We start from the raw sequence: 72,089 nt of genomic DNA on the forward strand, positions 1-72,089 counted from the left end.
GAGCCGAAGGGCCCGACCACTGGATCCGGTCTCCCGTTGGTCGGTAACAGCAGAGGACGCGTCACAGTCCAGCAATCCTCCGTCATCCTGACGGGTGTGAGCCTCTCCGCATTCGCGGAAATTGGGATCTCTTGGGCTTCGGTGAGTTCCTCCGAAAGTTGGCTGCCGCGAGCTCTGTCCGGATTCTGCGGCCCTCTTCCTCAGCCTCTCGAAACAGGGGTCTCTCTTCCAGCCATTGCCAGGCCTCCTCCGGGCGGCTGAAGAAGTGCGATTTCCCTTTAAAGATCACCTTCAATTTCGCCGGGAAGAGCAACATATACGATATATTCAGATTCCGGAGTTTCGCCTTGACCAAGTCGTACGACCTTCGCAGCTTCTGGACGTCTTGGCTGTAGTCCGGGAAGATCATGATGTGCGTGTTTTCGAAGTTCAGCTCACCCGCCTTCCTGGCTTCACGGAGGATGAGGTCCCTATCCGCGTAGTTTAGGAAGCGCGCGATGATCGGCTGCGGCCTCGCCCCCTCCGGCGGCCTCGCCAGCAATGCCCGGTGCGCTCTTTCGATCACAAAGCAGGTAGAGAACTGGGCATGCGGGAAGGTGGTACGCAGCCAGCCCTGGAGGAAGGCTGCCGTGTCAGTCCACTCAATCCCCTCTCTAAAGCCCACAAAGCGGAGGTTATTTCTTCGTGCCCTATTTTCGGCGTCATCTACTCTCCACAACAGCTGCCTGTGGGATGCCTGTAGCTCCGCCATTTCTTTGCGGAGCGTGGCGACGGAGTCCTCCGTCTACCCAATTCTGGATTCCACTGTGGTTACCCTCTCAGTGAGGTTGCGAAAGTCCTGGCGCAATAGCAGCACTTCGGATCCTACTTCGCCTATTTTAGTTTCCAACGCCATTCTGGAGTCTTTAATGTCGATTCTAGAGGCCTGGATCGCCTCCAGAAGCGCAGCCATGTCCGTGCGCTTTTCCGGGGGAGTCTGGGGTCGCTCTTTCTGCGATTTCGCCATTGCATAGGTCTCGATGGATTCTTGTCGGGCAGTTCGGGCAGGCCGGTCTCTCTTCCCCATCGTTCCCCACCGGTCAGGTACAAATGTCCGGGAAAGGCAATGCACGGTGGGTGAGGGGGGTCAATCTCAGTGTCTTCCTCGCAGCTCGCCCAGCCACACACAGCGTGCACTTTTTAATAGCCGGATAGCATTAGAAATGTTTATTGAGGATAAGCAAAATTATTTTCTTGGACCCACATGCATTATACACGAAAACAGAGTGAGAGTCATTTCTTTATGTCTGATGGGTGTACTGTAACACTTTTACAAATAAATTCAGTGTAACGCTGTTTTCTACATGTGATCAAGGACAGTTTTACCAGTCGAAACGCGTAATGACTTTGTCTGTGAGCTCACAATGAAGACCAGGGGTGAGACCACCAAGCAACATATGTTGTCCTCTGCCACCCAGGTGACGTGCTGTGGGCCCCCCGCTGTTCAGGCTCGTCCAATGTGCAAGAGCCTCCTCCATGGCCCAAGATCCGGGGGGGGTCCGCTCCGGCCGAGGCCCTCCGCAAAAACGGACTTTCCAGCTCCCTTCGCAGCGGTTGCAGTCACTGGGGGGGAGGAGGGGTCCAGGGACGCGCTGCCGGTCTCGAGCTCAGGCTTCCCCGTACCAAGGCAGTCACTCACCGTTCGGGGGAGCGATGACCGGGCGTCCGCCCATGCAGTCTCCGATTTCCTCCGGCACTCGTCTCCGCCCGCCAGCAAGCTCACGGGGCGCCAAGCCGGTTCCTCGCTCTGGTCACTGCTGGGTCCGTCGGCTCTCCTCGGGCGCCATCTTGCCGTCCCAGCGCGGCTCCAGCCTCCGATGTTTTCCAGGCCGGTTGCGAGCTCCGACCTGCGGGGGAACCGGCGGATCCGCGGTCAGGGTACCCGCACTGGCTCCGGTTACCTTCTCTCAGGTTTTTAAAGTCGTTTTGGGGTGAAAGTATATGTCGGATTTAAGAGGCGGGCCAGGAGCTGAGCTGAGGCACGTCTCACTCCTCCATGCCGCTAGCCACGCCTCATACTTACTGTACTTCTGCTTCTCGCTCCCTAGTCTCCCTCAGTGACTGACATTTAAAAAAAAAAATTCCAATGCAACTGTCTGCTACTGCTATGGCCACCCACCATGGCACCTTAGTACACCAAACCAATTCACCATGCAGCCATCACTTCGCTTAATAAGCATCAATTACTAGTAAGAGAAGAAGTATGGGAGAGTAAATAATGTCTATACTATGGAAATTAATGAATTCACACACCCACATCCTTCCGAGTACATACTACAAAGGGGTTTTAGTTGCAGAATGCATAGACTATGAGGAGAGACTGACAGTAGTAGGACAAGTGAGGGTACTGCATCTATCTGTCGGTTTGTTACACTATTGGCAGATTTCACAAATTGATTGCGGCCCTACAGCAAATGGAGGAAAAACAAGGTGACGTAAAAGAGGAACCCCACCAGAAAAGATTTGCATCATATGTATTGTAAAACTATAAATAATGTATTACCCTAACAAATATAAACAAGAAGAAGAAAAACCCACAACACCTGACCCAGCCCTCGCCTTAACCCCAACCAAAGTGTGGTAAATTAAATAAATATCCATCCATGATTGTCAATGTCCATGTCGAAGTTCAAGAAAAGTAAACCCCAAGTTTCCCCAGCTCCCAACATTCCACCCACCAAAAAAAGATTTAAAAAGGAGCATGCGGCGCCAAAAGTTCCTGCAGGAACAACAGGGATGGGTAGCAGTGGATGATGTTGATGAACTGTATGGGCGGCGGGGGGCTGCCATAACATGGCACCGTACTGCCGGAGGCATGGGGGGCTGGTTAGGGCTCGGGCATTGGAGGAAGAAGCTGCAGCTGCCGCCTCCTCCTTCACCTCCACCAGGCCAACCAGCCGGTGATATTCATCCCGGATGGCCTCCAGCTTCCTTTGCCGGACCCTGGCTGCTAACTCCTGCCTGTTGGGTTGAGAAGGAGTAGCTATATAGTGGCCCAGTAGCCATAGCAGGTGTGGTATCCTCCTCACTTCCTTTGCCCTTAAGATTTGGATGTGATGATGATTAAACTTTCAGGCACTAGGCACTATGGAGTAGAGTAGAAGTATTCTTCTTCTCTCTCTTGTTTAGCACAATTAATCTCGTAGGCAAGCCAGCTCAGTCAGCTTGTGCCCTAGACAGACATACTTGTGACGCAGACTCATGTTACTTTACTACTGTCTGCATGTGGGAGAGCTGTACTACACAATTATATATTTTTCCATTACGGACATACTCTGTTCATTGTTCACAACTATTCAGTCTCAGCAGAAGTACAGTGTACCACTGAGTGTACACCCGAGCAGCAACTGTATTCATCATTTTCAATAAGTAAGGAATATGACTTACCATTGCCTGCCACTACTGCTGGCTCACCTTTGCAGCTGCGAAATCCACTCCCTTCGGAGTGGCATGGCCCTCACTGTTGGCCCCGGAACTGGTGGTGGGTACGCTGACAAAAAACATTTCAATTGTTTTTAGATGTCATATACACCTCCCCTATTTATATTTTACATTAGCAAGATTGATAATACATAATAATAATACAAACACCACACTCATCACTAGCTACAATTTGGATAGTATAGTGGAGTAGACAGTATTGTCCTGTCAAAAATAATATCCAGTTGGGCATTTTGTTGGTGGCAATTTTTGAAAAGCCTCTCAAGTAGAGGACAGGCCAAAGGACTAGACTCAGTCACTAGAGCTAATGGTGCATCTAATTGTTTTTTAAAGAAGAAACAGTGGCCAACTTGGCGGACATGAGATCTCTCTTAGTTGAAAAATCATGGTGCCGTCCTCCTACTCCACCTACTTCCTTCCAGCCATGGCCCACAGTAATCAGTTGCTCAGTGTTCACCATCAACTACTGCTAATAAAAAAAGTACTAGGCCTATATTAGAACAAGTTACATATACCACTTTAGGGTGTCCAACTTGAATGACCACCATTTACTGATTGAGCATGATAAATAAATTAAAAGAAACTAAAGCCTTCTCATCTCACAAACCTGCGTAGAATACCTTTTACTTGGGCATGCAATCTGCACAGCAGATTAGTGCTACTAGTACTAGTAGTAGTAAGGACTCCTTACTACTACTAGTACTAGTAGTAGCCTAGGACCAATGGGTTCAGTGCCAGTACTAGGAAATTCACATATAAGTGGAGAGGGAAAGCTGAGTAAAACCCATAAGAAAGCAATCTACAGAGAGACTGATATAGAGTCAGAGCAGAGGTTAGTCAGATGCAGTTTGATTTGAGGTAAATAAAAAAACAGACACTAGAAACAATGTTAGTAGTATTTAGTAGTAGGTAACTGAGCAAAAATGCGACTTTAAAACAGATAAATTGAAGAGTAATTTGGAAGAATTAAAAGTAGGAAATGAAAATAATAATAGAGCAGTAAAAGTTAGGGATAATATTAATGTATAACAACACCAGGAGGACTTACTGGGGCCAGCAGCAGAGCCATCTACGCCTGAGGCCGCTTCCTGCTGCTCATGGGAGTACCCTTCCAGCTCCTGCACCCGCCTCAGCACTGCCAGCAGACCCAGACTTTTTCTTGCCCCTGGAGGCTGATCATGTAAGACATAATTAAAGAGACAAACAATTATTATGGTTAAATAAATACATATATTGCTCTAAAAATATTTTTAGAGAGGAAACGGCAATTGCAATAACATTGACCCTTCCTAAGTCAGATTAACTTGTAGGAAGTAAGAAAGTAAGTAAAAGAAATAAAAAAAGCAAGTAATAGAAAAAGAGTGAAAAACCTCACTAAAAGGCACAAATAAAATAGGAAAAATATACAATCAGGATTAGCAAGGGATAGATAATAAATGAAAAAGATCAGAAAAATTTTCTAGAAACAAAGGATTGCGAAGATATAGAGAGGATAGATAAACAGGCCCAGAACATAGTAAACAGTGAAAACAAGATGGCCGCGCCCATTGGCGACCGCGTGGTGTAGTTTGCACAATATTTCCTCCTAAGCACGCAATAAGCGTCCCGGAACACGCAATACGCATTCCTGAATGGCAAAAACGCATCGCCAACGGGCGGAAAGAGCAACTCCGCCTGCTTGAGGAACTCCCCGTAGCTCACTGAGTTTTCCTGCGACTTTGCGGATTCCACGTAGGGTGACTCAGCGAACTCCGACCAGGGTTAATCAGTCCCCAGGTTTGTGAGGGGTCATTAACAGCAGGTATACACAGGGCTGGAATCGCAGGCAATGATTTGTTAGCTACTCAACATAGATCAGCATATAATTTTTTTGCTGGACTGTGGCTTTTTACTTTGAAGGAAGTCACCACCTGACACAAAAGGAAGATACTTGGCAGTGTACACCAACAGGCTTGCAATAGCAAGTTGGTAGGTAGAGTCCTGATAGACACCACCTCAAGTCAAATTGTCTCACAAAATGAGAAAAGATACATAAGTGCTGGTTCCTTTAAATGAACAGCATGCCAGCTTGTTGGTGCCAGTGATGCAAACTGCTTGACCACTCACTAATGGCAGCTAATATTCCTTCCGCTACATGGAGGGTAACAATCGCTAGCTTCCCCCTTCCGTCACATCAGATTATCTTCTTCTTCCTCCCATGCTTAGCTCATGTTTCATTGCGTTTTCTACCCAAGGAATACTCTGACCCTCGTTTTCACCCTGCTCTGGCAAATCACTACACCTACATCCAGGACTGCTACACGTGTCATCTAAGGAAATGTGTATTCGGAACACATCCTGCTGTGCGTTTTCTCTCTGTCTGGCTCTTTTTCATTTACACTACTTAAACTCCCTTTCTAATTGTCCTCTCCCTGAGCCGCTGAAAGAAGTTGCATGGGCTGTAAGAATCACAGACATGTGGAAGGGTTAACAGTGGGGCATGTGACTGAAGTCTGGCATATCTGGTATAATATATTGTAGGCATTTACACATACTATTTTTGTAAATTCTTCACATTAATCACACTAATAGCTCTTAAATCCCAACTTTAGGATTCGCCAAATGAAATACAATGGAATCAAAAATGAAAGAGGTGTGCAGATGAAATGACTGAACCAATATGATTGGAAAAACGTTGAAGGTACCGGATCGAAAATATTTTAAACAAAATGAAACTGACAAAGCAAGAAGAGGCAAGCACGCTATGAGATACACTTTTTGATGGTGAACAATTTTTGCATTTAATAGTCTTTCAACACATCATTAGTACTTTATTGAGAGGAAGACAATTAGCTGTTGTGGGGGTGTACAATTTGTTTTCCTGCCAGAGTAGTTTGCAAAGCTCCCAATTGTTGACTTACACAAAGGTTTCCCAATTCACCTTCACCTTCATCCATATTATGTTTAATTTTAAAGGAGAATTCTCAAAGCTGTTCAATAATGCTTCTATCTTCATGTGAAGTCCCTCCTCTTATACTCCCACCAAGTTCAAGTTCAAGTTCAAAAGACCTTTATTCGAATTCCTTAAAATTCATAAAAGTACCAAACATAATTCATCAACAAATATAAAGTAATTAAACATGCAGATAGTAATTAATTAAAAATCAATATACATATAACATACCCTTTTATGCAGTGACAATACAATGTGTTTTAAAAACAATATGCTAATTTCCATAGTAATGTTAACAAAGCTGATTTATCATACTCATGGGTTTTCCATCGTTTTGCGTGCTCGTATAGCCAGTCTTATACTCCCACCAATTCTGGGGTTCCTAGCATATTCCTGCCATGCAAAGGGAATCACTCCTGCTCTAGATACAAGTAAATCTTTTGCCATCTCCAGGGTGAGGATCGGTTTTGAAGAAATTTGCGAGTTTTTTAAAAACTTTTCATGCATTCCCTGCAGTGGATACCAGCTCCCAGTCCCCTGAATATTATTTCCACATGAGTAATAGTACACCATCATTTGGTAATAGTATGCATGTATAAACTTAGGTACAAGTGAAAATTCAGGTTTTGTAATATCAAACCTGGGAATGGTATTGCAGTACCAAGACATTTGTACATGTAATTGGTATGTAGGCGCAGATTTTCAAAGCTGTCAAACAACACAACGCCCAAAGGAGCTGTGTTAAATTGTGGTATAGGGAGAGAGCAGAAAAGAACCATAACTACTAAGAAATGGTACTAGCCTGCTCTCCCCCTAGCTCTGGAGCACAATCGGACTGCCTAAGCACCACACATACACACATTTGCACCGTAGTGCAAAGGTGTCTGCGTGACTCTAGGATAGGTTTCGTACTGGAAGTGTACCCTTCCAGTATAAAATACTATGCCTATACTAACTTTAAAACTTTTCACACAGAGTTTGCTGTACAGGGCAGCTCACATGCAAAGTAGGCAAAGTCAAGAGAAATAAAAGCATTTCTCCATTTTAACATCTGCTTTTGGTGCAAAACCCCACCTACTATGGTTAGTAGATAGATATTTGCATCAAAAACCATGTGTGGTTGCACACAAACGGCCATGGTTCAAACCATGTAACACTCCCTTGACGCAGTGTAACCCAAAAAAGGGCTTTCAGGCCACTTTAAGGTAAATAAAACATATTTTGCACATGTTTATGTCACTTTTATGATGCAAACCCAGTGCAAAATGTGTTTATATCAGCCTATGAGAATGCCTTTGAAATTAAGATCCTAACAATTTTGTTAGTTTCAAATGCACAAGAGCCACATATATATTGCTGTAAAAGTTCTAATTGTTATGGGGAAGCAGAAAAGAAAAAAAACTTTCAATATTTGGTAAGTTTTAAATATAACTTCATGAAGATTGCAAAAAAATCTTTGCAGCCTAACAGGGCTATCCAGGGTGAGTCCCATGATGCCTACGGATTTACACACACTTTTAGGTATACATAGAGCATCATTTAACAAATAATTAAAACAATATAGAAAGGTTAATAAGTTAGCTATTTCACATTTCCTCATTCTCCTTTACATCAATCAATTCTGTTGCTGGGAAACTGCAGATTTTGTTTTTTTTCCTAATAGCACTTGCTGCTAAGCAGCTTTTAATTTTGAAGTCTGTCAATACTTTCCGCATCCCCCAGTGAGCAGATTATAATCATTCTAAGGACCTGTCCAAAGAGAATGCTTTTCTGTGATGGCACTTAAAGCAAACTCCATGGGGGAAGACTGAAAATCTTTTGACTCTCCTTTCCGTGCTGTACCAAGGAAATCTGTTTTTTATTTTATTTGTTAAAAAAACATGTCTATTTCTTCTGTCAGGTGTTCGTTGTAGCAAATGCCAAATGAGCCTTGGCTTTTTTCCAGCCATTTTTCATTTTTTTTTTCATAAATATTGATTTCCCTCCTGATCGTACTCTAATGCATAAATCCATGAAGTCATTTTTTCCCTTTTTTGGCACTTCATTGATGATGTGCTACAATGTCAATTCTCTATGACGTGCAGCATTAGGAATTGTGTAGCTTATTTCTCATAAATCACCTGGTTTAAGAAACCAGTACTTTCTCCTTGACATATAAATAAAGGGGCAAGACTAAAAACTGTGCACCTGCTAATGTCTGCAGGCTTTTATATTTCAAGCAATCCAAGGTGGAATTTACAAAGAACGAACTTATGTGTAATTTGCGGCTTGGTCCCTGTATTTATGACCATATCAGAAATCAGAATTTCATGTTGTTACTAACTTGTGCCTTATGGCCACAGGGCTGCAGGTTTCTCCGTTGACTTCAAACATGATTTCAGAACGACTGACCAATAAATGTGCTGTTTTGAATGAATGATTACCAAATTCAGAGGTGGTCTACTCAATGCAATTACAACACAGTAAGAAAAAGAAAAGATGTTTTTTAATGCTGTGATCTTCTTTTCGGATGCCTTCGCTCCCTCGTCTTCTTCCACCTTTCTTGTGAAATTGCTGGTGGAATAATTGTGCTGCTGATTGCTGATCACATTTACCATTGAAGGAAGAGTTGGAGGATGATGAATGCATGGTAGAAGATTACAAGATGCTTTAACTAACGCATTAGATTAATCCAAGAAAGGGATGTTGTTTGTGCACATAAAAAGAGCGCAGAGTGATTCTTCTCACTATAAAAAGCCAGAGAAATCTGTGGTTTGTTATAGGTATGGAAGCTCAAGTCATGTCGCCTCATTTGGTCAATATCCTGCAATGGGCAAAAAATGCAAGCTATGTGGTCTCACTGGAAATTGTGCTCAAGTGTGTAAGCATGTTAAACAGATCATGGCAATACATACAGCAAAGAGTTTTATGTTAAGAACTGCCAAGAATGAAAAGGCATGTGTAAGTGTAATAGTGAAACTAGAGATGGCAAAAGAATTGTATTGCCTACAAAGGATTTTAGTAAATGTGAGAAACATTTGGAGGTTAAAGGTTCATCCAAATGTGTGTTCATGATTTTGAACACAAAATTGAAACTTATGGCAGATTCAGGTTCTCTGGGGAAAATAATAACAAAGAAATATTTGTAAGGAGAAGTTTAGAAACGTGTTGAGTCTTGAAGACTTGAAAGAATCTGCTATAATTGGACAACGATTAGACGATTCTACTATTGGAATTATTGGCTATTCAAAGAAAGGGAAGTACAACATTAAATTATTTTGCTGTTAAGGCTGTGATATAATTGGCTGAAGGGATCATTGGAAGCTAGGACTGACTTTGGATCCCAGAAGCAAGTAACCTGCATTACTAGTGACAGAAGCAAATGATAAGTTTTGAATATCTTCTCAATTTCCTTTTATCTTCACAGGTAAGCTGGAAAAATTGGAAAAGTATTGTCGCCATATTAAGATCAAGAAAGTTGTTAAACATGTGTGACATTAGCTGAGAGAAGTGTCAGTCAATGTGAGACACGAGCTGAAACAAATTTCGATGGTGGTAAATTATGGAATAATTGAGAAACCTGAATCATTGGAGTGGGCCTTGGCAAGAAAAGCAGACAAAATGTAATATTGTGTGTGGACCTTAGAGCCTTAAAGCTAATATTCTAGTGGATTATCACTTACTTCCCAATATTATTAAAAATATAAGCATGCTGGAGGTAGCAAAACGCTTCTCTACATTGGATTTGTGCTACACATAAAACCAACCGGAGTTGACCATAGATTCAATGCCACTCACTGCATTCTTTACACTCAAGGGGCTCTTCCAGTTCAAAAGTATGCCTTCCGGATTAGCCTCTGTGACATCAGTTTTTCAAAGGGGAATGTTTCACATTTGAGAAGTAGTTTCATGAAGACATACTTATAGTTTCAAGAAATGAACAGGAACCTATAACTCACGTTAAGGAAGTATGTTGGACATTGGAGGAATGTGGTCTTACGATGAAGGGGAGTAAATGTAAATTGTTTTGCAGGTAGGCATTAACAGAGTGAAATATAGATGAGCTAAAGGAAAGGACAGAAGGGGTGCGAGTGTGGTGAGGTGGAGACCGAGAGGACAGACAGTAAGCCAGCGAAATGAGGAGAAAGTCTGAGACTGAGAGGGGTGCAAGAAAAAAAAGCTCTAGGAGTTGAATGCAAGAGCGAGCTGGATCTCACCTGTTCAATTGGGAGATCTCCTGAGGCTGTAGGAAGAGAGAATGAGAGAGTGAGTTTCAGAGAGGTTGGAGAGATGACAGAGGAGAGCCAGTGAGGGAGGGTGAAGACTGGGGAGCAGAACCTATGATATGCAGAGATTAGCCCTGAGTGCCCAGATTGAAGCAGAGAGCCCAAAATAGGTGAAGGATGCAAAATTGTGAATCTTCCTATTGAGTAGTTCATTTTATTAATGATGCACTCCATTAGCTTCCGCCTAATGTGGCTACACCTCAATATAATAAACAAACATTGGCCAAGCCCGTATGTCTTGCCTATGCGATCTATTGGCTTTGTCAATGTTTTAAAGCCTTGTTGTACAGCTACATGGCTGCTGTGCAGCATGGTTGAAAGTTAACAAGGATTGAATTGAAGCAGCCAGCATTGACTGAGTTGTGGCAGTTTTTTTTTATAAGTCACAGCCATGCTGCAAAGCGGACAAGCTACTGTACAACACAGCTAAAAAACATTGACAAAGCCATTAGATCTTGCATATGCCAATGCTTGTTTCCTAACCTGCTTTTGGGGGGGGCGATGCGGCCGAGCTGTTTGCTGGGGCCGGTTTTAGACGATTTTGTTAGAGGGGGGGCGATATTGCTGGCCCCAGTAACAAATACGTCCCCCAGGGGCCCAAAATCGGCCCCCACTCAGGCGGCCCACCGGGGAAACGCCCAGTGCACAAGCATTGGCATACGCTATGGCCAGTCCGGCCATGCCCAATGCACATGCTGCTAAATTAGAAGTTAGCATACAGGAGGGATAATAATTCCAACAAATGTTAAGTAATGGGTAGGCTAAAAGCTCATTTTTAGAGTTCTTTTTTGAGGCACAATAGATTGTTGCTAAGCGCTGCCTGCAGGTGACACCTAAAAATGGCTGCAGAAAGTGTGCAACACTGAAACACCTCCTTACTGTATGAGAGAGTGGTGGAAGGGATCTCTTCACAGAGAAAATATATGCACATTTGCCAGGTTGAAAAAATCGCATCTGCACTTTAATCCTACCCATAAACTAGCGGATATTTCCCCAGAGACAAATTCATCAGTTTACAGTCAGCTATACCCAGAGAACACTCAATTTGTTGCTGTATCATTATGTTTTTGCGTATTATGTTTATCTTATTTATATTGAATTGCGGAAACCGATATTCGCAGGATGTCAGCAAAGAGCACACGCATTTTCTCACATAAGCAATTATTGGGATCATTATGTCTTGTTCTACTCCTTTATATGTGTGATTTCGCCTGGGTGCTTTTTGAACTAATGAGTCTATATCTTTTTAGGCTCACGGCTGGGATCCTGCAACGCCTACAAAGATAGCCATATCTCTCAAGGCCATTCAGAGGAAGAGAGGATTCGTTTGTGTTGGATCTCAGAGTCCTGTCTCCTTTTATCATGGTTCTCATTTTAATTAGACCTCATGGAGGAGGCAGATGATCGCCTAAAGGTGAATTTATCGGCGCTCAAAGTTGGGGTGTGGTTGGGGGTTGGGGGCAGCAGCATCCCCAGGAATAATCATGCAGAGTTCAGAAGGTGAATGAGCAATAAAGACGCCATGAATGTTTGTCTTTATCTTGTTACATTTGCTGAGCATTCAAATCTAGAGGTCAACTGTCAGGCTCTTTCTTCTGAGAAACTGCTGCTTATTCATTTCACATGGAGATTGGTGTTTACTTTTCATTTTCTGACTGCACAGTGAGATGATTATTTTTAAAGTTATCTATGTGTCAATCTTGATCGAGTGCAAGTAGTATGAAGGAATACTGAAGGATGTCATTTTATTCCAGCACATATCAAAATATACCCTTAGATAAGAAAGAACAAAGAAGCCATATTTTTGTAATTTTGAAGTGTGAAGGAAGCAAAGTTATTTATTAGGATGAAAATAAATCAAAGCAATTAGTGACATGCAAATGATAATTAGTTGCTGAAAAACAATTTCCAGACTTTGTTGTTTGTGCTCTGTACAGTTTTGATGCGTAAAACTGTATGTTTGTGAAAATATTGTCCATTTCAATGGCAAATGCGCTGTCTGTAAATTACATTGCACTTCCACGTAATTCTAAATTAAAATATGTGCAACATTGTTCTTCAAAATGCACGACCGGCTAATTACCATGAACCTACCACTCTCATGCAGGCTGGGTGTGTCTCATTTCCTACACATTTTATTTGTAACACGTGGATTTTTCACAATCCGAATGACTTCAGTGATGTAACAATGATGGCAGCACCCACCCCACTCAAGCACCGCTCGGTTAATTTGGTGCGAAAGATTAATAGGGCGCCTAACGACATCCATTCAACTAGTTGGGCAAATTTACCAACTACCTAATGGCGGTAAGGCCACAAGTCGATGAATTAATACTTCCAGTGTTTGGGTTTGGAAGTGAGTTGTGCATTCCTTGCCTTTTGTCTAGTCAGAAGGGAAGGTCTGATTATCTGATAGATGCCTGCTAAAGATCTAATTACTGATATTAGTTACAGTACTACAACAAAGTACAGATGTAATGTTTCAGCAAAACCATTGTTTTGCTCTTTTGGCAGTATCACAGAATTACACTTATTACAATGTAATTGTAGAAAGGTTTTCTACTTAGAAATACTTTCTTACTGTACATTTAATTTCCAAATATTTCTTTTCTCCTTGGATATAATTTCTTTTACTGAATATATAATGTCTAAACCGTTTATATTTCCAAACTCAGTTCTATTCTAAGGTAAGTCTGTCACTAATATTCTGTTTGCGTGGCCTCATTACGACTAGTTCATCTTTTAATTTATCCTGTTTTTACATCCTTCTTTAGTTTTAATTTTCTCAAAATACACGATGAGGTAAACAACTCAGTACAAAGACATATTTCATAGACCGTAAAGTAAGGAGATAAAAGAAAATTCCCAAGTAAATGCAGACACCCCCTCCACTGATGAATTCTCCCCATATATCAATTTGTCTTCGTTCTGTTTAGCCTCTCTGAAGAAAAGAAATCCTTTTCCCCCTTTCTACTTGGTGGTCCCTCCCACAATTCAAGTCTTCGGACTGCACTCCTAGCCCGACCTCGCGATTGTCTTGGCATATGGGATATTTTTATCTCAGTTTACCTTTCATCTCTCCACATATCTCACAGTATACGGACTTGATAGGTTTTGATACCCCATCATCTAGACCCTTTCACTTTAGAGGATGCTGATATCAAGCCCTTAGTGTGCGACAACTATTACTGATAGGTTTGTTCACTGGGCCCTAGGATAGCCGACCATCACTGGACAGTATCTGTGCTGGATACAGTTGTGCACCACTGTTTCATAGAGCCGCTTTACTATTAGATGCTGACAGAGGGTGCACAGTTATCTATGGGGGAAGCAGGAGCTGCAGGGGCTCCGGGCCTCACATGCGGGGCTTAAGATGGATCTCTGTTCTCTGCGACTGTCCTACTATGGCTCTGAAAACTGGGCCACAACCAACCACTTCCGCAAATGATCCTCACTGGTAGGTATGGAGAGCAGTCACAGGCTTCACAGGGAGGTATTGTGTGTGTTTACTGTAATGCAGAAGTGGAGAGGTACTAACTTTGTCAATGTGGTAAAAATGTATGTTGCTATGGTCTTAAACACTAAATTCTATCTCATGCAGGTTGTAGCACTTTACCCTCGGTGCAGAGTTTTGGGTAAAGTAAACAAAAAGGGTTACAAACATCTTCAAATAATTCAGAAGAAATGTTAACTGGTAAGTTCCCAAACAAACCTAATTTAGGTGCTCATTAGGATGGTGGGCGGAGATCAGTCCGCCTGGGTCACGGACCCTTGGCCGATTTGGCATTTGCTGGCTTTGATGGTGAGGCCGGCTCGTTGAAGGGCCTGCAGGACCTCTCGGAGGTGGTGGAGGTGGTCTGACCAGTGCCGGCTGTAGACTGCGATATCGTCCAGGTAGGCGGCGCTGAAGTCTTCGAGGCCCGCCAATACCTGGTTCACAAGTCGTTGAAAAGTGGCTGGAGCGTTTTTCATACCGAAGGGCATCTCTGTGAACTGGTAGTGCCCATCCGGGGTGGAGAAAGCGGATCGTTCTTGGGCCCTGGGGGTGAGGCCGATCTGCCAGTAGCCCGCTGTCAGGTCGAAGATGCTCAGGTAGCGGGCAGCCCCCATGCGGTCGACCAGTTCATCTGCTCGGGGGATAGGATGGGCGTCGGTTCGGGTGACAGCGTTCAGACCCCGATAGTCAACGCAGAACCGGAGCTCAGGGGTGGTGCCCGGGGCAGCCGCTTTGGGTACCAGTACGACTGGGCTGGCCCAGGGGCTGTCTGAGGGCTCGATGACTCAGAGTGTGAGCATTTTGGCGACCTCTTCTTGGATGCAGGCGCGCACCCGGTCTGGGACTCGGTATGCCCGGTGTCGGATAGGAGGACTGTCCCCGGTGTCCACGTCGTGAAGGCACCAGGGGGTGACCCCGGGGGTGAGGGAAAACAAGTTTGCAAATTGCAGCAGGAGGGTCCGACAGTCCCGCTGCTGTTCCGGGGTTAGGGCATCGGAGAGTCGGACCCCATCCACGGAACCATCTCTTTCCCGGGTCCTCAGTAGGTCAGGGAGGGGCTCGGAGTCTTCTTCCGCCCCACTGTCTGTAGCCATGAGTAGGCTGAGCTCCGAGCGCACGAAGTGCGGTTTGAGTCTGTTGGCGTGGAGGACCCGGAGGGGGTTTCGGGGGGACTCCATGTCGATGAGATAGGTGACAGGGCCCTTGCGTTCGACCACCTTGAAGGGTCCTGTCCATTTATCTTGCAAGGCACAAGGTTCGGTGGGGGACATCACCCACACCTGCTGACCAGGTTCGAACTCAATGGAGGAGGCATGTTGATCGTACCATTTCTTCATGTCCTCCTGACTGGCCTCAAGATTGGCTTTAGCGATCTCCCTGAATCGCCTGGTCTGGTTGCGGAGGGTCAGGAGGTACTTATAGACGTCTGGAGGGGTTTTCAGGGGGGCCATTTCCCATTCTTCTTTAACTAGGCTGAGAGGCCCTCGGACAGGGTGCCTGTACAGGAGCTCGAAGGGGCTGAAACCGAGGGACTTCTGGGGGACTTCTCGGTAGGCGAAGAGGAGGCACGGGAGGAGCACGTCCCACTGGCGGCGTAGGGGTTCCTCTAGCCCCATAATCATCCCCTTGAGGGTGCGGTTGAACCGCTCGACCAGTCCGTTTCCTTGCGGGTGATAGGGGGTTGTGAATCGGTAGGTGACTCCGCACTGCTGCCAGAGGGATTTCATATATTTCGAAATAAAGTTCGTGCCCCTGTCACTGACGACCTCCTGGGGAAAGCCCACTCGCGAGAAGATTCCCATCAAGGCTCGGCCTACCACTGGTGCTGTCACTGTTCGAAGGGGAATGGCCTCGGGATAGCGGGTGGCGTGGTCCACCAGGACCAGGATGAATCGGTGTCCTTGTGCTGTTCGGGGGTCCAGGGGCCCCACAATGTCTATTCCCACCCGTTCGAACGGGGTGGTGACGACGGGGAATGGCTGCAGGGGTGCCTTGAGTTTTCGGCCGCTCTTTCCGCTGGCCTGGCAGGTGGGGCAGGCCCGGCAGTGGTTGGAAACGTCATTTCGCATCTTTGGCCAGTAAAAGTGGGTCACCAGACGGTTGTAGGTTTTGTCTTGCCCCAGGTGCCCAGCCAGGGGGACATCATGTGCCAAGTTCAAAAGGAAGTCTCTGAAGCGGAGGGGCACCACCAGCACCCGACTGGCCCCCAATTCTGCGATTCTCTGCTCGCTGTACAGTAAGTCATTGTCCCAGTAGATCCAGTGCGCCCCTGCGGTGTCTCCCGCGCTCTGGGCGAGGGCTTGCTGTCGGAGTCCCTCGAGGGAGGGACAGGTCTTTTGTTCCTGCCGGAATTGTTCTTGGGTGGGCCCCCCCTCTTGACGCCACTGAGCCAGGTCTGGAAGGTCCTGGGGCTGAGCGGGCCCCTCCTGGGCTTGTTCTGGGGGGTCAGTATGGACGGTGTCTCCCTCTGGAGTGATCGGGGGAGGAGGTGCTGGCCATTCGGGTTCTTCGGGTCGGGGGATGGCACGGGCGGCCATGGACCAGGTTGTTACGCACGCCCAGTCCGGGAGGCCCAACATCCCCAGGTGTTCTCTTCTCTCAACCGCCGCCCACGGGGAACTCTCGAGGTCGTTTCCCAGGAGGCAGTCCACGGGGGCATCGTCGCGGACAGTCACTTTTAGCATGCCGGACACTCCTCCCCATTCAAAGGGGACACAGGCCATCCGACACAGGCTCTCAGAGTTGTCGGCCGATCGGACGGGGCAAAGGACGTTTGGCAGGATTTGTTCTGGGGTCACCAGGTGACAGCGGACGGCCGTCACGCTGGCCCCTGTGTCACGCAGGGCTTCGGCCTTGCGTCCATTTATGTTCACCCACTGGCTGTATTTTCTGGTGTTCGCGGGTAGGGGGACCCACGGGATCATGTCTCCCCCTAGGCAAGCCACGACCATGGTGGCAGGTTCCCTCTCAGGCTGCTCTTGCTCGTATTCTTCATGTTCTTCGGAAGTTTGCTCTTCTCCTAGGGCGGCGGCCGCGACCTGGCGGGGCCCGGGAGTCTGGTTCTTTGGGCAGTTCGGGTCGCTGGCATAGTGGCCGACCCGCTGGCACCGATGGCAAGTGACATTGGCTCGGAACCCTGGGCGCATCGGAGGGTTCCCCGCCCAGCCGGGGGCGGGGTGTTGTTGGCGGGAGCTGCCGGGACGGCATCTCTGCCCCGGCCCTGGCCTCCTCCTCCTCGGGGACGATGGTGACCTTGGTTGTTTCGGTTCTGCTCGTTTGGCCCACTCCGGGCCACTCGGGTGCTCTCCCAACGGTCAGCCTCAGCGGCGAGCTGCCGAGGGTCAGTCAATTTACTGTCGAGGAGGTGCTGCCTGAGCTTGACGAAGCAGTTGTTGGAGAGGTGCTCCCATACAATGAGGTTGAAGAGTTGCTCGTAGGTGGTTACGCGGCTTCCCTTGATCCATCCCTCGAAGGCTCGGCTGAAATAGTTCACATATTCCACCCAAGTTGTACCCGGGATCCGGGTGCAGTCGCGGAACCTCTGGCGGTACATCTCGGGCGTGAGCCCATATCGAGTGAGGAGGGCGGCCTTCATGTGATCATAGGACGTCATCTGATGGTCCGGGAGCTGTAGCAGGGCATCGCGGCCTTCATTGACGAACCTCCCCCATAGGCCGGCTCCCCAGTCACTTCGATCGATCCGGTGGGAGGTCATGGCGATCTCATAGGCCTTGAACCACTGTTGTATGTCGTCGTTCCTATAATATTCTCGGACGACATCTTTGAGGATGTGGACTTTTGGTTCTGTAGCACCCGGGGTGCGTGGTTGCTCGGGCACCCCTAGTTCTTTGTTTTGTTTTCGCAGTTCGATTTCAGCTAGCTTGCGCTCGTGTTCGTATGCCAGTCTTTTCTCTTTGAGTTCTCTTTGTCTTTGCTTTTCTTACCGCTCTTCTCGGAGCCGTAAGTGTTCTAAGTTCAGTTTTTGTTCCGCTAGTTTCAGCTCTCCGTCCAACTTGAGCCGTGCCAACTCTAATTCGTGGAGTCTGTTTTTTTCTCGTTCTTGGATCTCTTCCCGGGAGAGACCCGCTCTCCTTTCTTCGGGAGAAGTGGTGTTTGTCTCTGGCGCTTCGACGTCTTGGTCCCGGGGTCTGACGGCACCGGTTTCTGCCCAAGATTCTAGGGCGTGTTTGAAGTCGTCTTTCGTGCTCAGACCGGTGGTAGCAATGCCTAGTTCTATGCAAAATTGTTTTAGCTCTCGATGGCTGTACTCTTCTAATTTCTCCATCTGGAATTTCTCTGTGGGTCCGCTCTCTTTGGTTGACATTGTGGTTTAGTCGTGGGGTGAGTTACTCTCTGTACGGTACGCGTTGGCTCGGATCCCGCCGCTGGCCACCAATGTTAGGCGGGACCTGGAGGGTCGGCCGAGGACAGGGGGAGAGGTCTCCGGGGAGAGCCGTCTCCAGCGATCGTACAGACAAGTAACTCCCCCCCCCACAGATGGACACCACACAAAGATAAGGTTTAACGTTCTTTATAAGCAAATCTTGAAGTACGGTAGTATGGTACAAGGAGGTCTGGACACAGGGGTCCCCTCGATTCTAGTCTCTTGGAAGTAAAAGGGGGTAGCGGGACAGTCTTGTTACCAAACTGGTAGTGGATGAAATGAGGGTTAGCTCACAATCCTCGAGCTCGGCGTTCTAGGAGGTCGGGCCGCGGCAGCGCCAGCAGGTCCCGAGGAGATCGTAGATGGTAACGGGCCGCGGCAGCGCCAGCAGGTCCCGACGAAGATGCTGGTTGCAACGGGCCACGGCAGCACCAGCAGGTCCCGACGAGGATGAAGGTTGCAAGGGGCCGCGGCAGCGCCAGCAGGTCCCGACGAGGATGAAGGTTGCGGAAGGCCGCGGCAGCGCCAGCAGGCAGGACGACAGTTCACAAGGCAGGGCTGCGGCAGCGCCAGCAGTCCGTCAAGGATGAGTTCTTCTAGGTGTCTCTCGACTCCAGGATACAACTGCCCTCCTGCTCTGGAGCTGCCCCAGTTATAGGTCTGGCCTCCTTTGATGTCCGGACCCTCGCGCTTGGAGGTCGGGAGGTCCGGGATGAGGGAGTCCAGACACCCAGCAGGGGGGTGGAGCCAGCGCCCGGGGAGGCTGGGGCGATCGGCACCTGGTGGGGGAGAGCCATCGACACTCCTCTCTCCCATTGACCTGCCAAGTGGTCCGTTCACCTCCCGGGTGGATGGTGGTGCCGGGATGTCGGGGCCTGGCCAGGCCCAGGGTTAGGGTCGAGCTGAGGCCACGCGGCCTCGTGGTGCAGTGTCCAAGATGGCGGCTGGGCCCGGGCAATGGTGCTGGCGGTGGCCCGGGCCAGTGATACAGAGATGTTCGGGGGCAGGCGTCCCGTGTGGGACGGGTCACGGGTGACTTCTGTGGGTAGCTTCTGGAGGGTCGGTGCCCTGGCTCTGTCATGCGGGGAGGGAGCGAGCCCATTTCTGGGGCCTGTCCAACACTCCATAGAATTGTTAGTTTTTGCACCTCCCTCTAAACAGGTTGTGTAGGAGTTTCCACCATTCAATTGCAAATATTGGCTTCCTCCGGTGACCCAATTTGCTTAGACTTCCGATCCATGTTCCCTCAAAGTAATTTAGTAAGTAGGCCAATTTTTCATCGTTTTGGTAAAAACAATCTGATTCAGAAATTGAAGTGTAGAATTATTTTACACTGCCAGGAGATACAAAGGTTAACACAGCTAATTTACATAATTCAAATTGCAGTTTACTGTTAGTGAAATAATCCTCAACTATGGATGTTTTTGTATTTTACACCAAAACACATGAGAAAAGTAAAAAAAAAAAATCCTTAAATTTGGGTTTTGGGGTACAAATTGGTTACTGTATTTATCATTAATAATTCAAAGTCTGACTTTTACTCACTGAATTAGCTTTTACTAAAGATAACAATTCTATGTAGATTGAGGACTATTAATCAGGTAGTAAACTATATACAAATGGTACAGAGCTATTATTAATGTTAGTGTGAAGTGTGTACATTTGGGTGAATGAATGGGGTGTGGATTGAAATGTTCCATCTATCATCCAAAATTCTGAATTCTCAAGAGTTATCAAGTTATATGCTGTGTTAAATATGAATACTCTTTTTTGAGGGTTTTGGTTGTCATGCTGTGAGGAGGAACCCGCTTTTACACCCTCGATTCTTTTTCCGCCTGTCCCTCTCACACATGCAGAATGAAAGGTTCATCACTAAAAGTTAAGGTAAGTTCAAGGGGTATGTTAATGTCGGAGTATGTTTGAGTGCCCACATGTTTTGGATTATGTGTTTGTTTTCTTCTTTGGACCATTCTACGGAGGTTGGGAATAGAGGGCATACTGTTAGCAACATGCCTGGGAATAGTTTGTAATACCACTCGAAAAACTGAGCCACAGGGATCATTAGAGGTGGATGCAAGAATTTTTATGTGCTGCACATGTTCTCTATCTTCTATCTCCCTTGCAGATGCAGAGTGGTTATGATCTGTTGTACTAAGAACAGTCTGCTCCAGATTAACAGCTCTGCCTGTGCAATGGGATGAGTGATAATGCATACACCTTCATTAATTCCTGAGCGTAGTTATCTTCTCCTTCCAATAAAGATATCCATTGTGCTGTACAAGCCTGTTGCCACATGTAGATGAGACATACAATGCTTGGCAGGAAGATGCAATTTGGTTTAAGTTTGCAAATCTTTTTCCTGTTGATAGGGTGGAAAAATGAACAAGTTATTACTCTCTGCAAGAGGTGAAGAACAGACATAGGAATTTTATTTTGGAAGAATATTGGTCTTATAATGATGGTGAATGCAGCGCAAGTTGGACCGCCCGACAAGTAGGCAGAGGTCTCATCTTTCCAAATAATCAAGTGAGAGAATGGACACTTGTAACTACGTTACAGTAAGTTAGGTAGATCACCCTTATAAACGCTATGTTAATTGTGCGGTTTATATTGTTTTTCCGCCCCACATATGCGTTATGGCATTTATCATTGGGTGTTCTAAATTGGCGCTGTATGCCAGCCTCAAGCCTTAGGCAACCTCTGGTGCAGCGTAGTAGTGCCCAGAGATATATAGACACCCCCAAGAAAAGATTGTATTCAAAAGAGCAAATCTTCACCTGGTTGAAACTTTAATTGCCATAGGGTGAAGTTGTTATTAAAACCAAAGGGTATAATTGCAGATCGTGTTACTAGACCTCATTATATCACTTTAAAGAGAGTCAATATGTTTCTGCCCCGTCTCGCCCTGCCGGGTCTAAGGGGCATTCGTCAGGACAAACAATACAAAATAAAAATGCTTTACTCACACAATTTGTGAAGTACTACGTGTTTTTTTTGTATTACCACTCTGTTTCTAGATAGGTGAGGTATACCTGTAATGAAAGAAACACACAAACAAGTATGGGGATACACATTCAGCACTCTCAGTAAATCTCAGTTTGAGACACAAAACGAAGGGAAGGGTGCATATTTTATGCACACAAAAAAGAGAATTCATAAGAGCAGTCCCTATGGAGACCATCGTGTTATCGCTATATTAGGAGACAGTATTAATTACAACATTGTGGGTAGATTCTAGCTAGTTCTATGATCTAGGGAATTCTAGATGTCTCAGTACCCCTGTGTACCGTTAGATGTTAATTATGGTAACTCGATTTTTGTTCACTGCTGTGTCTGCTGTGATAGACTCACTCATTACACCCCGTAAATGCTTAAAAAATGGTGACTACAGTACTATTTCAATGTCGGTATGTTCATTATTGTATCCGCTCGATATTAAAAGTAGGCTTTTAGTTGCCCTTTTAATGTTTATTCACTCTTTTTTAGTCACATTCATACATGGTAACACCGATCATATGAATATTTACCTTGATAAGGTTACCGCCGTATTTCCACAGGAGGGACGAATGCATTGGTCCCAGGCTGAAAAAAGAAATATACGGGCGTTTACATTACCGGACTCATGGTCAAGACCGCTGTTAGTTTGGTGTTGCCGTCATTCTCACCCGCATGTGGCTACAACTCCGCGTCTTGTGCTGGCTCTGCCCCTGGACGCGGAGGTCTCGTTTCCTGCTTCCTTATACTGTGTTCGAAATAGAAAGGGGACTACAAGTGCTTTTTTAGGCGTTTCGTTCGTAAAGATTTATCTACTGTATTTACGAGATAGAGATGCAAAAAATAGTATCTCTACAATTATCGATGTTTTTAGTGATAATTTGTTTTGGGAAAGGGACACATGTATTTTTAGAAGAGTGATCTGTGTAATTTTACAAGAATGGATAACGATTTCACAATTCTTCAGGTCAATTCCAAATGTCTTTAAATAGTCCCTAATTTACGGGACTGTTATAGAGTTATTCAGTGAGTATCTATGAGTTGTAACACAGTCTCATAGTGTCTATTTCATGGACACTAAAGATGGACTATACAAATTCATCACACTTTCTATTGTAGACAGGGGAAGTTTCTACCTACTATAACTGTGTTCTTAGACAGAGATATCAAATGTAGTGCATATAGTATTATTTTGACAAGGGGAACTGTTCTGTGTAGTTTATTCTACTTTATGCAAATTGGTGCCAAGGTATATTGTCATTCAGTCCGTCTAGGTGTGTTTTAAGCCGATCTACCCATCTTTGCTCCTTTTTGAACAGTATCCTTTCTGCATTTGAGGTTTTATCATAGAGCATTTTTATAACTGTCCATCTTAGTTCTTCCGCTTTGTGGCCAAATTCAATGAAATGAGAGCACAGCTTAGTTGTGTTTTTCTTTAGCTTAATGTTACTTTTATGTTCCCCAATCCTTGTTTTTATTTTCCTGCATGTCATGCCAATATATTTCTTTTCACAAGGGCACCATATCGTGTAAATAACATGCGTAGAGTTACAGTTGGTGTGCTGTCTCAGTATCCAGTGCAGTGAGCCCGTACGTCTTAAGGATTTTGTTATCGTTGTTAATTTGCACACCAGACAGGTGCCACATGGATAATGGCCAATGACTGGGGCCATCTCAATGTTTCTTACTTGTGTTGTTTTTGGGCGTTTTACAGGTCGTGTATGCACATGTATATCTTTCATATTTCGCGTCCTTTTGTTAGCGAAACACCCAATATTAAATGCCATAACGCATATGTGGGGCGGAAAAACGATATAAACCGCACAATTAACATAGCGTTTATGAGGGTGATCTAACTAACCTACTGTAACGTAGTTACAAGTGTCCATTCTCTCACTTGATTATATGAAATATTGAATTGGGGAACTGAATGGACAAGAATTCCTCCTCCCTACTTGGTGATTATTAATAGAGGTCTCATCTGCCAGATTATGATGTGACCACCATGTAGATGGTCAGAAATATCCCCTTTTCTATTGTGGTTTGTTCTGCAGCTCGGAAAAGGTTCACAGAACAAGCTGCAATAGAAAAAGGGATGTTTTTAAACATTCAGGCACTGTGTGCCAGGCACCATATTGTGCCTGGCACACGGTGCATGGATGTTTTTGGGAGCACCACATGTGCCCCCTTTGGCCACATAGCAGAGGCCCACAGTGAATGGGGCCGTGCTGGGGGGCCCTAAAGTCCCTTTCTGACAGACTTTCCATGGCGGTGGGACTGCCATGACAAGGCTGTAGGAAATGGACATCGTAATCTCTACGGTGATGTCTGCAGGCACCGCCCTCTTTGTAGGGTTTACAGTCCGACCACCACACCAGCGGGCTTCTTGAGCCTGTTGAAGGCAGTGGTCTGTCCCTCCAACTGCTGCAGTCCGACCGACCGAATCGAAATGTGGCGGTCAGATCGCTATCCTGAATGTCAGTGGGACAGCCACTGAAGGCCTGTCGGTGGTGGTCCCACCAACATCATAATAAGGCCCTAGGTGTTTCAAATTATAAAAAAACAACAATTTTCCTTGAGAGAGGAAAATATAATTACTGTATTGCTCAATAAATCTGACTGATATCCTGTGTTTATCTTAGAGTTGTCTTTAATGAAGTAGGTGCTTGGTTGCTTGTTAGTCTTTGGTATGTGGCTTCTTGAAGCGAGAGAGTGACATTTTGTTCTACCATTCTCAAGTTGGTTGTGGTTTTTCTGAAAAACAAAAATAATTATACCAAAAGTTTATTTTGTGGTTTATTTCAGAATTTCTTTAAAAAAACACAGTCTACGTCCAAACCCTGTCTGGAGTATAGTAGCTGGTGGAGTATGATTTGTAAATTTGATACCAGTAACTCTCCAGCACCTGCTCTGATGGATGCCCCCAGCGGAGTGAGAATAGTAAATGAGCACCCCACACACTGCCCAGCACCTGCCCTGAGAGACGCCCCAGCATAGTGAGAATAGAAAATGAGCCCCTCAGACACTGTCCAGCACTTGCGCTGACGGATGCCCCCCTGCAAACTCTTCAATCTTTCTACTCTTGTCAGGTATTTACAAACAGCAATGAGTTCGCTTCAGCTTGTGGTGGACCCCTCCTTTTTCAGCAAGAAGCCAAAAGATCTTGCCAAACCATAGACGGTAGAGCAATTAGTTCAGTATTAATTAAGAGTAAAGCTCCAGATGTGCTAGTTGCCATTTTATCCACAACCGAAGCCATCTTCCTAATCTTATCATCATTAAGTATCACTCCCACTAGTGGTATCAGTGTTCCAAATATATCTCCCACTAAGGAAGCTCCACTTTCTCCGTTGTGTTAATGTCTGCTTAGGGTGCTGATGTTAAGACTTCTATATTAGTAACATGATACTGTAGGACCCGGCCCTTTTGGCAGGGTCACCCCAAAACTTTTTGATTTTGCCTAGCCTGTTTCTGTAACCTGGTATTGGTGATTTTAGGCCTCTGTGCACTTTTTCACTGTGGTCCAGTGGAAGGTGCGTCCGTTCTTTGTGTATGTGTGGTGAGAGTGAACTGCCCTCCCATAGGAATGCATGGGGAATATGTGTGACCATGGTAGTTCCTGATGTGTGGGGAGTGCAGGGTCGAGTTTGGTATGTGCGTACTCATGAGATTGAATGCTGCGCAATGATGTATGGGCATGATTGTGTCTAGTGTGGAAGTGCCACTTCTAGAAGTTGGCATGTTTGTGTAATTTGTGTCTGACTTGTGATTGGCTGGAGCTGGCTGGTGAGCCTGGCTCCAGGAGTCAGGATGGATCTGCCCCAGTGGTGAGTGTTGAGATTAGCATGCTGATGTGAAGGAGGGGCTGCAGCTGGGACCTGAATAGGGCTGGGCTTTCCCCACACAATGTGGCTCCACCCCCTGTGGTGCGTCTGATGTCCCTAGCCTGGCCAGTGAAAGGAGTTCCCCATAACCAGTTGTAGCTGGTTCTCACATTGCCTGCACCCTGCTAGACAAAGGATTTTGCTGTATAAATGAGGGGCTGTGACCCCAAGTAAGTGTTCTTGTTTCTGACTGGAATCAACCAGGGGCATGCTGCTGCTGGGGCCCAGGGGAAGGCTTGCCTCCCTGGGCCCTGCCCAGCCCCTGGACTGCTGATGGACCTGGATGCCTGGAGGATCTTTTTGCAGGGGGTCCCCTTTGCTCCACTTTGCCCCCAGGACCTTTTTCCTTGAATCCTGAGTTGCTGGGACCCTTCTTGATGCAGGGGTCATCTCTGGGGACTTATGGGGCTGTCCGTGCCCCCAGCGCGATGTGAGCGCTTTATTTTTGGGCAGAGCGCTGTTGGTTTCTGTTGGACCTGGCTCTTTTTGGCACGTTCACCCTGAATCTTTTTGCTTTTGCCTAGCCTGTTTCTGTAACCTGGTGTTGGTGATTTTAGGTCTCTGCGCACTTTTTCACTGTGGTCCAGTGTAAAGTGCGTGCGCTCCCTGTGTGTGTGATGAGAGTGACCTGCCCTCCCATAGGAATGCATGGGGAATATGTGTGACCATGGTAGTTCCTGATGTGTGGGGAGTGCAGGGTCAAGTTTGGTATGTGCGAACTCATGAGATTGAATGCTGCGCAATCCTGTATGCAGCATGATTGTGTCTAGTGTGGAAGTGCCACTTCTAGAAGTTAGCATGTTTGTGTAATTTGTGTCTGGCGTGTGATTGGCTGGAGCTGGCTGGTGAGCCTGGCTCCAGGAGTCTGGATGGGTCTGCCCCAGTGGTGAGTGGAGTGATTAGCATGCTGATGTGAGGGAGGGGTACACCTGGGACCTGAATAGGGCTGGGTGTTCCCTCTGCAATGCTGGCTCCAACCCCTGTGGTGCGTCTGTTGTCCCTAGCCTGGCCAGTGAAAGGAGTTCCCCATAACCAGTTGTAGCTGGTTCTCACACTGCCTGCACCCTGCTAGACAAAGGATTTTGGGTATAAAAAGGGTGCTGTGACTCTCTGAAGATGTTCTTGTCTTGCTACTTGAATCCTGCCAGGGGCGTGCTGCTGCTTGGGCCCAGGGGAAGGCTTGCCTCCCTGGGTGCTGCCTAGCCCCTGGATACATGATGGACTTCGAGGCTGGAGGACTTTCCTTGTTCTTGGGAGCTGCTTGCTCCATCTTTTGGTGCCCAGAAGTTTGTGGGGCCCTCCTGCCCTCTTCACCTATGGGGGCTGTGTTCCTGGGACCCTCCTTGTTGTAGGGGTCATTTTCTGGGGCCTTTGGTGCTGCCTGTGCCCCTAGTACCTGGGAAGCGCTATATCTTGATCGCTGGGCAGAGCGCTGTTGTTGTCCCTCGGGGGGGGGGAAGCGCTCCTGCCCTTTTATGCCTCGCAGGTGGTCGTTCCCCGAGAAAGGGAGAGGCCAGGTTCAGGTTCAGCCTGACCTGGAGGGAAGGGCATCTGTAATCAGTGTCCTGACTGGTTTTTGCTTCCAGGGGTACCGCTCCAAGGTGGGAGGGTGCAGAACTCTGGAAGGGGGTGCAGAGGGACGTGTCCTTGACTCTGACCCCGGTGCAACCTGAGGGTTTAGATCCTAGGTTGGGAGATTAGGAGACTTCCAGGTCAAGAAGGAATCTCTGCCAAAGTAGATCAGCTGAAGAGACTGAGGGGGCTGCCCTTGCTGTGTGATCTGGGGCTCACCTGCAGTTTGTTGATTCCACTAAGGTAGAGGAAAGGGGACTTTGCTGTGTGCTGTGTCCCCCCACCTGCTTGAAGGAATCACTGACATATTATCGAAAGACAGAATATCATCCTACAAAAAATTTGGCACAAAATTATCGAACACAATAATATCGACATCCTATACATAACTAAAAACATACAAAAATATCGGCTACACAATATCGACCTACATAAACATCGATCTCACTAAAATCGACAACATACATATCGAAAGTTTTAAATATCGACTACATTAAAATGTAAACACTAAGTCAAAAATATCGAGAACACATTTATCGACAACAATATTATTGTTATTTTATATATATTGAAATTATTTTGATATATAACAATACTTTCCAACATATTAAAATTAAATTAACACCAAAATGCACATCTTTCATAAAAAACTAGAAATATAATTACATTTCAGATTTATAAAGCATCTAATAATTTAAAAAATTTAAATAAAAGTTTATAATTAAATTATATAAAACTAACAAGCAAAATTATTATTTTACGTTTGCCTTATATATAAAAAAATACCCTAACACATATTCAAATATACAAACTGACCAATGAAAACACTGAAAATACAAATGAACCAATAGGAAACTAATTACTAACCCCAAACCACTATAAAAAGAATTACACACTAAACACAAACCACCTGAAGAAAAAAACAACAGGAGAAAATACATTGGATAAATTCGACTACACAAGATTGAACCTAAAATTCTATGCATTAACAGTAAGTAACTAAAATGAACTACATAAAACTAACTGCTAAAATGTGAAAAATTACAAACATGTTCAAATTACTAATACATATCTACTTTTTATTTTCTCCTACCACTGCAGAATACTCTACTGACAAAGAACACAGAACAAAATTCAGAAAACCAAGATACAACTAACAAAGTAAGTACATTCAACCATTTTCTTAAAAACTTAAAATAAGTTTAAGCTAAATGTATCTAAAAAACTGTAATTGCAACCTAAAAAATATCTCTGAACAATTAACACATATAAATGCATTTTTTCCTAACAGATCAGGAAAATGCAGAAAATAAAGGCCACAACTAAACAGTCAAGTACATCAAAATCAAAGACAGAATTTATAAAAATGTAAGTATATACTATAGAAATGTTTTATAAATTAACTTAAAATACATACATTATTTTTTTAATAACTACAAAATATATTTCTTGTAGAATAACAAACAACAAAATGAGTGAAGGAGCTGAATTTGTTATCAGCCAGAAAGGAAAACTATTACTCTGCTACATGGGTTACACTTATACCCAAGAGAAACAATTTGGGATGAAAGTTAATTGGAAATGTTGCAAATATTACTCCAACAAATGTTACGGAAGGGCAACAACTAGAGGAGCAACAGTGCTTTATACTAGGGAACACAACCACCCACCAAACATAACAGAAATGGAAGTTAGAACAGCATTAGAAAACATAAAAGAGGCAAGCACAAGTTCCCAAAAACCAACAAGCGTCATCTTAAAAGTACAAATTCCCAAAATACCAAAAACAGCGACTACTCAGATGACAAATATTGTTTCCCTAAAAAGAACAATAGCCCGAACAAAAAGAACAACTACTACTACCACTCCACCTCCTATATTATATAGCGATATACATTTAAATCCTAACCAAACTATAACTTTAAACAAACAACCATTTGTCATTTACGACAATGAAAGCAATGATAAAAGACTAATTTTTGGCACAAATATAAACCTCATAAAACTTCAGCAAAACCAATATTGGATGATGGATGGGACTTTTAACATCTGTCCCAAACCTTTTTTCCAAATATACACAATACATGGCCTATATCAAAACCGCAACATACCTCTACATTATGCACTACTACCAAATAAAACTAATTCCACATATATGGAATTATTAAACACAATCAAACAAAAAACTAATGACTATTCCCCTGAAAAAAATAATACTTGATTTTGAACAAGCAATGCTTTCAAGTATTTTAAAAATACACCCCCATACCTGTATTCAAGGCTGCTATTATCACTTTAACCAGTGTCTATGGACACACTTACAAAAGACAACTTTAAGTATAGAATATGCAACAAACTCATCTTTTGCATATCAAATAATTAAACTCACAGCACTGGCTTATGTTCCAGAAACAGACGTAGTAGAACACTACAACCTTTTAATTGATAGCACCTATTATAAACAAAATGAAGCTAAATTAAGTCAACTTTTAGACTACTTTGAAGATACCTAGGTAGGCAGACTCCACAGATCTGGCCACAGAAGAAATCCTAAATTCCTAATACCATGGTGGAACGTTTACTGAAGCACCTTAAATGGTGAATCAAAAACAAACAACGCTGTTGAAGGCTGACACAATGCCTTCCTACAACTGGCCGAACTAAACCAAGTTTATAAAATTGTATTAAATGCCTTCAAAATGAACAAAGCTATCAAGAGTTCAGAATGGAACAATCCATTACTGAACTAAATCCAAAAACATCTAAACAAACCAAACAAATGCACAAATACCTAGAACAACAAGTAAAGTTGTACCCTAGCACAAAAGGCATTGATTATCTCAACATAATAGCCAAAACACTACTCTAAATTACTGTGAACAACAAACAAGTCCTAAAAAATAAAACCAATACAATATAAATAACAATAATATATTTTATCTAAAAAAATTAATGTGTGCAATATATGTACAATTTGATTAAATATATATACACACATTAATTAAACTTGAAATAAATAAATAAAACATAACAATTATGATAATAACATTACCCACCCACAATAAATAAAATGTAAAAAACTTACCAAGCATATTCCAAATGCTGTAGAATCCATCTTCACCAAAACAATCCAATTAGGAAAAAGTTTGCCCCAATAAAAATGAAAGAGTACAACTGTCCCAAAACTGAATAATCCATTCAACAAATATCCTTCGAATAACCATAACAAAACCGAACATTTTTAAAATAGAAAACAAACGCTCTAGGAAACCCAAAAAAATTAAAGAAGTGTTCAAAATCCATTAGTTAATAAAACTAACACACACTTCTAAAAAAAAAAAGACTGCTTCCAATATAACGAACACCAGCATCAAAAATATATAAAACATACATTCCCACCCACATAAAACAACACATAAACACCTACTACAATCACTAGTAACATTATATTTCACCTAAATATACTTTAAACATCGAAATACTAACTCTACAAACAAGCCTAAAACAAGCTAAAAATACGTACAGCCACCATATGTAAATACAACATATCAAACAGTTTAATTTAACTAATTTACTTCTAACAACACTAAATAGTTCCACACTACTATCAAAAATACTTTAAAAACACACTTAAAACATATAAAACAAATGTTACCTTTATCGATGTGAAGTGTCTCCCAACCGCGAGCTGGTCTTCATCCAAATGACACTATACGACCTAAAGCGGTTAAATAATAAAAGACCCAAAACTAATAAAACATATTATTTAATTTTCAAAAATAATCCTTTACTAATTTAAAAATAAATACTATGTTAAAAGAAAATCAGTTTTTTAATTTGTATTAAAATACTTAACAAAAAGTATATATTTTGTAAAATTATTAAAATAAATATTATAAAATACATAATATTTGTTATTATAATTAATAAAACATGGAAAAAATTACAAAATTCTTTGAACCAAAATATGAATTTGTATATACATATGCCTGTGTTAAAATATTTTTTTCATTAAAATATATTGTTTACAAAATTAATAATAATACTTTTAATATTAATAATAATTTAATAACAGTATTTACAACCAACATGTATAACAATATAAAAATGTTATATAATATGTGAAAAAAATTTACTTTTTTGTAATCATTTTAAACCATACTTACATCTGTATTCAATTTTTTTAAATAAAATGTATAATTTCAAAGAAATATAAAAATGTAAATTGACCAAAAAAAGTGTTGTCAAATATATGTTACCAAATAAATTAGTATATAATAAATGTAATACTAATGTTTCCTGGTTTTGTTTTTCATGTTATAAAAAAATAAAAGATTCCAACTACACATCAATTGTATACATTTATTTATAGTCATAAATAATTTACTATTCCCACTCCATACTACAATAAATTGGGGTATGTGCTGGACACTAAATAAATAAAATGTACTATTCCCACTCCAGTCTACACTAAATTGGTGTAGGTGCTGGACACTAATTAAATATAATTTACTATTCCCACTCCAGTCTACATACAATTGGGGTAAGTGCTGGACACTAATTAACTATAATTTACTATTCCCACTCCAGTCTACATTACATTGAGGTAGGTGCTCGACACTAATTAAATAAAATGTACTATTCCCACTCTAGTCTACATTAAATTGTGGTAGGTGCTAGACACTAATTAAATATAATTTACTATTCCCACTTCAGTCTACATAAAATTGGGGTAAGTGCTAGAAACTAATTAATTATAAATTACTATTCCCACTCTAGTCTACATTAAATTGAGGTAGGTGCTGGACACTAATTAAATATAATTTACTATTCCCACTCCAGTCTACATTAATATGTGGTAGGTGCTGGACTCTAATTAAATATAATTTATATTCCCACTCCAGTCTACATTAAATTGTGGTAGGTGCTGGACACTACTAAAATATAATTTACTATTCCCACTCCAGTCTACATAAAATTGGGGTAAGTGCTAGAAACTAATTAATTTTAATTTACTATTCCCACTCCAGTATACATTAAATTGAGGTAGGTGCTGGACACTAATTAAATAAAATGTACTATTCCCACTCCAATCTACATTAAATTGTAGAAGGTGCTGGACACTAAATAAATATAATTTACTATTCCCACTCCAGTCTACATTAAATTGAGGTAGGTGCTGGACACTAATTAATTATAATTTACTATTCCCACTCCAGTCTACATTAAATTGGGGTAAGTGCTGGACACTAATTAATTATAATTTACTATTCCCACTCCGGTCTACATCAAATTGAGGCAGGTGCTAGACAATAATTAAAGAAAATGTACTATTCCCACTCCAGTCTACATTACATTGTGGTAGGTGCTGGACACTAATTAAATATAATTTACTATTCCCACTCCAGTGTACATTAAATTGGGGTAGGTGCTGGACACTAATTCAACATTTTACTATTCCCACTCCAGTCTACATACAATTGGGGTAGGGTGCAGGACACTCATTAAATAAAATTTACTATTCCCACTCCAGTCTACATTAAATTGAGGTAGGTGCTGGACACTAATTAAATAACATTTACTATTCCCACTTCAGTCTACATTAAATTATGGTAGGTGCTGAACACTAATTAAAAATAATTTACTATACCACTCCAGTCTATATTAAATTGGGGAAGGTGCTGGACACAAATTAATTATAATTTACTATTCCCACTCCAGTCTACATTATATTGGGGTAGGTGCTGGACGCTAATTAATTATAATTTACTATTCCCATTCCAGTCTACATTAAATTGAGGTAGGTGCTGGACACTAATTAAATAAAATTTACTATTCCAACTCCAGTCTACATTACATTGGGGTAGGTGCAGGACACTGATTAATTATAATTTACTATTCCAACTCCAGTGTACATTACATTGTGGTAGGCGCTGGACACTAATAAATATAATTTACTATTCCCACTCCAGTCTACATTAAATTGAGGTAGGTGCTGGATACTAATTTAAAATTATTTACTATTCCCACTCCAGCCTACATTGAATTGGGGTAGGTGCTGGACACGAATTAATTATAATTTACTATTCCAACTCCAGTCTACATAAAATTGGGGTAAGTGCTGGACACTAATGAATTATAATTTACTATTCCCACTCACTCCAGTCTACATTAAATTTAGGTAGATGCTGGACACTAATTAAATAAAATTTACTATTCCAACTCCAGTCTACATTAAATTGGGGTAGGCGCTGGACACTAATTAAATATAATTTACTATTCCCACTCCAGTCTACATTAAATTGGGGTAGGTGCTGGACACTAATTCATTATAATTTACTATCCCCACTCCAGTCTACATACAATTGGGGTAAGTGCTGAACACTAATAATTATAATTTACTATTCCCACTCCAGTCTACATTAAATTGGTGTAGGTGCTCGACAGTAAAGTAAAATTATTTACTATTCGCACTCCAGTCTACATTAAATTGGGGTAGGTGGTGGACACTAATTAAATATAATTTACTATTCCCACTCCAGTCTACATTACATTTGAGTAGTAGCTGTAAACCAATAAAATATTTATAATACATTAAAAAATTATACAAACGAAATAAATAATATAGTAATATAATATGTGTTTTCTAAACATACATTTTATTTTAAATTTTTAAAAAGAAATTAGCATTTTTTTAAATATTACAATATTATAAATTGTGAATTATATTTTAAAGTTTAAAAAATGTATTTTTATTTTTTAATCTATTTTCTGATTTTTAGAATTTTATTTTAATTTTTTAACATTTATTACTTCAAATTTAACTTTTTTTAAAATACTCTCCACCCTTATCCCCTATAAATCCAATATCCCACTCCTAAAATTATATATTATTTTTCAAAAAATATATAAAAATAACATTTTAAGAACACATTGAAATTACTAATTATTAATAAACACAAATCATTTCTATAAAATAAACAAATTTTACTAATAGTTACAATATATCAATATTTTTATACAACAATTTTTTGTCTTACTATATTTTTGCATCCGATATAAAATTACACATACTTAAAATGATATTTTTGTAATCAATATATTATTATTCGATATACTTTACCATCGATATAAAAAATTCGATATTCTGTCACATCGATAATAAAAATTCGATATTATGTCTACTTACCGCTTGGAGAGGGACTGTGCTGTGTGCTTTGTACCTCCAAAGTGAAAGAGTTTCCAGATCCCAGGTGGTAGACTAGTGATGGAGAGAGGTTCTGATCTGGTGGGAGAGATGTGTTCTGGTGGGTGCTTCCCTGGGGGGGTGCGGAATCCCAGAAGTAGAGGTAGGGTGGGGCATTCTTGCCTGTGACCTCTGGTCAGCCTGAGGGTGTGGTCCCTAGGTTGAAGGTTTAGTGGTAGTTGTAGCTACACTGAGAGGGAGAGTGGAGAATGGCTATTGTGTGCCAGGGGTTACTGCCCCCACTCTGTGGATTGGTCAGGACCTGTGACATCTGGATGGCCTAGGGCCTGGTCCTGGCCGTGGACGACTAGAGAGTGCCAGTGGGGTATCCTAGTTGGGCCAGAGAGCTCTTGCTGAGAGACTTACATGTGGGTTCAGACTGGCGTAGAACCGGAGGGTGTCCCTGCCGTGCGGGCCCTTGTCTGTGTTTTGTCGCCCAAAGCAGGAAAGCCCATCAAGTCATTGATTGGTCTACCCTGCGTTTTGGCTGGAAGGGGGTGTGTTGGACCTGGCCCTTTTTGGCAGGTTCACCCCAAAACATTATGCTTTTGCCTAGCCTGTTTCTGTAGCCTGGTGTTGGTGATTTTAGGTCTCTGCGCATTTTTTCACTGTGGTCCAGTGTAAAGTGCGTGCGCTCTCTGTGTGTGTGGTGAGAGTGACCTACCCTCCCTTAGGAATGCATGGGGAATATGTGTGACCATGGTAGTTCCTGATGTGTGGGGAGTGCAGGGTCAAGTTTGGTATGTGCGAACGCGTGAGATTGAATGCTGCACAATGATGTATGCGGCATGATTGTGTCTAGTGTGGAAGTGCCACTTCTAGAAGTTAGCATGTTTGTGTAATTTGTGTCTGGCGTGTGATTAGCTGGAGCTGGCTGGTGAGCCTGGCTCCAGGAGTCTGGATGGGTCTGCCCCGGTGGTGAGTGGAGTGATTAGCATGCTGATGTGAGGGAGGGGTACACCTGGGACCTGAATAGGGATGGGTTTTCCCTCGACAATGCTGGCTCCAACCCCTGTGGTGAGTCTGATGTCCGTAGCCTGGCCAGTGAAAAGAGTTCCCCATAACCAGTTGTAGCACCCTGGTAGACAAAGGATTTTGGGTATAAAAAGGGTGCTGTGACACTCTGAAGATGTTCTTGTCTTGCTACTTGAATACTGCCAGGGGCGTACTGCTGCTTGGGCCCAGGGGAAGGCTTGCCTCCCTGGGCCCTGCCCAGCCCCTGGATACCTGTTGAACTTGGAGGCTGGAGGACTTTCCTTTTTCTTGGGAGCTGCTTGCTCCATCTTTTGGTGCCCAGGACTTTGTGGGTCCCTCCTGCCCTCTTCACCTATGGGAGCTGTGTTCCTGGGACCCTCCTTGTTGTAGGGGTCATTTTCTGGGGCCTTTGATGCTGCCTGTGCCCCTAGTGCCTGGGAAGCGCTTTATCTTCTTGATTGCTGGGCAGAGCGCTGTTGGTGTTCCTCGGGGCGGCGGGGGGGGAACACTCCTTCCCTTTTAAGCCTTGCAGGTGCCTAGCCTGCATTAGGCCTGATAACAGCCACTTTTTTAAACTAAAGGGTGCCACCCCTTTTTAACGGTGCCTTAACGGGTGCCCACCCCGTTTTTACTTTTATTTCTTATCTCGAGGGTGCTACCCCTCGCTTTTGCACCCAAAGGGATCACCGCGGCGGCCCGGTTAGTGAGGAGGGCGGAAGTCAGGCAGAAATGCGCCTGACGGCGGGCGGGACTTCCGGTTTCATGGAGGAAGTCCCGTGCACGCTGCTGATGCCAGAGAAGCCGCCCACGAAGGGTGGTGCTGTGTGGGGAGGTCGGGAGCCTACCCGCCTCCCCGGGTGGCCGAAGGAGAGTGCTGCCGTCCCCCAGCGAGGAGGGGACGAGAGAGAGCCGGAAGACGCCGGCGTGAGTGATGGCGCGGGGCTCCCATGCGCTTGGGAGAGCCCCGCGGTTCCTGCAGCCGACGACGGAGAGCCCCGGGTGAAGTAGAGCCCCAGGCCAGAGCGGGGCTCCCCGGAGTCGAGGGAAGCCCCACCAGAAACGTCCTGCAGCCGCCATGTCACCCACGAGAGAGCCGGTAAGTTAGGCGGCTGTGGGGGGGAACTCCGGGCGTGTGTTGTGGTGCCTTGTGAGGCACAATGGTGCCCCCGTCTATTTTCCCGAGCGGCCCCCGCCTGATAGGGGGTTGCTCCAACCAAGGGGCACTCAATTGATAAATGGGTCCAGGCGAGCCCCATGGGCCTGCCTGCAGTATTGATTCAGAGCCTGAGAGCTCCAATGGTTGGGCAATTGTTTTCTGGAGCCAGAGGGCTCCATTGATTGGCAGGTTTATTTATAGAGCCTAGGTGGCTCCCACAGGTTGCCTGTCTGTTGGTTCGTAGAGCCTAGAGGGCTCCAAAGTGCGCCAAATGCATTTCTAGAGCTTAGAGGGCTCCTGGGTTTTGGCGCAGCCCTTGTTCTAAGGGCCAGTGAGGGCCCCTATCGCAGTTTTGGCTGATTCACAGCTGGCCAGCAAGTAGTGGGCAGCTGCACCGTTTAGGCGCAATGTGAGTAAAAGTCCCTGGGAGGGACGGAGATGGCACAGAGGTGCCAGGCCTTCTACAGCTGCGCAGCACTTAGTGCCAGCTGCAACGTTTAGGCCCTGTTGCTGTTCCCAGCTGCCCAGCACTTAGTGGGCAGCTGCAACGTTTAGGTTTGCGCCGGTGGTGCACCCCTGACTGGCGCTGCGTGACAGCGCACCCTAACATTCTGGACTCAGGGCATTTGAGCCCCTTCTTTAGATGGCCAGTTGGCCAGGGGGCTGTTTTGTGGTTAGGGCGCAAGGCCCTAATGTGATTTCTGTGCAATGTGATTTTACTATGTTTAGAATGGTAATTACCTAATGTGATTTTTGCGCAATGTGATGTTACTATGATTATGAGGTTATTTTACCTATGGAGGTTTATGTTAGTGAGAGTTTACTTCACTGTGAGTTACGCCCCTAAATGTGATTTATTCTTAGAAGGCAGAGTCTAATGTGTTTAGACTAGTGAGGAGATTGCCTACTGTATTTTTACTGGTTAGGCCTAAATGTGATTTCTGCGTATTGTGCTTTGCCTTTATGCTTGTGTTATACTTCTAAAGGCGCTCATGCTTAGAAGTTTGCTGTGCCTAGTATGTTATACTAGAGAGGTTATGTGTCCATGCGTGATCTAGGCCTATGGTTATTAGTATTGAGTAGTGTGTACCTACCTGTTACCAGTGGTTACTGGCAGTGGCCCATGTGGCCCTGTCCTGGTGTAAATAATCCCGTGTGAATATTGCCTGTGCCAATTGGCACAATGTATATTGTTTGATTACTATCTGATGTGTTTTGACAATAAAAAAGTTATTTTTATATAACCTTGTGTGGAGTTCCTTTTGAGGTGAGCCTAGTATGTTGTTGCTGTTGTGTGCGTGCGCAAATGCTTCACACATTGCCTCCCGGATAAGCCTGTCTGCTCGTGCCAAGCTACCAAGGGGGTGAGCAGGGGTAATTTTGGCGTGTGACTCCCTTGCCCTGACTAGAATGGGAGTTTCTGCCTAGCTTTGGTGTAAGCCTTAGCCAACCAGAAATAGCCAGTTCTAACAGTTTCCCTCAAAGGGAAGCGCTCCTGCCCTTTTGTCCCCTGAGTGCGCAGGAGCCCACCCTGCATCTTTGTTTTCCTTTTGTAGGTATTGTCACGGGTGCCACCCCGATTATTTAATTATCTCACGGGTGCCCACCCTGTTTCTAACATTATTTTATGTTGCGAGGGTGCCCACCCCTTGTTTGCCCCAGATTGTCGCTGCAGCCCGGCCGCGGCCGCCCGGGAAGTCAGGCGAGTCGGCCTGTGACGGGGGCGGGCTGCGGCAGGACAGGACGCTGTGCGGCGTGGGAGAGAAGGAGCATAGTGGCGCCGGTTCCAGCAGGGCTCCCGTGTGCTTGAGAGAGCCCTGCTGGTGCACAATAAAGCCCCGGGTCCCAGGAGGGGCCCGGGTGAAGGAAACCATGGAGCGAGGAGGTCAGGAGCCTTCCCCGCCTCCTTGAGTGCCGGTGATCTGGCTGCAGGGCTCCAATACCGAGGGGGGAGCCCTGCGATGGCGTCAGAGGAAGTGCTGCAGCAGAGTCCTACCCACTGCAAGCCGACCGGGAGACAGAGCCTGCCTTTATCCCCGCGCCGAGAGAAGAGGAGGCAGCGTGGAGCTGCTGCCCTGCCGCACGACGAAGAGCCCGTGAGGAGCCCCCGCCAGAAGAGAGCAGCCCGGTGAGTGAGACTGGCTGGGGGGGGGGCTCCGTAGGGGCTACTGTTGGTGCGTGGGACGGGCACAGAATGGAGTGCATTTGAGGCGGCCCCGGATAGCAGCGGGCCGCCCCACCATTGTTGCCTATTCTCAGAGCCTCGGCTTGCTCCAACCAGGGGCATTGCTTTTTTTTAGAGCCTATGCGTGGCTCCAGTTCTGGGGGGCTCAGGTTGGTGCCTGAGAAAGGCACAGCGTCAGGAGAGCATTCAGGATGGCCCCAGATGTCAGTGGGCCGTCCCACCGTTTTCAGTGCCCGTGTTCAGAGCGGCACTGTTGGCAGCGGGATGCTCCCACCTGTGGGGGGCATGATTATTTTAAGAGCAAGAGGGCTCCCATGGGCAAAGTTGATGCCAGAGCCATTTCCAAAGCCACATGTTGGGGGCATGAGGATTTAGGATCCAGAGTGCTCCAATGGGCATAGTTGAGCCTAGAGCCAGAGGGATCCAATGCACTGTTGTTCATTCAGTGCTAGAGGGCTCCAACCTATTGCTCAGTGTTTGCACCTAAGGGCTAGTGAAAGCCCCAGTCGCAGTTTTGAGTTCGCAGCTGCCCAGCAAGTAGTGGGCAGCTACACTGTTTAGGCACAATTGAGAGAGAGTCCCTGAGAGGGACAGAAGTGGCACAGAGGTGCCAGGCCTTCTACAGCTGCGCAGCACTTAGTGCCAGATGCAGTGTTTAGGCCCTTGTGACTGTTCTCAGCTGCCCAGCAAGTAGTGGGCAGCTTTAACGTTTAGGCTTGCACCGGTGGCGCACCCCTGACTGGCGCTGCACTGGCAGCGCGCCTTGACATTCAGGACACAGGGCATTTGAGCCCCTTCTTGGGATGGCCAGTTGGCCAGGAGGCTGGTATGTGGACAGGGCGCAAGGCCCTAATGTGATTTTTGCGCAAGGTGATTACCTAATATGTTTGTGATGATAATTGCCTAAATGTGATTTATGCGCTAATCTGATTTAAATGTGATATGTGGTGCTAGGAAATGTAATGCATCTAGTATGTTGTACGCACCCTGTGTTGATACCTCTAGAGATGGTTTTACCTGTGGAGATTTATGTTAGTGAGATTATGCTTCAATGTGATTTATTCTTAGGGGAAGGGTCTAATGTGTTTAGACTAGTGAGGAGATTGCCTACTGTATTTTTACTGGTTAGGCCTAAATGTGATTGCTGCGTAATGTGCTTTGCCATTAAAGCTGTGATACCTCTAGATGTGCTTTCAGCCTTAGGAGGTTGTTTTGCCTAGTATAGTTTATACTAGAGTGGTTATGTGTCCATGCGTGATATAGGCCTATGGTTATTAGTATTGCGTAGTGTGTACCTACCTGTTACCAGTGGTTACTGGTTGTGATCTATAATTGTTATTTGGTGTTACAGTTATTCTAAGTGCTATTTCTACTAAGCGCAGTGCCCCACATGGCCCTATCCTGGTGTAAATAATCCCTTGTGAATATTGCCCGTGCCAGTTGGCACCATGTATATTGTGTGATTACTATCTGATGTGTTTTGACAATACAAAAGTTATTTTTATATAACCTTGTGTGGAGTTCCTTTTGTGGTGTGCCTAGGATGTTGTTGCGGTTGTGTGTGTGCGCAAATGCTTTGCACATTGCCTCCGGGATAAGCCTGTCTGCACGTGCCAAGCTACCAAGGGGGTGAGTAGGGGTTATCTTGGCGTGTGACTCCCTTGCCCTGACTAGAATGGTGGTTTGTGCCTGGCTTTAGCGTAAGCCTTAGCCAACCAGAAATCCCAGTTCTAACAGATACATTTTTGGAAATAGTATACCTAAGTAGCATGATCCTTCCCAAATAGCTGGTAGTAAAAAGTAAGCCTATCCACATATGTAGTATCTCAGGAATCTTCGCATCTCCCTGTAAAATGTGCCTTGTTCCCCCCCTAATATTTCAAAAGTGTGTTCACAACTGGTAGTCCCTACATGCTGTGTACGTTTTCTAATACATCTTCCTTTCGGTCTGCAGTCTTTGTTATTTTCATGTACCTTTCCTCTAGGGCCATAATGTAAGCCTTTTCTTCCGGATGCATTAAACAGATTAAAATATTTGTATACGCTTCCACATAATATATAGATAAATCTGGAAAGAAACAATACCAAGCTGTGTCCATTGTTTTTCGTTACGGATGTAAATTCATGCTATGTCTTAAGGGGGACTTTTGACAACACTAAAGGGGCTATTAGGATGCTGTCCAGAAAGGCTCCGAACGAGGTTCGGATTCAGCAAATCCGATCGGACAAATTTCCCAACAAATGATTACAATGCAAGGAAACCATTCAGGCTGTCTGAGTCGCTTCCGAACAGCATTTGGATAGCCTGTGTCATCCGGAGCTGAATCGTACAGCTCTATGGACACAGTTTCTGAACGAGTGATTACGATGACTGTTTTGGACAGCCGTTCTGATTCGGTCTGCCTGACACAAAACAGCAGTCAGAATCGGGGGCCCGCAGCAGACCCCACTTTACCCGGGGCCAGTGCAGTACTCACTTAGTATGACCATTGAGGTGCAGAATATCTTCTATTAGTTGCTCTAAGTGTTTTAGTTCTTCTCAAGATATGATGATGTTGATCAATTGAGTTTTCTTCTTATTTTTCAGTTTCTTCAGGCAGAACTTCTGGGATTCGTTTAATTGACCGACTTCTCTTTGGTCTCTCTTACTTGGACTTTTTGGCCACTCAATCTTTCAACATCGCCTTTTCATTTTACAACCGGTTACTTCAATTAGATTTTGTCCTTCTTTTTGTTCCAATAATTCAGTCTTTTCTTTTTCCTCACTGGAAGCTTCGATCCCACTTTGTGTTTTTTTGGCACTTGCTCTTGTCTTTCATCTTCACCCCTAAAGTTCTCCTCGTATTTCTGCTGATATTCCTGCTTGCTCTCCTGTAGGTGCTACAAGTCGGACTGGTCACTCCATCAGTGGTGCAACCACTATTGCTCCTCTTTCAGGATCATAGACTAACGATGTTTCTTCTGGATTGCACACTCTTCTAGTGTGTAAGGCATGAATCCAGTTTGTAACTCCAGCACATTTGACAGCAGTATTTGTCGGGAGCAGAATTTGGTAAGGGCCTTTTTATCTGGGGTCAAGACAAGTCTTCCAAAGGTGCTTCTTGATAATGACCAAATCCCCAGGGTTGGGGTTGTGGCACTGTTTGTGATGAGGATCTGTTGTTGCAACTGAAACCTGATGAGAGTCAGCATGAACCATATCAGCGAGGACCTTGCAGTAGTCTATAATCATATCATCAGTGATATTCACTAAGGCATTGGTTGGGACAGCAGGTAACCTCATGGCTTTTCCCATGATTATTTCATGTGGGGATAATCCTGTCTTCCTGTCTGTATTTCACCAAATACTCACCAGTACCAATGCCATTTCAGGATGTTGAAGCACATACCTTTGCCAACCTGGACTTTATTGTTCCGTTCATTTCTTTAACAATGCCTGACACTACTGGTCTGTAACTGCAGTGAAGCTTTTGTTCGATCTGTAATGCAGCATGTAGCATGTTCATCACTTCTTTATTGAAGAGTGTTCCTCTATTTGACTCAATAAAGAATGGCATTCCGAACATAGATATAATTACTCACCATATCACTTTTTCTACAGTGAGGCTGTCATTTCTCCTTGTTGGGTAGACTTCCACCCATCAGGAAAATACACAGATAATTACAAGGATATATCTCAGCCGAATTTGAACAGACATCTTGATAAAATCTATCTTGTCTCTGTTCAAAGTATCACCTGATCTTCTTATGTGTGTGCTTCTGACTGGTGTCTTTTTCCTTACATTCAGTTGACATGTTGCACATCTCCTACAATTCTCATCAGTAATCATTCAAAATATTGGATAATCCAACTCTGTCTGAAGAGCCTCACTATCGCATCTCTCCCTAAATGTGTGTATCCGTGGTAGTACCTAGCCATTGGAAACAACAAGCTGTCTGGTAACACTGGTCTCCCATCTCCTGACATCCAAATCTCATTTGCATGTTTTGTGCAATCTGCTCTGATCCACTCATTCTGTTTAGCTTCTGTCATTGTTTCCTGTACTCCCTTCAATTCTTTTATATAGCATGAACTAGACCCAAATGCATCAGAGTGCTCTACATGAGCACCAGTTGCATTACAGATGGATACATTCATTTTTGGTAGGCATGGGAAATCAAGTGAGTTGCCCAGAATCACAGAATGTTCATCATCCCTGCTGAGACTTGAACCCAGTTCCCTTAGCTCCGAGGTCACCAGCCCTAGCCATTAGGCCACATTCTCTCCCTAAAGTATGAGTTATTTCCATCATTATTGCAAAAGTAATTTCCTCATCAGATCTGCTAGTGAAACCATAATTTACTGAAAAACCACTATTAATTTTGCATGGTAACAGGGCGCAATACCTTTCTGCTGAATCAGCATATCTATTGCAGATGGCAACGTATCCACGGCCTGTTTGGTGTCCTGAGCATTTCACCACAGCAATTTCTTTAGGCAGCTGCAATGCTTCAATTAAATCCTTCACAATTTACCCATTTCTGATCGGTGTACCTGCGGAAGTTGAAAAACCTCTCTGCATCCATAATTGCCTAAAATCATGGACTACACCAAAACCATATTGACTGTCTGTAAAGATGGTTACTCTCAATTGAGCAGTCAAACTGCAGGCTCTGGTTAGGGCAATTAATTCTGCAACTTGTGCAGAGAAAACAGATTGGAGCCAGAAGGCTTCAGTCACATAATTAATAGTGCACACAGCATATGCTGCTCTTAGTGTGCCTTCATTACTTCGCAGACATAAACCATCTACAAATCATAGGCTCAATTAGAGGTTCATCCTTGATGTCTGGTTGTGGTTTCATACATAGACCAGTGACACTTAGGCAATCATGATCAAAATTATCCTTTCTGTCTTCTTAATCAATCACAGTGAACACCCATCTCTTTAACTGCAAAATAAAGTAAATAATTTTGTACAGTCTGGTATTCCTAGAGCTGGGTATCCCTAGAGCAGGGGTGTGACACAATTTATCTTTCAGTTCTAGAAAGGCTTTGGTACATTAATTGTCACAAGGAATTGGATCAGGCACATCTCGATGTGTCAGCCTCAGTAGGGGCTTTGCTGTTAGTGAAAAATTGGTATCCATTGTCGACAATAGCCAACCAGCCCCAAAAACATCTTGAACACTCTCTATCCTCTTGGTGGATTAATTTGCTAAATGGATTCCACTCTTTATGGTGACACCTTCCTTTCTCCGTTCATGATGATGAGTCCCAGATCATGGACCTCTTTTTGCCTGTACTATCGTTTAGGTGGAGACTGTTCGTGTCTGTTTTCTGCCAAGTGATTCAATAGTGCAATGGTGTCATTTTTGAAAGCTTCTTGTGGCTCTGAAGCTACCTGTAAATCATCAATATATTGTATTAAAGCTGAGTCACATGGCATTACCAAAGACTCAAAAAAATTATTTTGACAATCTGATAAAATATAGAAGGACTCTCAATATACTCTTGAGGGACACAACACCACGTGATTGTTCTCCATTGGAACACAAATGAGAACTGACTATCTTCTTGCAGGAGCACTGAGAAGAAAGCCTGACACAAATCAATGACTTTAAACCATTCTGCAGTACATGGAATTTGAAAAAGCACAGTAGCAGGATTTGCCACAATGAGACACCAGAATGTCATTGATTTTTCTCAGGTCTTCCACTATTCTATATTTGCCATTTGGCTTCTGGATCCCCATTATAGGTGAATTCAAAGTATTGCCAATTAGTTCTCTTTGAATGATTTCTGAAGAATGCCTTTAATTATAAGCTATTTTCCAGCAATTGTATCAGCTGACAATGGTTAGGTGGTGCTCTCAGAAAAATTTGCATATGGATTTATTTGGACCCATACTGGTTCTACACCTTTAATGAATCCAATATCTTTTCCTGTAAAATCCCAAACTTTAGCATTTACAGTTGCTCTGAGATCTTCTGGTAATTCAGCAACAGTCAGCAAAGTAAACATTCCCGTGAATGCATTTTGTATAATCAATTTGAATTCAATGTCCTCATTGTGAGTTTGAAAGGCAACATGATCCGGTGTGCAGCAGATTGTGCAATTTAACTTGCACAAAAAATCTCTTCCTAACAGATTCACTGGGCTTGAGTCACAAACCACAAATTGCTGTTTCTCCTCAAAGATCCCGATTCAAACTGGAAAGGCTTCCGAAATTTGATTTGACATTTGTGTATTTGTGACCCCAGCAAATTGGATTGTTCTTCCTGAGAGAGGTAATCTGTAACTTCCAGTGTTCTAACTGTGGATCGGATAGCTTCTTTGCAAATCAGAAATGACACGTGACTATAGACATTAGCATCTACGTAAGGGCCATGTTGGTCTACTTCTAGGACTGCACCAAGAACACAATCTTCTTCCTTTCTCAGTCATCGTCTTTGCGAATTATCAGAGCTGGACTCCTCGAATTTGAACAGGGGAAATTGTCCTAACACATCCTGACTCATATTTGGAATTTGTGACATTGCATTCTGGCTTTGATTTTGATTTAATTTTGGCAACTGGTTTATGTTAATTTTGGGATTCCCCATTTCACCCAGTACAACGGGTATCATTTGGCTTTGATTTTGCATTGGGTTTTGCATTTTTCGTATGTGCATCCACTGACCTGTCATTTCCTGAGAATTCTGTGCTTATCCTGAAATATTATCATGTCCAATGCCCTACCCTATTGCAAATGTGACAGACAGTAACTTTCTTTAAAGCGATACCAAAGGGGATGATGGACGGAGCATTTGAGCAAATCAAAAACTCACCCCCGGTCAACTGATCTGGGTTTAATCCATCATCATTCTTTAGCTCACTCCACCACCTCAGTTCATACATGGCCATATGCAAATCAGTCTGACCCTGTGCCTCATGGGAACCGTCCATCTCGAACTGTCAAGCCATGGCTTCCCTGGACCGGAAACAAGCATCCTGGGACTGGTTTCGGGTTCATAACCCTCATCAGCCAGCCTATCTTGAATCCAGTGGCAAAGTGAGCAAGAGACCCACGTCTGGGCATACCCTGCCAACTTAGGGCAAACAAAGCGATACCAAAGGGGGTGATGGACGGAGTGTTTGAGCAAATCAAAAACTCACCCCCAGTCAACTGATCTGGGTTTAATCCATCATCATTCTTTCGCTCACTCCACCACCTCAGTTCATACATGGCCATATGCAAATCAGTCTGACCCTGTGCCTCATGGGAACCATCCAGCTCGAACTGTCAAGCCATGGCTTCTCTGGACCGGAAACAAGCATCCTGGGACTAGTTTTGGGTTCATAACCTCCATCAGTCAGGCTATCTTGAATCCAGTGGCAAAGTGAGCAAGGTACCCAAGTCTGGGCATACCCTGCCAACTTAGGGTGAACAAAATGATACCAAAGGGGATGATGGATGGAGCGTTTGAGAAAATCAAAAACTCACCCAGTCAACTGATCTGGGTTTAATCCATCATCATTCTTTAGCTCGCTCCGTCCGTCATCCCCTTTGGTATTGCTTAGTAAGCATGGGTGAATTTTGCAAATCTGGCGTTCGCGAATTTTGCGAATTTGCATACTCGCAATCCACAAAATCTGCAAATTCTCGCGAATTTGCGGATTTTTTTTGTGTTCGCAAGGATTTCTGCCAGTTCGCAAGGATTTCTGCCAGTTCGCGAGGGTTTTGTACCAGTTCGCAATTGCGAACTTACATGTCGGCTCGCAACGGTCACGATTATGTTGTTTCTACGTCTGGTTCATCATCACAGGTTCCCAGCACCCTCTGTTTCCCCCCTGCCACCCTCTGTTTCACCCATGCCACCCTCTGGTACATCAATGCCACCCTCTGGTTCATCATCACTGTAGATTATAGGGGGAAAAAGCAAGCACACCTGCCTGCTTCAACTGACATGAATTAATTTGGGGTTGATTTATTAATGTGTCACTGTTTTAAAATTCCAGTCTGGCACCTGCTTCCTTATCTATAATTTGCTTTCTGTTGCAGTGCAATTTTTTTTCCAGGACCTTTGTGGCCTACTTGTAGCTATTCTATGAGCCTGCTGTGAGGGTCAGAGCAGGGTCATACAATTGTTGCAACTAGCAACTGAACTCTGGAGGGGCCCTTGTCAGGAAGCACTACAGGGAATGGTTACTAATGATGAGTTTGAACTTTTGAACCTGCTGAATGCTTTCACTATTGCAAAACTCGTTTTTCTGCAGAAAAGCATTACAGCAACTGTAATGCCCCGAACAAGCTTATATGAGAAAGTTGATTTCTAATCCAAAAGTTATCCAAAGAAAATCAAAAGGCCTCAAATCCAAAAAAGTGCAGGCAAATGTCAACCTGAGGAGTTATTCTGATAAAAATCAACATTTTCAGAAGGTCTATGCTGCTTGATAGTAGATTTCTTGTGCAGAATTGCAATTTTTGTAATTTCGCGAGTGCGAGATTGTTGCTGCCCGCCGCACCTACATGTTCGCAATTGCGAACTTACACCGGACGCCGCAAAATTGTATCACCAAGAAAAAAAAATCCGCTGCGTGCGAATTTGCGGATTTTCGGTAAATTCGCGAGCGTTCGCGGATTGTGAATTTACCGAAAATCCACAAAATCCGCGAGCGGAACGGATTTTCCGCCCATGCTTATTGCTTAGTAACTTTCTTCAAGGCAGCAACATCTGTTACTGATCCCACACCTCCGGGAAAACCACTACCTCTTCCATGAGGCATTTGCATGCTATTTGGATTCACTGTAAACCCTAATTGTGGAGCAACAACTCCCTGCATCATTCCCTGACCTCCAGCCAATGACGGACTTTGAAACCCTTTTTGGGCTAACTTCGTTTGAGCCAACATTAATGTCTCCCTTATTTTCCTCTGCTTCGTTTCCAATTCATCACAATATTTTGCATAACGCAGAGGTTCATTTCGTAATTTTGATTGCCAACAGATAACATTTTGCGTAATTTGTTAACTAATTTCAGATTTCAACTCCAGGACAAACTGTGACACAAATTCCTCATATCTAGCACTTCTGGATGTTCACTTTCACTGTGCTGCTTGAAAACTTGCAACATTTTTTCATAATATTCGTGAACTGTTTCCTTCCGCTCCTGGGTCATTCTTTTAATTTTCAGCCAATTGATATCTTTTGGTTGAATCTTCCCTTTTAGAAAATGTACGACTGCCTCATTCTTTTCCATCACTATTGGTGATAGAGCACCTGTTCCTTGTTCTCTCTGAGGCTCAGCCTTTGGCCACTGTGCTGATATATTACACTCTGACCTCAACTCTGCTAGAACCTCAATGTCAAAAAGTATATCCAGCTCTTTCCACAGAACCGTTAAAATCTTAATAAACCTTTGCACCACTGCAATGAGTTGTCTCTTAGTTTTGGTAAATTGTTTGTAAATGCAGTCAAATTATCTCTATTCCATGGAAAATGTACATAGGCACCTCCAACTACTTCCTTCAGTTGATATTCTGTCACTTCCCTCACTTCATTCAGCTTCCCGTCGGTTTCCTTCCTTTTCTTTTCATGTTTTCTTGCCTATCTATGGGGGTCATTAAGATGGCGGAAGGACTTGAGTCCGTCTGCCATCGATGTAGATACTGTGACCGCCCACCTCGATTGCGGCAGTCCCGCACACAAGATTAAGATGCAACCGCCTCCATGGAGGTCGCATTGGTTATCTCTGACATTTCCCACCACAATTTCAGAAATACAGCATTTTTATTTCCCTGTACTACTTGGCAGGCACCACGCTGTGCCTGCCACCTGGTGCAGGGAACTATGGTACCCCCCCTCAGTGAATACCAACCTCCCCCAACACAAGGGGTGCATCCACGGGCCACCAAATGCACTCCCCACCACCCTGTGAATGGCGGTATCACCGCCATCCACCGGCTGGTGGGGAGGCAGCATCGTAATATGGCAGACGGGGCCTGCTAGGCACCGCCACCATATTGTTGATGCCGAGGGGATCTGCCAGGCAATCATAATGATTGCCGGTGGCGGACCCATGGCGGAAGGACTTTGCGTCGCCAGCACACTGCCCGCCATTGTAATTCGGCGGGCAGAGAAGTGCTTTGTGATAGCGGTGAAACCGCCACCTTCAGGCTGCCAGTGGCGATTTCACCGCCATCATAATGACCCCCTATGTTCCTACTTTTCCAGATCTTTCCATCTGTGAATGCATTTAATCAATTACATAATGTGTACCTGCATCCCCACAACTCTCAAATTTTCAATTGCCTGATCATCCAATTCTACCCTGTAATTTCAGGGCACGTTTCTATTATTAGTAAGATCCACATCATATTTCCTTGCCACTCCTGCCAAATAATTGTGTGTAGTAGTTGCTCTTTGAGTAATCTCTTAGATAGATAAATTCATTCAGATCCAAATTATCAAAGTATAAGTACCCTTTAATTAATTCCTCCAGATACATTTTTAATTCTTTCATATTTAGAGGATTGTTCTTTATAATTTCTGCACCTTTCTAAGGTTCTATAACCTCTGCCCTTCTTTCCCTTGTCAATTCATCAATCCAAGCTGGTAATCCTCCATCTCCACTTCCAGGTAATTCATTAGAGCCCAGGGGAATCGTAAAGACCACAGTCCCTCTTCCTTCTATTAAAGCTTTCAAATTTTGTTGAGGCCTACACAATATTAACTGTGTATTTTGAGTTGTGGGCATATCAACAACTGGAGCTGTTACCTCTTGGCTTTTCTCAATATCATATGGTGCAGTAATGATCACTGAGCATGCAACTGGATCAGTATCAATCGGGACCACAGCTATTGGTCGTCTCATAACGGTTGGGGCAATATGCAAAACCTGTAAAGGTCGTTCAATAGATTGTGAATCTGGAAGTACTGGAGCTGTATCCATAGTCTGACTAGCGCTAACACTTATTTCACCTGAATCAGTATAGGTTTCGGGAGACGGTCGGGGTGACAGAATTTCCTCTAATATATCTACTCCTGACTCAGTATCTGAATCCTCCCCATCACACTTCCTTGCATCCTTATCCTTCTCCTTAATCCCTGATGTAATTTTTGGGTACAGTTTGGTTCCCTCAATAATTCCTTTCATCCACCTACGCTGTTCTTCGTCCCTTTGAGCATTTGCATTATTTGTCATTGCTCTACCTGCTCTGTCTGCTATTTTTCCCTTTCCTCCTCTTTTGCAACTTTTTCCCAAATCTGTAAGGCTTCATCTTGCATGGGTCAGGGTGGTGGCTTCATTTCATACAGTTTTCCCCTCAAATAATCTAGAATCCTCGTATCAAAAGTTCCAAATCTAGGAAAAATGCAACGCACCCACATCTTCTGTAATTCCCATCCATTGTTTTAGCCATTAATGTATTTAATCCATGGTCAGTAGTCATTGTATATGTATGAGTACCCTCAGGAGGCGATTCTTCACCTTTCCGAATAGTATTAGTAACATCCCGCTTCCCAAATTTCTTAAAATCTTTGAAACATTTCATTTTAATAGCCCAGTTTATTGATATTTTTATGAAACCAAATGTTTTGATTTTGTTCTGTTTTCGTCAGAATTCTCAATTGTCAATCAAACAACAGCTTACATTTTTGGAATTCCTTTATACAACCCAGAAACAGAAATCTAATTGTCAATATCTAACATACAGTGTGGCTCAGACCACCAACCAACCAATAACTGCGCAAAACACACTACCCAACCAATCCCAGCTCTAAACACTATGGCATCATTTTCTCACTCCTCATAGCATTCATGCCCCTTTACAATGTATTTTCTTTATAATCTTCACTACTCTAAACACTTTATCTGTTTGCTCAACTCTTATTCTAAGGAAACAGTTTCAAACTTACATTCACTCAAGAGAATTCGACAATTGCAAGTGACTTTTCGACCAGCAAAAGACACACCAATTAATGCAGCTTCACCTTAGTGCACAAAAAAGTTTTAGCAGCATTAACAAAGTTAATCAATCGCCAGCATTTGTCCCTATAGGTAGAAATGGAAGTGATGGTACCTCACACTCCATTTCTACTGATCTCTTTGCAAAACAAGATTAATATTGAGGGATCTTTCGGCTTCTTGGAGCCTAAAAATCAGCTTTGTCACTTCTACAACTTCTCATAATATTCAACTTATTTACAAAGAAAACACATTCATTCTTCTCTCACAACCGCACCATTATTCTCCCTATTGATACTCACAACTCCAAACGTCAACTACCAAAGATCGTAACTGTTTGTCACTTAATTGGCATTGAAAACTGGAATCAGGAATTGTGTAAATTTTGATCGGTACACATTTTTAAGTTCTATTCTGGGTGTAAACCATCAATTCTGCTACCAGAGACTGCAGGTGCCCAAGGAATCACCAAGATGGTTCAATTTTAATATACATCCACTTTCAAATCCCACCGTTGAGAATCTTTGTGGCTCCTTAGAGGTCTGACCTTGTCCACCATAGGCGTATCAGAGCTTTCCCAAATCAATTCAAATCATCCAGGACATTTAGAATTCAGAATCAATCATTGATGAGAGGTTTGTAAAAGTTGTAAAACCTTTATTTATAATAGGGTTAGAATCTCCAAATCTCTTCGTTCAAATTTGTAGGATTACAGAACTTTAAAATAGGTTTGATTAGAATTCAAGATTAGAAAAGTACAAACTGTTTTGTAAAGAAACCCCGTAAGCTAACTAAAGAGTCTACTCAAATTAGAACCCATGAAGACTTCCTCTAGAGAAAAGAAGATAAGAAATAACTTCTCTTAAAGAGTAGTTCTGGAAACTCAGCCAAGTTCCCTATAGCTGCCGTAACAACTGTAAATAAAAGTACGATCCTTGCAGTATAATTGTTCACTAAGATCCAAAAATCATCACCTCAGGCAAATAGTTAAAGAAATCAACTTGCCATAAAGAATAATCTCAGGGCAAAGAACAGTTCCGTGGCAGGACCACTCGAATAAAATAATGGGTAAGGGCATGTCTCAGAGAGTGATGTAAAAGAAGTGGTGCTACTACCTACCTAGGAACACTCATTAATATAGATTTATAGTTTTGTAACAATTCAGTAGGTATACTCTGTCAATATCTAATGAAAATAGTTCACAAGGTGATGTCATTAGTCATACAATGCTTCTGCTTCCGATTCCCATAGTCTGTACTCTTGTTGCCATTGTTCGATACAGTTGCTTCAACATTTCTTACATGAGGGAAGGTTCTCATGAGAACCCTCTCACCTAAGCTAAAGGATGCACTATGAGCTTGATGCGCGAAGAACATCTAGTCAGTAATATGAAAGTATCTATCAATGTCATTTGGAAACATCATTCATAAAGTAAATGCAGTATTTGTAAAGTGCAAAAATTGAGTATTTGTAAATCGCAACAGTTACCCGAAGGCATCCCGGCGCTGGGGGCCGTTGGGAAGATTAAGTGAGCTATTGCCCAGAGTCACATGGTGCTGGGCTGACCTGCTGCCGTTGATCGAACCGTGAGCCCCAGAGTTCCAGCGTCAGTCGCCCTGGCTGCAGCGCCACACCTCTTCCCTTCCTAAAGTCTCTAAATCATCATTTAATATAAATAGTTTTAATAAGCTCTTTGTATTTTGATACATGTTGTAATATGGGGTGAAGATTTGGATAAACACAATGTTATAGTCAGCACATTTTTGAAAGATGTCACTAATGCAAAGCAATTTTGCTAAATATCTCATTCATGTAACTGCGAGGAAGAGTCAAATAAAATACGTTTTGGGCCTTGTTAATATACACGTTAAGAAATGGTTGCCTGGTGAAAAAACATGTTAAACAAGCATTTATTTACAGTATTTAGCAAATATATTTTTACAGTTTATATATGGGGTTCAAATATTATACATTTACTCTTTTTCCTATGAGTCATTTCCTAACTTAAATGATTCTACATTTAAAGCATTTTAAAGTGCAATTCTAAAAGGTAAGTTGTTTTTCTAAATTCCTGCTAATTTCTTCCAATGTTACCTGCCGTAAAGCGCTTCAACGGGGCAGTAGGCGCTATATGAATGCCATTAGAATACAATACTGATGTTCATTTTGTTATAGGTCAAATGACTGAAGTCGATCACCAGACGCATCTTTCCTCTTCCGCCTGTGGTTGGCTCGGGCAGCAAACTGGCTGAGCCAACCGAGCTCTGCCCATTTTTTTGTTGCCCTTGTTGATGGTTTGCCAAAAGTGTTCTCTCGCACGCAACCCATGGGCACAATGGAATTCTTCATCGTTTGTGCCAGGAGCCAAAAAACACAGGCCAATAATTATGCAAGACTCAGGATTGTAAACGCATGCTTCGTTCCAACACATTGTGGCGCGCGCCGCCATTACGTCCGCTCACACAAGGGCTTGCTGTATGCAGGCTGGAGCATCTGATGCGGGGATGGATGGGAACTGTCATTCCTGTTACTTCTGGGTGATTGAAAAGAAACCAGAATGAATTTATTGGCGTGACCCTTCCAAAAAAAGCAGTACTCTACTCTGTTACTGTTCAGCATTGTCTAGTGCAATTAAACTTCACATTTCCACGGGAACTTGAACTACAAGGAAATGTTGCTGATACAGATGAACATATGTGATGAAAGCTCGAAGTTAGTTTCTCTACATCTTTGGCTTAAAAGTTCCAGGGTCCAAGTTATTTGCACCTGCAAGTTTTACCTACAAGCGTTTCTTTTACGGGCCTAAAAATACTTTTGTAATTCAGAGCAGTTGTCTTGGTGCCTGTAAAAGGTTTTACTCACACGAAAGTTTCCAATTGAGTAAATCTCCCATGGGAAGGGAAAGGAGATTGATAGCACATATAAACTTACACCTTTGTAGTCTCTCACAAACCTTGAGAACTTCCCACACTACAAATGGACAGAGAGTTACCTGTACCATCAGCACAAAGGGAAAGGGGACGCCCCCAATATTTTTTGGTGAGGGTACAGATGAAGATATTTTTCCACGGTGAACATTTTTTCCCGGCGAATAAAATAAAGACAAGCTTTTCCCGATGCAATTGCATCTGGTCGCTTCCCTCAAGCAAAGTTGAAATTTTATGTTTATTTACACTTCAGAAAATGGGTTTTTGAAATTTCCTAGATTGTGCTTGGAAAGCTATCACTGTAAGTTTCCATGTGTACCCTGGAAAAGTTTTAGGAATTTGAAAACGTTGTAAAGCTTCGCTCATGTAAAACAGAATAATTCTGAGGGTGCAAGCAATGCACGACTTGAGAATCAGGCACTCACCTTAATTTTAGGTTTAGTCGTTAACCTTAAATTCTACATTTTTGTGTCATACTGCAGTTAATGTCCAAATCTTATGTTACCTTTAATTTAGTTTGCAGAATAATTCAATTGTTTTTTAAAGTGCTGTTAATTTTTCTACTCTAAGCTTAAAATGAGCTACTACACATTTGCAAATAGTAACCATAATCACAGTGACAATTAAATGTTGTTATTGAACCAGGGCAGGTACTATTAGATACTCAGTACCTGCACTTTTTTAATTTGTAAGGGAATTTCAGCACTTCTCAACACTGCTCCAATGCTCTTTTTAATAGTTTTTTTTAAATTCGTACGTTGTCATCAACAATGTTCCAAGTGTGGATCCCCCATCCACACGGTCCCATCTGCCCTAAAGTGAATTTATAACATCATACTTTATCAACTATGCTCTAATGATTTTAATGGGAAAGTACCAGCACTACTCAGCAGCAAACGGGCACTCTAAGTCAGAGAGTACCTGCACTTCTATGGTTCCATTTCAAGTATCATATGGAGCAATCAAAAACATATACTTGGTATGCACTCAGGGCCTCATTTACAATGATTTAGCGTAGGTCAGCGCCGCAGGTGTTTTTGCTGTGCTGCCCTACGCCTAATCGAATGGGCAGGACTGCATCGTATTTACGCAAAGCGGTGCATTCCTGTCCCTTCAGCCAGTGCTGGCACACAATATGGTCCCTAGTGCCGACGCACAATACAGGGCCTAGTGTCAATGCAGGCACCCTTCACCCTTGTACCATGGTGCAAGGGTGTCTGCTTTGTTGGCAGGATTGCTTTTGTGCAGGAAAGGCCACTTTCCTGCACAAAAACAATCCATGAGGCGTTTTCCTCTATGTGTGCTACAAAATGCACCACATATAGAATGAGGAAAAAACAAGAAGGAAAAATAAATATTTCTCCTTGTTATGCCTGCCCTGGGAAAGCATACAATTTTGGTGTATTCCAGGTTTACAGATCCTTGGAAATCTGGGAATGCATCAAAACCCATGGATGTTGCGTGAAAACACCCCCTTAATGCCGATAGAACGCCTCTTTGACTTAGTGTAAGGCAATGCAGCGACTTGCTCTGCGTTGCCTTACACCATATCTACGAGGCCATGAAAAGCCATGCAAAGTGGCTTTGCATGGCCTCATATATATGGGTCTGCACTCTGTTTTTTTTTTTTTACGAATTATGAAGTGTAAAACAGTCAAAAAGAGGCACACCTGTTACTGTTGAATTTGGGAGAAAAGAGGCATGCCTGGTATTGCTCTGATATTTGGCTATTGGGCAGCAGTGCTGCACAGAGCAATGTTGAAGTAACACAGGAGGCAGCAGGAGTTGTCAAAGATGAAGTAGCTGTCACAGAAAGGAGGAAAGAGCTGATGCATAGAACGCTTACATTTGTTCAGCATGAGAAAACCAATACTACTGGGTTGTATTTAGATAGTAATGGAACCCGACACCAACACTTCTACTGCTCTATTTCCATTCATGAAGGTCCTGCCTGTACCACATTCCCCTGCCACCAATTCTTTTCATGATATATTTACCATGTCTGCTAAAATCCTGCAGCCTGCCTTCTCATGGACACTGGGTCAAAAACTGGATGCCATGGAGAGTGAGGTGCCACACTACATCAGGTTTCCAACAGACACAGCTGACATACTATTGTAAAAGAATGTTTGTAGGCCATTGCATTTTTCCACAACTTTTTAGATGCCTAAATTATACTCATGTCAAAATTGAAGAACCGGGTCTTAAACCCAGCGGCGCCAGGGGCACGCCCAAAGTCTTTGGATTCACCTGTCTTGGTATACAGAGACACGGAATACTTCTGTGTGGTGTCAGAGACCAAATTTATTAGCTGCAGCTAGTAACAGTGATCCTAGAAATACATCACGGTGTAATTTCTCAGGAGACTGCTCAATTTTGTAAGGCGAGACATCTCCTTTTATACACAATATTCACATTACAAATGCACACCCATTGCACAAAATTCTAACCAATAAGGTACATTTTCAAACAAAGTATCACATGACAGAAAACTCAGTTTGCCATAACCCAACCCAAAGATAATTATTAGGAATGTCTCAAATTCAATCTCCACAAGCCGGACAAACCCATAATTGAAAGCACAATGCATGTAATGAAGGAGCATAGAAAGGAAACAATGACAGATAACGAGCAAGATAAGGCATGTGTAAAGAGACTTAAAGTTAACAATGTCCTGAACATTGATTGGCAATCTCAGACAACGATCAACCAAGGAAATTGGCTTAGCAGGGTCAGTTTCAGGTGAAGGAGTCAGGTCCTTACAGTTCACCTTAGAGTCAAGAAGAACCTAGTTAATGTATACCGGTATGAAAAGGCCAGGTCGCTTTATTCGTTCGACCACATTCATCGGCCTACGTGATGGCAACACAAAATGGAGGCACGGACAAAATGGAACCCACATTCAAGACGAAGTCTCTGAATACGTAATGAACTCGCTAGTTAACGTGACGAATTCACTCCAAATTAGCCGAACTTACTAAATACGGTACGACATCACCAAAATCGTGATGGAACCATAACCTCACGGGACAAGATAGGATTTACAGAACCTCAGACACTCCTTTTGCCATTACGTAGGCAATAGCCCTAACTCACGTTAATCTGAATCTAGGTCTATATCAATATTCATTAGATCATCAAGGTGTCGTTGGAGCATCATCCTGTTACTCTCTACTTCTCTCGAGACAGGTCTCCGCACACACATAGTAGCACAAAGACTACAAATGGCGGGACCACACTGGATGCAAAGACAACAGGAGAAAAGGATAGCTAAAACCATACAGAGGAACATCAGAATCTTCCATCCCCATTTGGACAGTAGTCCCCAAAACCATCCAGTCAATGACCAGTCTCCTTCGTCTACATGAATAGACTCAGAGATCTTATGCAATTTAGAGATGGCTTGGTACACTGTTGGGGCATTATCTGGTATGAAAACACAGCAACTGGATTGAATCAATTTACATACCCCTCCTCGATCTGCAAGTATGACGTCTAACACCATACGATTATGCAACGTCATAAGGCGGTCCGCTTGAAGCTCACCTGTAACATTACTAAGGGCACCTGCAGTTTCATTTATAGTGGCCTCAACCACTCTCGTAAGTTGTCGTATATTCCTGTTATTGGCCATAGGACCCCAAAACGGTAGGAAACCCTTGAAAAAGTCTCCTACTTCTTGTGCTGCGTATCTTCCTGATCGAAGGCACCTCTACCCTATCTTGTTCTATGATAGTCCGAAGAAGTAGTGTATGTCGGGGGAAGCAGAAACACCACATAACATGTTCCTGAAAAATCAGGCGGTAACCATGTATAGGCTCTGTCGTGACAAACAAAATATGTGCTGTTAGCTGGCACGAACGGAGGAGAAGTCTGAGATGAATAGACGTAGGTTTGAGCACACACACTCTAACCTAGCTGTGCTCTCGGATTCCGTCCACTACCTTGCAAACAAAAGTGGCATCGATGTGGTACAATCCAAATCGGGGGAGACCTTTTTCGTCTTTCCTTCTCTGTCAAACTGGCACTATATCCAGTCACGTTCCAACCAACATAAGCCTGCGCCTCATCCTTAGGGATAGCATTATATGCATCAATATCTCGGATCATATCCACTATTCCCTTTATCAAGGCACTATTACTCAGATTGTCTTTCACGGAACGTAAGGGATATACCTCATTTGCATAGATGAACATAGTCTGAAAAGCCCATACACACCTTTGAAAGAAAAAGGCAAATCCAGATAGGGCATACCTCTATCTGTCGTCTGAGGCACAAGACCACAAACCCAACAATTAGTGGTATTTACTACTAACTGATGCTGATGCAACAGCTGTATAAACAAATTGTTGACAAATTCTGACCTCCTTGTCTGTTCATGTTCAGGCAACGTATAAAATTGGTGCAAAGAAACAGTAGTAGAGGAAAGCATAGGTTGGGAGGTGGGTGCAGATATCAGTGGTGTAGCATAAACAATCCAACCCACACAAGCTAATGTGATACTTAAAAACATAAAAGAACACAATATAATAAAGCATTTGTTACGGATCAATGTACAAAATCTTATCTTACAATCTATTCTCTCAACAACTCCTTCAGTTACAAAAGACTCCATCCTGTAATGTGCTGCTCATGGCAATTTTCCTTCTTCACTGAAGTGTGCGTCCAGGCATCCTGGACGTCCCTAGAACCGCAGACCTTTCGTCATACGTGGGTCACCCCTTAAGAACTTATACCGTGACCCTGAAGCTGAACCCGGATGGTGGCTCGAAAAAGAAAAAGGAAAAAAAAAAGTCTCTTGTCTGAAAGAGTGTAATTCATAAAAAAATTCAAATGTTATTTGTCCATTCTAGTCCTTAAGTTGTAGCATTCTTTACCAGGCACAGTTTGATCCTGGAAGAGTGTCTCTGGGTGCATAGTATCAAGTCTCAAATGCGGCAGCACAGCTTCTTGCAAAACTTCGTCATCCGCACGTTCCAACTGAGTCCATTTCAAATGTGCGTCACTAAAAGGTACAAATCTCGGAACACTTTCAGTCTCAGAATCGGCAATACCATCCTTGACCCACTGATCGTATGGTAAGGGTAACCTCTTACAATGGGTGGCGTGCACCCAGTTTTTCTTGCCGCAAACCTTGCCGGCAGTCCGAGTCACCAACAATACTTGATACGGGCAGATCCACCTTGGCTCCAGATTCTTTGTCCTTTGGAAATTTCTCACAAGAGTCCATTTGCCAGGTTGGATCGAGTGACCTGCATCCACAGATGCTGAAGGTAAGGTATCATGCACCTGTTGGTGAAGAACACGCAATTTAGCAGTCAAGTCATGTAAGTAATCAACCAACAAAGGGTACTCAATATCACTGTATTTATTTGGCCTCGGCACACCCCAAACATTTGCCGGGCGACCAAAAACAATCTCGTATGGGCTAAGTCCCACACGAGAATGTACTGTCGTTCTTGTGGACAAAAGTGCCAGTGGTAGAGCATCCGGCCATGTAAGGCCAGAGCTTGCTTGTATCTTGGCCAATTTAAGTTTAAAAGTGCCATTGTAGCACTCAACCAAGCCAGCTGACTGGGGGTGATTCGCAGCATGACATTTTTGCCTGATTCCCAAACCCGCACACACTTTCTTCATAATCTGACCCACAAATTCACTTCTGTTGTCACTCCATACCATCCTTCGCAATCCATACCTAGGGAAGAACTCCTTAAGCAAAACCTTGGCTGTAGATAAAGCAGTATTATCCTTGAGGGGGTAGGCCTCTATCCATCTGGAGAAGGCACAAACAACCACAAGGACATACTTTAGGTTATTGCATATTTCCACGTGAATAAAATCTAACTGTAGCACCTCGAATGGATACGTTGGAGGAGCGAAATGACCCGCTGGAGTTAGGGTTCCTTTGCCAGGATTATGCATCAAGCAAATCATGCAGTTTTAACCAGATTCTCAGCACATTTAGGAATTCCAGCATTCTGCCATACTGGAGCCAACAACTTACATATCCCTTTTGAACTAATGTGAGCTAATCCATGAGCCATCGTAACCACTGGAAGCACATACGCATCAGGCAACAACCATCGCTTGTGTTCTGACAACTCAAACCAACAGCCAGTCGAATCCAACATTCCTGTAGTCTCTCTCCACACACTCAATTCTTTCTCAGTAGCTTCTGCCTGAATCGATTTCACACTTTCTATTGCGTCTTCACACATTCCTCCTGCCATAACCCATCTAGCAGGACCTGCAACATACATACGACTCGTCACATCTTTCGCCGTTTCTCTCGCTACTTCATCTGCAAACGCATTGCCATGACCAACATCATCCGTAACCTTCATATGTGCGCTGCATTTCACAATCGCAACTTGTGTCGGCAAAGTAAGTGACTCAAGAAGTTCATTCACTAATTGTCTATGCTGAATTTTCATACCATGGAAAGTAAGAAATCCTCTCTCTCTCCACAAACGCCCAAAGCTATGAGCCACGCCAAATGCATATTGGCTATCAGTATGCACATTCACTCTCTTACCTTTCGACAACACACACGCTCTCGTCAGTGCAATCAACTCTGCTGCTTGAGTTGAATTCTGTGCAATACGTGCAGTTTCAACAATCGTGTGCAAAGTTGTAACTGCATACGCTGCAGTCGTATCGCCATTCGAAAGCTTAAAGCACGAACCATCTACCCATAAGGTACCATCTGGATTCGAAAGAGGAGAACCTTTCAGATCAACTCTACCCTTCGTTTCCTCCTCTGTCCGGAGAAAACAATCATGCTGTTTCTGAGCATCTGTCTCTACAGAAATCGGCAACAATGTAGCTGGATTCAATGTGTTGCACCGCTTTATGTGCACATGACTAGCCAAACTCATAACCTGACAAACGTGCACTAGTAAGATGTTGAGTCTTCTTTTTATTCAATAAGGTATCAACTTCCTGTGGGACCATTACAATCAATGTATTATCCAATACCAAACCAGCAGACTGTCGGATAGAAACAGCTCTCAAGCAACTAGGCAACGCCCTAGCTACCGGATCTAAAGTAGCTGAAAAATACGCACATGGGCGCTACTTGTCTCCAAACTGTTGTGCCAACACTGACAACGCACAACCTTCTCTTTCCTGTACGTAGAGTGTAAAAGGCTTACTGTAGTCGGGAGTACCCAACACCGGAGCAGAACACAATGCATCACGCAATTCAGAAAAACTTCTCTGACATTCTTCAGACCAAGGAAGAGGGTTTGGTGTGTCCTTAAGAGTAAGTGCCAACAAAGGTTTCGCCAGCAGAGAAAAATTCGGAATCCACTGTCTACAATACGAGGTGATACCTAAGAAAGCATGCACCTCTCTGTGTGTGCATGGTACAGTCATTTAAGCAATCGCTTGTATACGATCTGGGGTCAATCGTCTTCCCTCCTTCGACAAGAGATGACCTAAGTAGGTCACATCTTGGCGGCAATATTGCAACTTCGAAAGTGACACTTTATGGTGAAGATCAGACAAGTGCCGTAACAAAGAAAGAGTGACTTCTTTACAAATTTCTTCATCATCAGCAGAGACTAACAAATCATCCACGTACTGAACAAGAGTCGCACCAGAAAGCAAGACAAAAGTATCAAGCTGAGTTTTCAAAGCCTGACTATAGATGGAGGGACTTTCACAATAACCTTGAGGAGCGCGCTTAAACTGGAAACTTTGGCCTCCTAAAGAGAAGCCGAAAATATCCCTACTTTCTTCGCCAATTGGAATACTATAGAAAGCGTTCTTCAGATCGATAACAGAAAACCAAGCAGCTGAGGCAGGGATCATAGTCAGTTAAGCAGTAATGTCCAGGATAACAGGAAACTGTGGCACAACAATCTTATTGACCTCTCGAAGGTCGATCACAAACCGATACACAGGTGGCTGGGAAGAGTCAGTACGCTTAAGGACAGGCAAAACAGGACTGTTACACACATTACCTATTGTTTCTTCAATCACACCTTTCTCAACCAAATCATAGATAATCTATAAAAGAGCTCTTTCACCCTCACTAGAGATCCTGTATTGGGGAATGCGAGGTAGCTTAGCATTCGACTTGAGGGTAACAACGTAGGGTGGAATCTGCAAAAGGCCAACATCATTAGGACCTGTAGCCCAGAGAGTATCAGGGAGAGAACGCAATTCCAGTGGAAGCCGATCTTTAGACAAATACATCGGAGAAATCACTTTCTTACCCAACGTAAGATGTACTCCCGAAGGAGAACAATGTAATGTTGCATGCAATCTTTTCAACAAATCCAAACCCAACAGATTCTCACCACAACTTGTCGTTAGAATAAGGGGTGCTTCCAATTCACAAGGCCCAATAGAAAGAGGCAAAGGACAAGAAACCGGGTTACGAACTGGGGCGCCAGAAAATCCCACCGAGACATTCATCACGCCAGACAAATGTGCGCCAGGGAGTTTAGAGTGCATGATAGAACTCTTTGCTGCACCAGTATCCAAAAGAAAAGGTTCTGCCACACCTGATGTCATTACTTCAACATAAGGTCCACTCTGGTCTACTGGCACTGACACTACTCCCTCCCTTTGTCCATGGCTGTCCTAGCTATCATTAAAATAAGCCCTCTCACTTTCAACATAATAATCATCAGTGTAATATTGAGCAGACTGAACAGACGGAACATTCTGTTGATCAAAATAATTCATAAAATTCTGAGGGGGAAAGGAACGTTCATTCTGGGGAAACGCACCATGTCCCCTACCCCTAGGTGCTTGCTGGACACCACGACCTCTCAAACCAAACACACCATTCGCATGCTGTAGCAGAATCGGGCAACTATTCTTAAAGTGACCTTCCTCTCTACAATAAGCACACTGATTAGGGCCATGGGGAAGTCACAGAGGAAAAGACTCAGGCTTCTGCAACAATCTCTGAAACTGTGGGGGTTGCTGAAACTGGGAAGGTTGCTGAAACTGACGCTGATTAGGGTGAGGCGGATACGCCTGCTGTAGAAGAACCTTCGTTTTTAATTATTTAGTCCTCTTCTCTACTTTATCCTTCCCATCTTTATCTCTGTTCTCATAGTATTGTGCAGTAGCCAATATCTGGGCTGAAGAAGAAACAGCCCATGAACTCTCAGAGTCCTTTAACTTATTACAAAGCTCAGGAAGCAAATTAAAAACAAACTTATCTACGAACAACCTTTGACCACCTTCTGTACTCATGTCCTGACCACTATGATCAATGAATGTTTCCTCAAACCTGGTGAAGAAATCAGACACACTCTTGTCTTTCTTTTGTTTGCATGCTGCTAACTTGTCCCAATTCACTTGCATAGGAGGCATCAACGTTTTTATTAAATTAATAATCCTACCGGGTAGATCTGCAACTAAAGGCTCAGGTTTGGCCCCTCCTACCTGCCGACCATCTGCAGCAGCAATATTAACCCACGTATCTCCTAACTCTACTGCATGATCCTCATGACGGATCTTCGCCCACAAAGGTTGAGGGACTACATTACCCAACAACATATCTATGTCAGCTAAATTCATAACACACGCATCAACTGTCTGGGACAACTCCTTATAATAACCAGCAGGATTTTTACTGGGGTCAGGCAAAGTCTGCTTAAGAGCCAGGACCTCAGCCCTCTTCCAAGGAACATGTACCCACACTCGCTGAAAATGAGCCGGTGCAGCCGCAATACCTCGAGCGGCACCAGCCAAAACTGCCTCTCTCCATACAGGGGGAACCTCTCTCATCGGGTACTGCTTCACTTTTCTCCTAACAGAAGGGTCAGGTTCAAACAACGACTGAGAAGGAAGTCTACACCTAAATGCAAGAAGCATCTCTACCGCTTCCTCAACATCGGGACCCACTATCGTCCCTTTAGAAAATTCGGATTGAACATTAAGTAGTTCCAATGGAAGTGGACCCAATTCAATATTTTCCCATTCTTCACGGAGGAAAGTACACATAACATCAAAAACATACCTTTGTTTTGGTGCCTCCCACTGCAGGAAGACATCCATAACCATTTGTAGACTATACTTGGAGGCATTTGAAACCCATCTACGAGCAAGGAGATCTAACACTGTCCGCTCCTCGGAACTAGGGAGCTGACTACGCGTTTGTTTACGTGCAGAAACAGGGGTCATATTCAGTGACCCAAAGAGAGGAGACAAAAGGCTAGTGACGGTCTCAGTCATTCATTGTTGAGCAGAAGGAGAAGAAGTTGACATAAGGACAGGAGACAAAGTGTTTTCAGGTGACAGAGACATAGGGTCAGTAGCAAAGGAAGTTGAAGGAAAAGGAGAAGAAGGCAAAGAAGTTTGAGGCAGAACTGTTAGCAAAGCTGGCGGCCCTAGAGGGGGATGCGCCGGGGGAGGAAGAACCACCTGTGGAGGAACGGGTGGCTGGACAACAACAGGGGGTTGAACAACTGGGGTTGCGGAGGTGCTGTAGCACTCTGCACACAAGGGGGTGGTAATCTCAACAAATGCGACATCAAGGGATCCTATTCAGGGTCATTAGTCACATTTGGAAGAAGAGGTGGCAAAGATAACATTTGTCAATGGCCATGCAATGTTGTCTATCTGACACCTCAATCGCACTATCTTCTTCGTCTTCTTAAAACTGCCTAGAAGCTTGTATTGTCAATATATTCTTTTCTTTCCTATCTCTCTTAGCTTGCTTAATTTCTCGCTGTTTGGCTTCCTTACGCCAGAGTCGGAAAGAGTCAAACATCGCCGGCCGGGCTTTCTTCTTGAATGGCGTAACTTCTAGATTGTCTAAAACATCTGATTCGAAACTAACATGTTGGGGCCATCGTAAGACACCATCTTTCTTCGTATAATGGACCCATACTTCATTAAACGTAATGGGACCCACGCCATGCTTTGAATAGAGCTCATAAGTCGGAGTTCCAACCGGAGGTATCGGACACGAGTCCTCCAATCGGGAATCCCTGTTACAACTACAACAAAAGCATTTCCTAAATTTGCTAAGACCAGGCATCTTATAGCTCACTAATCGAGCTTCAAACTTCAAGGGGTTATCAAAAACGATATACTCGCAAATATATGAGACCCTCGGCTTTGGTATTTACAAAAACCAAATCAAAGAAACCCAAGAAAAAAACAAAGTCGTGGGAGCGACTCACTTGTACTTAACCAAAATGTCTGTCACGCCACCAGAAGACCGTCTAATGTCTCGCTTTACAAATCATCACAAGAGGGTCCAAGACAAGCCGACAGTCAGGGCAGCAGTCCTTCGTAGCCGTCGGAAAGGGGAAGCCTCGCAGTAAAAACCTTCAGTCTACATTCGACATGCAGGGGTCGATGAAGTGGGGCCCCTCCTCCAGAATTTCCTCACGTAGCTCCTCCCAATCTTCGGGCTTGGACCGGTACCGCTGAAGCCGCCCCAAGTTGGGCGCCAGTTGAAGAACCGGGTCTTGAACCCAGCTGCGCCAGGGGCACGCCCAAAGTCTTCCGATTCACCTGTCTTGGTATACAGAGACACGGGAATACTTCTGTGTGGCGTCAGAGACCAAAAACGTCCCATGATGCCTCTATGTGAAGACAAGCATAGCGCTGAAGAAGAACATCATGCTGGGAACTTTTTGGTAATGTCAGAAGCTCGTATAGACCTTGAAAAACCTGTTTGCACATAATTAGGCCTGGGAGTATTTTCAGTAAGTCCACTTTCATCTGTGTCTCTGAATTACTTAGAAGAACGTGTGAAGTAGGCGTATGTTGAGTATGTAATAATTTAATGTGGCAATGACTGAGATGTGCGACATACAAGCAGCAGGGGTAGGAGAAACAAGTAGCACCCATCACTGAGAAATGAAAAGTATACAGCAGTTTCAAAGTAGAGTCTTACCTAAAAGTAATAGTACAGAGAACTATTTTGCACCAGGGAATTTAGCTTTACTATTTAAAGCTGAGCCAATTGGTGCCCCTGCCTAAATGGCAGATCAATAGACTGTGAGCCAGCAAGCCACAGCCTGCTGTCTGATGGACTCCTGCTGTCTTAAACCCATAACAAATATGAAAACAACTGCACGGTTGTGATGACTAAAAGTTTGCCTTGCAAAATCTCCAGTCGCAGGGGGTAAGAGAGTGACATGCTTAATGAAAATTACTTAGGAAGGTCACTATCTGCAACCTCCTGTGATTGGTTACAAATGCAGCACCTGCGACCTGCAAGGAACAGCAGACTTCCATCATTGTGTTAGCATTCCGTAAAAGGATTATTATAATTGTTTTTAAATAAACAGCCTGTGATCCATCTTTTTTAATTGCTCGTTATTAACATGTTGTTCATGTCTCGGCTTCATTACACAACAGAAGCAAATAACAGCATCTACAGACAGCTTTGACAGGTTGAACAGATTCAGCAGTTTGCCACTACTGGATGTGTCAAGCTGTGGCAAACTTGGAGTTTGACTCTGAATGTGCTTTGCCATACCCCCTATCATCACATAGCAGCCTGTCTGAATAACTCACCCACCCGGTTCCCACTTCCTGAAACATAATTCCAGTTTACCAATATAAAGAATTGTCGATGCATGTCCAGATATAATAAGACAAGTGTGTCAGATCAAATACTCACGAGCGCCAGTCATGACCAGTGCCTCTGCATCAACAGTTGGAATATGGCATGTGTCTAACATGATGTGACCCCTCGGGGTTTGAGTTGGGGATCATAGCCATAAGGAAGGGCTCCCAGGTAAAATGCAGCTCAAGCTTGGGTTATGTCTATGGGGACTTCAGATACATGATCTGCAGGCATGCAGGTGTTAAATATTTTTTTATGAATATAATTGAGCGAGCATTGACCGAGATATGCCGCACTAGTTGCAAAGCTTGGCTTCGTACAGAATTGGTGGCGGTCCTGCCTAAGCTGCTCTCACCCCTGTTACACACCTGAGGTCAAGGGTTTGGATCTCATGGTACTTAAGGGCTGTAAGTGAGTTTGATAAAGTGCCTACCATTACCCATTGACCACAGTGCCTGCATCAGCACGTCTGTCTGTTCTTCCATTGGACTGCCCCCCAAGCCCTTGTTTGTGCAATGGATCTGGTCAATGCCGCATGAGTGAGGAATTCCCCAGGTGTCATGCTGTGTGTCTGTTATAGAAGGTAAAAGGCAACAGGTGACCAGAGGCGTACAAGTCGCATATACGTTGGAAGAAGCGTGTGAGTGCCCCTTGGGAGACCTTTGGGCGCATGGCAGCACGCTAGGCTACCTGCATAGGTATCAGTGCCAGTTTTAGCGTGCAGTTCACATAACACTGGATGTGACCAGATTTTTACACTTTTTATCAAACACATATTCGCCGATGTCCACGGTGGTCATTTTTCTCTGCAGATACGTGAGCCCAAATGAGGCACCAGTGCTTAACTATCCTGCCACACTCTGGAGCTGGGCTGCTGAGTATTATGACTCAAAGTCAGTGACTCCAAGTCCAACCCTATCTATAGGAAGGTATACGGTGTCTAAAGCAACTCTTCGACTGCTCGCTTCCCCCCATATTAATTCTGAAAGTAAAGTGGGGAGAGGTCTTGTAATTAAATTGCAGGGGAATATTAGCAAAGAAGTATACAATCTGGGCAGCACCAACATTTTGGCGAGTGCCACACAGCTCATGACTAACAATGGTAACCTGTCCCAGAAGCCTATAGTGACCTTCGCAGACAACACTGCCCATTCAAGGTTAAACTGTTGGTCCCAATACACTCTTACCTCCAGGTTTTAAATGTGGTGTGCTCTACGGAGAGGCCTAGAATCACCGGATAACATACCTACCACGCTTTCTGTTAGCTGGAAGAGACAGGACTTCGATGTGTAAATGTTAATGGCCCAAAGGGAACCCAAATTTGCAGAACTCCTCAAGGAGTAGTGGCAGGTCTACTGTGTTGTGTTGCATGAATATTAATATGTAATCCGTGTATTATAAGATAGTGTATCTATGCCCCTGGATGGGGACCCCAAATACCGACTCAAATGCTCTGGAATTTACACACTATGGGTGCCATGGACAATGTGAACAGCAGCTAGAATAGAGGACACCCCTGCTGCATCTCAGGCTGTACTGACCAAGCATCCGAGGGTATGCCACCCTGCTTAACTCGGGCCATCGGGCTACATAGAGAAGCTGCATTCATTTAATGATGTTGTGCCCAAAACCCATTCTTTGCAAGACCACCCAGAAGAAATTTAACTCCATGGAGTCGAGGGCTTTTCTCCATGACAATGGAGACTGCCGCTACCCTGGTGGAGTTGGGCATGATACTACAAAGAATATGAAACAATCTTCTGACATTGGGGACAGTACTATGACCCAGAACAAAGTCACATGATCCTGGTGTACAAGGTGTGGTAGTACCCAGAGGCGGTTCCTCTTAAGGAGCATTAGGCGCAGTGCATCTGCCCCAATCTGAGCCGTCACACACTACAGGTGACATATGAGCCAAGATAACTTTAGCACAGGGCGGGACAGGCTCAGTACTATGCTTGCAATATTGTAGGGGGAGGAGGTGTGGCTCTGTCACAGTGCACCATATGCCATTATCCATCTGGATGGAAGCCTACTGCAGTGAAGTGCGCATGTCTGATTGACTGCTAACTTCAATGTGGCCAACCTGACATGCATGCATTTGCCCTCTGCATCTTCGCTGTATGAGAACGCTATGAGGACAGAGACCTAGCCCCCTTGTACTCGAAGGGAGCGCTTGCTTGGCCTGCCCAGCTAATCGCAATGCTGCTTTCAAGCTTTGTATTGAAATGCAGAGAATGAAAGCAGCATTGTGATTGGCTATGTTTCTAGTACCTCTTCCAGCTCTTCAACGCCTCCACACAGGAGACACTAACCCACGAGGATGGAGAACACAGAAAAAAGGGAATTCAGCGTAGCCAAACTCCCAGTGGTCCGTCAAGCTGCGGGAAAAGTAAGATAATTTTGTGGCCTTATTGTTGAATCGATATTTGGCCCACCACTCTCAAATTTTACCAGCCTCCACTTGTAGCACCCCATCATCCTGTTAGACAGTTGTTTCCCTTGTAATTTACAATCCAAGCAAAGGAGAGATGGTGGTGGCATGAGCCAACCTGAAGGAGGTCCTGGCCTACCGTAGGCAGCACCACAATTATTACCTCGCTAGCAGATAGTGGCACCTGTCCTCTTTCAAATGTCTCACAGTAGAGCTTTTGAAACTGTGTGGGATCAGCAGGCCTTGAAACATTTTATGGAATTTCAGAGGTGGTCTATCACTGCCCTCGGTCTTGACAGTGTAGAGTTGGGTTAGGGCCAATGCAATCTCATCAGCCTGTATGGGTCATTCCTTTTCAGCCTGTTGCTCTATTTACAAACTAGGCAGGGTCACCCCTCGAATGTAGTTGAGCATCTGTGTGGTGCCTCCAGATGTGCATGTTGTATGTAGGTCCCGCTAATAAGAGGCAAAGATGTAATTTATGTCAGTTGTGGTGTGAGCTATCTGTTTGTTATTGAAAGTTACTGCAATAGCCGTTAAAGTGGAAGGGACCTGAATCAGGCATGCTACTAGGTGCCCAGCCTGGTCCCATCTATTCCTGACAATCCTAAAGGGACAGACGCACCCACAGCTCTTCATGGGTGCGTCACTGTTGTGTTAGACTTAGTTAAAGGTCCGGTTGAGTTGGCACCTCCTGCTCAGAGTTTTGTCATTGCGTGTTAGATGCCTGTTTGCTGTGCTTGCAAGACTCTGCATACCCCTATCATGGAAATTAGGCTTATCCCCCTGTCATACACCTTGAAGTTGTCCCATATTAACAGGGCATTAGACACAGACGGACCTCTTTTTCTCAAAGAAGAGAGAGAGTTCCTCCTGAAGTTTATGTTTAAACAATGTGTCTACAAGTACCAGTGTAGGCAACCTCCATATGGATAGTGTAGCAGGATAGTAACTCAACTGCAGAGTAATTAAAAGTGGGTTGTGGCCCGATGATGTCTTCACTACATATTTTATCCCTTGTGTGTTAACAGACTGGGCATGGCAAGGAATGAATCTATGTGACTATAGAAAGCGTATACAAGGGAGTAATAGGAATATTCTGGCTGCAGTGGATTCCTTGCTCTTCAACAGTCTGTCAAGTTCCAGCTTCTTGCCCAGAGTAAGTGTCTCCATCCAGCCTGCCACATAGGCAGACATAACGCCCTTATTGATCTATCTTGCATTCTGTGACGTAATACAGGACCCTGAGGTGCACCCATATCAGCACGTCCCTAGCATATGTGGAAAAGGCCATTCTATGGACCAAGCCTCCCCATCTCTGTTGGAGTTGCTTACCCTCCTGTGTCATGGGGTCGATTTCTTGGAGTAGTGCTATGTGAGCCCCTTGCCTTTACAAATATGTGTGGATCATGTGTCTCTTAAGTGGGCTCCCCAAACCCCGGGTAGTCCAAGTTATGAAGGTGTAGGCAGAGATTTTCTGGCTAACCAGAGAGGCACCAGGCAGGTTGACATGACTCCCCACTGTCCACATGAAGAGCTGAAGCCCCCGGTGAACAGTACTACAAGGATCCCTCTCTCGCCCATAATTTAAAGTGTGTAATGTAAGCAATTCCAGAAAAGCACTTACTCACAACCAAGGATTAATATCTGAATGTCTAAATCCCACAACAACTCGCAACTTAAACTCCTATCCCAGGGAAGAGCATGGAACTGCCCTATGCCCAACAATACAAACATGAATTGGTCGCTCTATAGCTCAACAAAGCAGCCTTTGAGAGTGACTAATAGATCTAGCAGAGCAGTTAGTCATTTGGGAAAAGAAACGTGTGCCCAGCCCAAACTAAACCGAGGCCGCCCACGTCCTCTCCAGCCACCTTGAGCCCTGTGAGAGCAACACATTTTGTAGTACTGCTGCAACAACCTAGACCTGATGTATAGGAGGCTTGGTCGAGGTGAAAGTGCAACAGTGGCCCAATCTAATGCTGGGTGGGCTGCAGCGGCCACATGTCATAGGCCATGCTCTGTGTATAGCTTGATTTGAGGGAGTTCATCCCGAAAGCCCTGAATCCACCATTGGGGTTTTCCCCGTAGTCACTGCATGTGCTGCTCCCCTCCCCATTGCACCTGGAGCTAAAAGCCTGCACCATAACCGCCGCCATTGCCAGCCTGTCTTCATGACCCTCTGCTGCCTGTCCTGGGGTGAGGCCGCTCACAGTCCCACATCTCCTGCTGTTCCGGTTCCTCCGGGGATGCCCACTAGATTTTTTAGAATGGAAGGGTCTCCGACCCCACTGGCCTCTCGTAGTTCAGCCCAGCCCAGGCCTCTTTAGAGCCAATAAAGAATAGTAATAGGCCGTTAACCATTCATTTCCAGTGTGCTGGAAGCAAGAGGCCAGTTTCCATGGGCAGTTTCTTTTCTCGTATCCTAAGTCTCGTTCCCTGCGGCCTAAACTCTCGGTCAGCCTTCCTGTCTGCCAGCTCCTCTGGGGACAGACTTTGGGAGGAAAGACTTCCCCACCCTTCTAGGCTGCATCTCAGGACCTGCACCAAGGTCCTCTCCTTTCATATCATCATCTCCTTGCTTGCTGCAGTTCTGAAGCAGAGCTTCAAGGTTATGCATCATGCCTCATCAGTTCTGCCCATAGAACCACAGCTGGGCTAGCAGAGCACCTCTGTAAAAGGGTGTAGGACTGGAATGGCATCATAGGGTTTAGGACTTACAGCAGGCCGAGTCCAACTGCTGAGTTCAAGGTGGTTGGAGCCTTTTCTGTCCACGAGGCTCTGATCAGAAGGCCAGCCAACTAGACCTTGGAGTAACACTGGTGGTCCTGGGTTCAAGGTACAGGTCTAGTCCTTCTCATTCAAGTAGCAGGGCAACAGAGTAGCAGTCCATCTTGCGGAGCAGCACAGCAGTCTTTCTAAGTCCTCCACAGGTCCAGAGGTGTACTGAAGAGTTGGATCCGAGGATCCAATATTTATTCCTGATGCCCACTTTTGGAGTGGTTTTGGCCATTTTACTCCAGAGGTGTCTGAAGTTTCCAGCCTCCCTGCTCTGGCACCAGCTTGTCTGGAGTCCCAAAAGACTAATGTCAAATCCTTTGTGAGTGTGTTAAGGCAGAGCCGTTGTGATGTGCAATTGTGGTAGGTGACATCTCATCTGTCTCATCAAGTCAGAGATGGCCCATCCGGCCAACATCTATTATCCCTTTGCTTTTCTGCCTGGAAGCAACACACAAAGACCAACTGCCAACTGCACCTTGTCACATGACCCAGTATGCAGGTGATGTTCTCTATTGATTTCACTAATATTTGAAGTATGTAATGTGCTGGCTTTCTTTAGTTTGTCAGTTAGTTGTAGGGAATTTTCCCTCGAAGTATTCTTGTCAGGACATCTTTTTTATGACATTTTTACCACACAAATTATATGAAAGTTTCTGTTTGATATTTTGTGAGACATTTTTTCAAAGTAGGGAACAGCCCTTCTAGGCTGTCTGCATTGCCGCAGCTTGTTGGACCACGAGAAAGCATGAAATAAAAAAAAGATGATTAAACACTTAGCTAGTAATTAACGCAGCGATTCATATTTCAAACTATTACTGACTACCTGTCAGGAACATTTCTCACAAAGAGTGGTTCTCTTCACGTGAGGCCTCCTTAATATATTCATTATTTTTGCT

The sequence above is a fragment of the Lissotriton vulgaris genome, chromosome 3_1 (assembly GCF_964263255.1).
Source record: "Lissotriton vulgaris chromosome 3_1, aLisVul1.2, whole genome shotgun sequence".
Lineage (NCBI taxonomy): Eukaryota > Metazoa > Chordata > Amphibia > Caudata > Salamandridae > Lissotriton > Lissotriton vulgaris.